This window comes from Chenopodium quinoa, unplaced genomic scaffold (assembly GCF_001683475.1).
Source record: "Chenopodium quinoa cultivar QQ74 unplaced genomic scaffold, ASM168347v1, whole genome shotgun sequence".
NCBI lineage: Eukaryota > Viridiplantae > Streptophyta > Magnoliopsida > Caryophyllales > Amaranthaceae > Chenopodium > Chenopodium quinoa.
Genome location: NW_018743032.1, coordinates 2,731,335 through 2,789,637, shown reverse-complemented (window position 1 = coordinate 2,789,637; position 58,303 = coordinate 2,731,335). Strand labels below are relative to the sequence as shown.

General features: G+C 35.3%; 1 protein-coding gene and 1 pseudogene across 1 annotated transcript; both read left to right on the top strand.

Annotated features, from left to right (window-relative positions):
• The first annotated feature begins 16,234 nt into the window (after positions 1–16,234).
• LOC110730358 lies at positions 16,235–17,263 on the top strand (annotated as a pseudogene).
• An 8,805-nt stretch (positions 17,264–26,068) lies between these two features.
• On the top strand, positions 26,069–48,550 carry LOC110730403 (protease Do-like 8, chloroplastic). The gene is made up of 13 exons (XM_021910196.1): positions 26,069–26,572; positions 26,654–26,784; positions 29,943–30,025; positions 30,149–30,247; positions 30,446–30,512; positions 33,216–33,291; positions 33,418–33,484; positions 37,652–37,869; positions 38,135–38,202; positions 46,603–46,682; positions 46,869–46,955; positions 47,112–47,219; positions 48,281–48,550. Exons 1-13 carry the CDS (start codon positions 26,436–26,438, stop codon positions 48,407–48,409), a joined length of 1,350 nt encoding a protein of 449 aa, XP_021765888.1. The 5' UTR covers positions 26,069–26,435; the 3' UTR covers positions 48,410–48,550.
• The last annotated feature ends 9,753 nt before the right edge of the window (positions 48,551–58,303 follow it).

Below are 58,303 nucleotides of genomic sequence, written 5' to 3'. Positions count from 1 at the left end.
CAAATTTTTTTTCAAAGGACCAAGATCCTTCATTTTGAAACAATCACTAAGATAGGCTTTGAAAGTAGCAAGTGCAGCGGAATTGTTCCCATAAATAATTATATCATCAACATATACTAAGACATAAATTTGAATATCAACCTTAGTAAATGTAAACAAAGAATAATCAGAATAAAATTGAAGAAAACCGTACTCTTTCAAAGCCGTCACAAGCTTAACAAACCAACATCTCGGGGCTTTCTTCAAACCATACAATGACTTACGTAATCGACAAACCAAAGAAGGATCCGAGCTCTCAAACCCGGGAGGAAGCTTCATGTAAACATCCTCATCAAGATCACCATGCAAAAAAGCGTTGTGAACGTCCATTTGGTGAAGCTTCCAATTTTTGGACGCCGCAATAGCAAAACAAAAAGCCCGAATTGTAGTCATTTTTGCAACCGGGGCAAAAGTTTCATTATAATCAATGTTAGCTTGTTGATGTTTTCCAAAAACGATCAAACGAGATTTGAGGTGTTCTACGTCCCCATTTGATAGAAACTTAGTCTTGTAGACCCATTGACTACCGAGAGCTCGTTTACCTGAGGAAGATGCTCCAAGGTCCACGTGCCATTATCTTCTAAAGCTTGAATCTCCTCTTTCATTGCTTAGCTTCTTTAAAAGACTTAGGGTCCTTATCCTTAATAATAGCTGCAAGAAACTTTCAATAATTCATAGAATAATTGTCACAATTAATATAGTGTGCTAAAGGATATGGAGTACCTGATGAGAGATCGGATGATGGAGTGGACGAAGACGGACTATTAGCAAACACTGTGTGAGTCACATAATCACGAAGCTTAACTGAAGGGAATTTTTCTCGATACGCATGCCCCATGACGTCAGGCTGCTATTGTTATTCACTTTGGACAAAAGGGGCCACGGCCTACCCGTGGCTGGACTTACTTGGCCGCGGCTTGCCCGTAGCGTCATGCTGCTGTTCACTTTGGGCAAAAGGGGCCACAACTTGCCCGTGGCTGGACTCATTTGGCCACGGCCTGCCCGCGGCCTCTATTGTTTCGTCAATATAGGTAGCTTGTTCTTCTTGTACATACCCCCATATCAACAACATTATCAATGACAATGTTATTGCCATCCAACATATACTCTTGCACTTCATAACTTTGCACATGCTCTTCAAGATTATAGACCATATCATCAACATCAATCACACTATCATCATATGGTGCAAAATCATGATGAATATCACTAATCGTGTCATGCATATGAGGCTCAATATTCACATCTTTTGGGCTACCAAACGGAAACACCCCTTCAATAAACTTTACATCACGAGAAACGAAGAATTTCTTTGTATCTAGATCGTACAACCTCCATCCTTTCTTTCCAAATGGATACCCCAAAAATATACATTTTCAACTTCTACTTGCAAATTTATCCCCGTTTGTTTTCTGATTATGAGCCAAACACAAGCACCCAAAGGTACGAATAGCATCAAACGAGGGTGATTTGTGAAAAATAATTCGAAAGGTTTTATTTTTTAGCAAAGGTGTAGGGGTACGATTTATTAGATGAGTTGTGGCAAGAACACACTCCCCCCCCCCCAAAATAGATGATAATTTAGCCTGAAATCTTAACGCTCTCCCAACATTCAAAATGTTTTTGTGTTTTCTCTCGACTCTCCCATTTTGTTGTGGAGTACCCACACAAGAAGTTTGAAACAAAATTTCAGTTGCATTCCTTAAAATAATCAAGTAAGCGATTAAACTCTATACCATTGTCACTTTGCACAACTTTAATTGATTGAGAGAATTGTCTATCTACCATAGCAACAAAAGCCATTAATATTTGAAACACTTCAATTTTATTAATTAAGAAATAAATCCACACTGTCCAGGAGAAATCATCAAAAATTGTTAAAAAATAACGAGCCCCACACGATGAAACATGACGGTATGCACCCCACAAATCACAATGTATTTTCTCAAAAATTCTAGAAGTCTTATTATCGCTCAAGGAAAATTTGTCTATAGGATGTTTAGCACGAAAGCACACTTCACACCCTTTATGTAAACTACCCTTAGTGCTACTAACATGAGGAAGTAACCTAACCACTTTTTCGGATGGATGATCCATTCATTGGTGCCATAGCTCCAAGGTTGTTGTTGATTCATCTACTGACACATGTTGCACCAATTCTGGTTTGCTAAAATAATATAGTCCGTCTTTCGGAACTATATTATTTTAGCACACATAGAAGAGTTAAATTGGACAATTGTATTTAATGTATCATTAAGCTGAGAGACAGAAAGCAAATTGCAACTCAAGTTGGGAACATAATGAACTCAAGTTAGCACAATTTGTATCTAACAAATGAACCGAGCCTTCTAAAGTAGACAATTCTGATTCACCATTAGGCAAACCAACGGGACCATGAAAACTTTGAGTATCAAATAACCATGATTTTTTGCCTGTAACGTGATGTGTAGCTCTGAAGTCAATGATCCAAGAAGTAGTATCAAACTTACTATTCAAACAATCATCAGAAAATTTGACATTGCCAATCAAACCCGTGGAAAATTGGATGAATGATGATGTCAAAGGGTCTTCGCCCCTTTGGATGAGACTTTCTACCATTGTGTAAAAAAAAAAAAAATTTAACCTACTCTTGATACCATGAAGAATTTGCATAAACTTTGGCTTATCTTTCTCATTAGCTCATCAAAGAATATATAATGTTACAATATTCCTAACCCTAGAATAAATGATATACTAGGAAACTAGGATAATTCCAAAATACATAATAATATCACGAATATATCCTAACAAATATACCACAAGATATTCTCAAAATATATTATAACGATATTATCTCAATATATTACTCCGTAACAAACTCTTAACCTTAACTCCATGTTCTCTCTAACATTTCCCGTAAAAACCATTCAGATTGATTTAAGTGACAATCGGATTTGACTTAGAAGTTCAAATCGGAAGCAAGCAATCAAATACTCCCACCGTATTTTATTACTTGCTCTACTTTCCTTTTGCGTCGTATTTTGTTACTTGCTTAATTTCCTTTTTTAGAAACTTTTAACATTATTTTACTCCTCACTAGTGTTCCCCTCATATTATATTTTAATATTTTTCATATTTTCTCTCCTCCTCACTTATACTCACCTTTATTTTTTCAGATTTGATATTCTTCAACCAACCCTACCTCTATCATATAGCAATATTTTCTAATATATTTCCTAAAACTCCGTGTCCAGAAAAATGGAGCAAATAATAAAATACGTAATCGTATTTTATTACTTGCTCCAATTCCTTTTAATTTGCGACCATATATTTGCTCAATTTCTTTCTTTTTTTTTTGAACTTTTCACAATATTTTACAAAAATTTTCTCTCCTAGTGTACCCCAACTATCATACTTTAATATTTCCAAATCATCTCTCCTCCCAACTAGGGGGTTGTTAAACAATGCTCCCATTTTACAAGGCACCGCTCGCATTTTAATACGAACTTCCGTATTTACCCCTCGTAAATAAATACTCACGAAACTCACTCATGACACTCACAACACTCATTTCTCATTTATGAAAATATCAAACTCTCTCGTAACTTCACTCTCATTTCATCTCTCTAAAATTATTTAAAAAAAAAAAAAAAAAAAAAGCACAACCCACCACCGACAGCCACCAATCCAGGGAGACCAATGAAGTTCCGACGATGGCAAACCGGTACAGAATAAGGCTGACTTATGGAGGCGGCACCGGAGGCAAGAAGGTATGAATTTCCGCCTGAAAATTGAAACAAAAAATTAAAGTTAGAAGGATCCGCTTGAAAATTTCGGACAAACCTAAGAGGATCCGAAATTTTTAAGCGGATCCACCCACCCGCCTAAAAAACCCGGATGTTCGAAGGTGGATCCGCCTTGGTGTATCCGGATATTTCAGGCGGAAGTCCTGAATTATATTTATTTTTTTCGTGATTTAATTTTTTTAATTATTATTATTATTATTATTATGTTATTATTATTATTATTATTATTATTATTATTAGCAAATCGTAATTATTCTAAGAAAAAAGAAAATACTAAAATATTCGAAAAATGTCGAATGACTAAATTCGGTTTCTTAGTAATAACTAACAACCGTTTGTGTGATTTTTTCTATTTTGAATAGAGTATTTTTGAATAGAATCTAAAAAATTCCTATATTCTATGTAAAACATTAAGTAGCTACACCTAATACCTTTGAATTGAGATAAGAATAATCTAAGTTGCACAAAAAAGTCATTTTTCCCTTGAAAAAACCAAAAGGGGTTTGTATCTCAAAAAAAGGGTCCGCTAAGCAATCTGAACTCAAGCACAGATTGGGGTTTTATTCTAAAAAAATCGGATTATCTAGAAAAATCGAAATTTGATTGTCACGCCGTAAGATAATATAAAAATTGGAAATTTTTTTTGAATGGATTTGTTGATTTTTATTTATTTATCGTACTTTATCAGACTAATTCCTACTTTAATACTCCTGGATATTATTATTACTATTATTATTATTATTTGTTATTGTTGTTGTTGTTCGGGTGCTCGTCATGGTATATCATGATGTTTGAATGCTTCTGTTAGGAGGAAGTCATCTCGTTCAAATATTACTGGGGCAACGCTTCGTCATGAGCAGCAATATGGGTCTCCTAGTAGTTGGTCGGGAGAGCATCATTCACAAGGGAGCCGCCCCATGTACTCGGGTGGACCGCCTACATCTGACGATGAGGACGAAGAGCCGGTACGTCATGATGATCGGGACGAAGACTCGCACCCTCAAGATTTTCATACAGTATATATGGGTCAACATGGGAGATTTATTAGTAGTCAAGCGAGTCAACCTACTACCACCTTAGCATAGACATGGTTGGTGCAGCAGCCGATGCCAGGTGGTCTTGAGGATGGGAGTGTTATACCTAGTTTTGGAGGTCACGTGGCGTCATACATATGGGGCGAGCAGGAGCGAGAAGTTTTGCGCTGTTTGAGTAGGACACAGGGTTGATTGGCGAGGTCGTCTTGCACAGGAGCACCTCAAGTTGATTGATGGCAGTAGTCTATCTCACTTACCCGGGATTATGTATAAGCGTCTCGACTGATCGTTGATTTCTGCTTTTGTTGAGAGATGGCAGCCAGATACGAACACATTTCATACGCCATTTGGGGAGATCACGATCATGTTGCACGATGTGTACCATATTCTTAGGCTTCGTGTTGATGGTTCCATGGTTTCCACTACCCCTAGAACAGACTTTGTACGAGATGCGTGCTCGGTTACCATGGATTTGACTGCGGATGAGTTGAATGAGAAGTACGGTACTAAAACCTCTTGGCACGGTAGTGGGTGCTGACTGAGAGGATTTTTTGTACGACTTTAGAGGCGCAGAGGCCTTTTAGTGTCCATTATACTGCATACATGTGGTTAGTACTAGGAGGATCACTGTTTTTAGATAAGAGTGGTAACCGCTCATCCTTCCTTCCTCCACGAGCTTGTTGTTGAAGGTGTCCCGATTTATTAGTACTCTTGGGGTTCAGCTACTCTAGCGTACCAGTATCGGCAGTTGGGTACGGCATCACGAAAAGATACTGATTCGATTGCTTGTTGTCTCACGCTTCTGCAAACGTGGATTTACGAGTACTTTCCGTGCTTTCGGCCTCAATAGGGTACCTTGACGAGGGAGCTTAATATCCCTCGTGTGTCTGCTTGGGATGTTAGATCGGGATGCCCTAACAAGAGCAAGGAGCGCCCTTATCTTTTTGTAGTAGACTCGATGAGCTGACTGACCTTGAGGTTAACTGGCTACCGTACGGAGCTGATCCTACACATCACGTGCCTACCACTTTATTTATTGGCTGCATACAATACCGTAGCATCATTGAGCCGTACATGCCTGATCGAGTGGTTCGACAACTTGGATTCGTGCAAGACATTCCAAGGAGCACTATCAGGCCTGAGAAGGCCAAGAGACCAACCAAATTGAAGATGTACCGGGTAGAATTTCCGAATGAGATGACATCTGTTATGTGGACTAGGTTTGTCCCTGGTTCGTCTTTTAGTGTAGTGTTAGGTACCTACACCAGACTTGGTCGTCGAGCTCCTACATTCGCACCTGGTTACATGTAGTGGTTGTATAGGTTTTCTCACCCTTGTGTATCTCGTGGGGGTTCAGCAACTAGGAGTACCGGTCTACCTGAGAGGACTAACACGGATTATGTAAATAGTTTTGCTTAGTTATACTATAAATCCTACTTCTAGTAATTGTAATGTTTATAATATATTGTTTTTTTCTTTGCAGTGGATGGGTCGATCCATGGAGATCCACCAAAGAGCTCTTACTGAGTATCCCAACATGTCGCGTGAGTTTAGGGCAATTACTGAGCTGCTGGTAGTTGATTGGAATGCGATGATGGGGTTGTAGATTTTTGGATTGTAAAATATTGACTATTTTTATCTTTTTGTACTTTGATTAGTGGTTTGATTTTTATTAATTGTCTTACTTATTTTATGTTACTCTTTATTCGCCATGTAATGTAAGAACTGGACACTTTTATATTTGGTTTTGTTGGATCTTAGTTTTATTTCTTTTATTAATCTATATTACATAACTACAAATGTTCAACCTTAATAAAAGTACATAAATATGTTCCGTATCTAACTAATGCATTCCACATGTTCCTTCTAACTCCATATTGCTGATCCCATCCAACAACACTTGGCTCGTGGTGCTCGGTCCACCAACCTGCAATTGGGGGAGGAGGTGAATCTTGTGCGAGATCAAGACGGATGAAATGTGACCCACCAACTGTAGCGATCACGAACTCTCGAGTGGGTGCCTTAACCGTGCTTCGTGCCCGCAACGGTAACACTGTGATGCATGGGTAGTAGCAGGTTGGTACATTCCCTATACCGAGACATATCACCCTTGCGTTTGAACCAAGTAGCAATAGGAAATAAATCATGAATTGCTACCATCCAATGTCGCATATCAACCGCCCCACCATCCCATCGAATACGTGTTATATTCAACCCAAGCCTTCTAATTCCGTAAATCCTTTTATACAACATTGGATGAGCGGTGACCTCGTTTGCAATTGTTTCCCGAGCAGTAAACCATTGCGCTTGATCACCAAAGAAGAAGTCAGCCACACAATGAAAGCCACAGTTTCCATCACCAATGACATCCTTCCATGCTGTGATGTAAGGCACCATCAGTCCTGGAAGCAAGTGCAAATACCTGCATTGCCTGATGTCACATTGATCTTCTGCACAAAATAAATGGTCATTTATTAGTACGCTACAAGATGAAATAAGTGTAATTTACATTAGGCCTAATAAGTTTAATTTCATGATTTACCTGAGGTCGTACCTGTTTGTTGTGTACCACGTTGACTGTTTCGACGGTTTACATGCTCGAAATAACAGGGATCACGCCTGGTATCATTGTTCCTTCGTCGACCTCGAACATTATGGTTTACATGTGGTTCTTCGAGGTTTGTATGATTCGAATGCAGCTCTTCTTTAATGATGCAAGATACAATTCGAAGTATAGCAGGATCACTACAATTGACCTCATCAACCAGGGAATGATAATGTGCAGCTTCCTTGGTTGAATCGTAAACGAACATAGGTATATCAACACCATCACCAATAACCAAGGTCTTCCAGAATGGATGAATTTTCCTGATATACAAGCCCTTATGTGCAACTAGCGAATCATGTATCTGGCAAGCACATGGTAAACCATGGGTCACACACATTGCACAACCACAACGTTCATACACCTGGTCACTCAACTCCCTCATCCTTGTCGTCTCATCATCCAGAATTTTCAAATAATGTTGAGACACTTTGCCATTTATACATAACAGTGGCAATTGTCTGTACTTCTCACCAATTTTCGATCTTAATGCCTCCAAACCATTACGAATTGCAATGATCTGATTACCAATATGACAATGTACTCGGGCCCATACGGTATCCAAAGAACCTGTCTTTGATTCAGAATGTAAAAAACATTATGATTTTTATTAAAATTACTAAAACGAAGTAAAGATAACAACTACAACATTATAACAACGAACCTGTCGATGATTTAAACAACGTCTTCACTACCGAATGTTGGCTCTCAACTCTACAATTACTCGTGTTACCACGAAGAACTTGTTCGTCTAAAATGTCACAAATTTGTTTTTATAACAAAGCCATGTTTTCTCAACGTAAGTAATCACTGCCGGATAACTTGTCCACCTAGCTTTCATTGTATCTACAGCAACATTATAATCCGCCTCGGTTGTAGCATCAATGATACGTTTCCATTTTCCATTTTTGAAACTCGCACCGATCTTCTTATTTTTGAACATATTAGTCACCCTAGCCTCCACATCTTTGTTAATGTGCCATCGACAAAGAAAATGCGACGTCTCTGGAAACACTTCTCTTAATGCCGCACATAGGCCAAGTTCACGGTCAGACAAAAATACCGATGGTTCTTTATCATACCCAATCAACTCCCTTAATCTTTGCAACACCCATCGATAGCTTGACGTGCACTCGTTGCGCATGAACACATAACCAACGAGGAAATTCTGATTTGTCAGTGTTACACCTACTATTTCAAAGAATGGCATCCCGTATCAGTTGGTCTTGTAAGTCGAATCCATATTTATTACAAGTGGATGTGCGTAATATGTTTATTGTGATTGGGTGCACCATAAATGCATGTTGTAGAACGCCAAGGTCATCTTCCATGACCCAGTAAATATACTGACTCTGTCTCGCCAGATGAAGAAATTGCTTAACAACTCCTCTGCCTTTAGACATCTCCGTTCTCAAGTCATTCCGGCAATTGTAAATGTGTCTGATGTTTGGATGATCATCAGGAAATTGCTCTACAACAATTGCCATGATGTTACGCGGTGCAACCTTGGACTTTGTCATGTCACGCACAACCTTTTGGCACCCGAGCTAAAGCCACTAATTTTACGATGACCCTCCTGATACACAATCATTGGATGGTTATGGGTTCCAGTTTCATCATTTTTTGCACGGATCTTCCAACTGTCTTTGGTGAGTTCATAATATATCTTGATGTAGAAAGGACAAACATTAGCTTTGGTTTTTGTGTCCTTCTTTATCGCATTCTCCAAATCTCTCGGTTTTCTCTTCAGTCCCCGATCACATTTCAAATATCGACATGTCCCATAATGGAACATTATATACTACAACTTACACATAGGGCAATATCGTCCTTCCATGTTAAAAAGGGAGCACTCCCTAGTAAAATGGGAGCGTTGTTGAGCAATTCACCCCAACTATTATACTTTATTTTTCCACCAACCCCACTTCCTTCTTATTTTATAATATTTCTCCTAAAACTCTACACATGGAAATGAAGCAAGTAATAAAATACGGAAGGAGTAAAAATAGTGGCATATATAATGATTACGAATTAAGCAAATGAAAATTTCATTATAAACTTAGGTGTACTACTCCCTCCGTTTCATATTAATCGCAACATTTTCCTTTTACATCCGTTTCATATTAATTGCAACACTTCTATATTTAGAAAGAACCCACCATTATTTTATAATTTCTCTCTTCCACTAACCCCACTTTCACAAATATTTTATTGTTTCTCTTTCCTAACAACCCCACTTATACTACTTTTTATTATTTCTCTCTCCTACCAACAATACTTTATATTATAAAAAATTCTTATTTTAGCCCACCTTATAAATTTTCTTAAACTTTGTGAGCACCCTAGTGTTGCGATTAATATAAAATGGAGGGAGTACTTAATAAAATACTCATAGAAAAAGGAAGTACATACAAATATAAGGAAGTGCATACAAAAATATAAAGTACATGTGGAAAAAAAATCAAAATGTTAAGAAAATGCCAAAAATGAAGTTCACATGAACTTATAACACAATAATTTGTAACTCATCACATAAACAAATTTAGGAAAATAATTTGTATAAAAGTACAATTATGTAAAATATTTTAATGGCAATATTTACCTATAAATAAGTTCACTGTTTTGTGAACTAAAGAAGTAAGAAGAAAAACAATCGGATTTCATACTTGCTCTATTTACTCTCTTCTATCTCCATTTTCATAAAATATCCAATATCATTCTATAGTTAGAAAAACTTTCATTTTTAACACGTTATCAGCACCAATTCCTAGTCAGTTATATTTATACCTACTTCTCAAAATTATAACAAATAAATACTATCTACTTCTAAATGTTTTGAGGAGTATGCTCTATAGTTGCCCATATTTTGGGATCCTCTATACCAGAAACTCAAACATTTACTCTATCATACATCTCAAAAACAACGGTGAAAAATATTCTCTTACTTATGAATTCATTACTATCCTCCCTTGTTTTATTCATGTTGGTATCTTGGTTTTTATTTGATTCATGCATGTTGATATTACATACTCACCTTTTATGTAAAATTTGATTTTAGTTATTATAATTGCTTAGTAGTAACTTTGCATGCACATTATTAAGGCCAAATTAGAAAATAAGACTTGCAAAAAAACCCAATTTTGATTATAACACCAAAACATTTCGAAATTTTATTATAACACCTACAAAAATCCCAAAATTTTGGTTTCACCACCCACTAACAGAATTTTGGATGGAAACTGTTAGTGGGGCCTGCCATGTACACATGTCAGCTATGTATTGGTTTAAAAAAAATTTAAAAAAAAAAAAAAACCCTAACCCCCTAACCCAGCCAGCCCCACCACCTGCCCTCGCATAATCCGGCGAAACCAGCCTAGCCTTACCACCAGCGCCACCCTAACCTAAAACCACCCTCTTTCTCCTCCCGCCAGTATCCGACCCCCTCCCCTAGCCTCACCAAGAACCCAACCTCAGCAAATTCCGGTGGTGTTGCTGCGCAAAAACCGGCTGAAATCGCTGCGAAATTCAGCAGATTCGCAAGTGGTTCTCCGTCAATTCACTGGTGTTTGTTCGGAAGATTTCGTGGCTCAAGAAACCGGCTGAAATCCTGCAGAATCCGGTGAGTTCTGTTGGTGAAGTTCCAGCGATTTCGCTGCTCAGGAAACCGTCAATTGCAAGCGTTTTCGCGAAGGGTTGTGGTGGGTGGGGGTGATTTTTCGGGGAGAAGAAAGGGGGAAGGGGATTTACGGGGGGGCTGATGTTGGTGGGGGTGACGGCCGGTGAAGGAAAGGAATCCGACGGCAGTTGGGGTCTCCGGCGGTGTAGTGACGGTCGGCGATGGTGGGGCTGGTGGCTGGGTTAGAGTTTAGGGGTTTTTCTTTTTTTTTTTTAATTTTAATTTTAATTTTTTTTATTTTTTATTTTTATATTTATTAATTTTTATTTTTAAGCCAATAAACAACTGACACGTGTCTCTAGTGGGTCCCACTAACGGTTTCCATCCAAAAATCCGTTAGTGGGTGGTGAAACCAAAATTTTGGGATTTTAAGTGGTGTTATAATAAAATTTCAAAATGTTTTGGTGTTATAATCAAAATTGGGTTTTTTTGCAGGTGTTATTTTCTAATTTGGCCTATTATTAACTAAATTGACAAAAAGATGCAGCCTTTTTATACTTATTATTTTTTTTCTTTCTTTTACGTACTTTTTGTGTTTCTTTCCGTTTTCGAACCCATGATCTTTTATAGATATTAGGGCTCTCGGACCACTATGACTTGCATTCCCAGTATAATAACCTTTTACAATTATAAATATTTATATTTGGACCATAATTTTTCCATTACATTAGACTATTATATGATATTTTTACAGTTGCACAAAATAGTAACGGATAAACCTACCTTTATAAAAGGCAGATTTTCCCCCTGATTTCACCACAAATCCCTTATCCTTTCCCATTTTTTTTTATCCAAAAATCACCCCAAATTTTTCACCCCCATCTTCTCCGATATGTTCCCCGACGACGGCAACCAAAACACCCAAAGCACCCACACCTTCACTTTTGAGGAAGATTTAAGGAAGATAAAACAATATTTTCTTCTAATTATGGTGCTTGTAGTTCTGTTAGTAGCAATATTAATTTTTGTCATGATGTACAAGTGAAGTTTGTTTATTTTGTCGTTTTAGTAGATTAAAAAGCATGTTTTTGTTTTATTATGTCATTTTGTTGTTATTAATAATCATTGTATAATATTACCGTTATTATTATAATTATTGTTACTACTGTTGTTGTTGTCGTTTTTCTATTTATGCGACTAATATGATTTATTTTTGCCTAATTATATAAGTACTCACAATAATAAACCAAGGGGGAAAAAAGAACTACATTATTAATGGTTTATTATTGTTAAATATATTTAATTATCACGTGTTTCATTAACAAGCTATAAATATGGAAGAATTAAACATATGTGTTGTACATATGATTTATTATTATAAACTAATTATCGCGTAATTTTTTGTAGTTAAAATGGGAGATCTTATGAAAAGACAATTCAGCGTCCTAGATTTATCTGGAAAGAAATTTTTGGAATGGAAAGTGGATGTCATGATGAATTTAAAAGCTCAAGGATTGGAGCACACTATTAAAGATAATAAAAATCCCTCTGGTCAAACAACTGATACTACCACTTATGCAATGACGGTTGTAAAACCTGTTACTGAACAAGAAAAGGTAAAAGCCTTAGTGTTAGGCCTTGTTTAGTTCACCTGATTTAAGCTGATCTGATCTGAACTTATATTTTCTGATCTGAACTTATATTTTCTGATCTGATCTGATCTAAACTTATTTTTTCTGATCTGATCTGATCTGAACTTATATTTTTTTATCTGATCTAATCTGAACTTATTTTTTCTGATCTGATCTGATTTGAAATTATTTTTTCTGATTTGAACTTATTTTAATTATTTCAATATTCTACTTTTATTGTTAATCAATATTAATGTTTAATTATTATTGTTATTATTATTATTATTATTATTATTATTATTATTATTATTATTATTATTATTATTATTATTATTATTATTATTATTATTATTATTATAGACCTACAATTTTTTTAAAGAAACCTATAAGTATTAAAATTACTAGATAGTATAAGGTAATAGAATTGGAATATTTGATAATTTTATTATTTACAATATCCCACTTCATACATGATTTTTTTTATAAGAAAGTGTTAAAATGGGGATCCTAAAAATACTAAATTACAGATTAAATTTATCATAGCTTTTTTCTATATAGAAAAAAGAGATTTGACTTGTTTTCAAATACCTTAATTCTTAAATAATAATATGGATTTATGATGTATCAAATTTGATTTTATCGTTTGTTTGAACCGGCAACATTTTCTATGTTATTTTGTACTAATTTTAATTAAAGTAATGCGTAGCTATTACTATTGAAAACCTTATACGTATACTCCCTTCGATTTTAAAAACCTTCTCCATTTCTACATGTGGGGAGTTTTAGGAAAAATTCACTCAAAATCAAGATAATCTAAAGTTGCGGCTCATAATTTTTTCCAATTTGAAGCTAAAGAAGGTTGATTTCTGAGATTCAATCGGTACATTTATATTTTTTTGTCTTGTATAATTCCAAATTGGGGTTTAAATCATTTAGTTTTAATTTGTTGATAATTTGATGTTTTTCTTTGTGAAATTTACATTACGGCTACGAACAATCTGAATAACCAAATTGATTAAATTATTTTGCTGTTTTGTTATAATTTTGTTCAATTTTCCCCTTTAAATCATCGTGTAATTCGTTTATCTAATTCTTAGATGAATTATTCTTTCTGCGTGTTTTAAATTGTTGGATAGATTATGTAAATATGTTGTTAGATCTGCTTTTTTTTTAAAAAAAAAAACCCTTTTTTTTTGTATCTAAACTCGCTGATTGTTTGCTTGTGGTTTATTTAGGATTACTTCACTTTTCAACTTCTTGATATTTGATGCGTGTATGGCTGTGTGGGAATTACAATTAATGACACATTGACCACTTTTCCTCCTTTATTATTATTACCCCCCTAATTTTTTAATAATATATTTTTTGTTCTTCAATTTTTCACTTTTCCAGCTTTTGACCGTTGCTTTCCTTTTTCCTATCACAACCGTCTCTCTCTTTTTCTCTCTACTCACACTTTCTCTCTCTACTCACACTTTCTCTCTCCTCTTTGTTTTTTGTGTTCACTTCACACGCTTCACCATTGCTGGTACTTCATTTTTCTGCTTTATTTGTTTTTGCATAATTATAAATTAGTGTGAATCAATATTACAATTTGGGTGTTTTATTTTATTTTTGTGTGTGAATTTGCTACATCAATTTTTAGCTTCTCTCGATCTAAATTATTACAATATCTGAACTGGGTATCTGTTGATTAATGTAACTCACATTTTTCTTTTGTTTAATTTATTTATTTTTAATTACTTTTTCTGTAATTTGAACTGGGTTTTCTCGGTACTTAAAACCCTGTACTGTATTTTTACTGTCTGTCAATTCTAGAAATCTGAACTGGGTTTTCTCTAATAATCTCATTTTATAATAATTAATCTAATCTGATAACCGACAATTAATGACACATTGACTTTATCTTAGGAAATGAATACCGACATGTATTTGCATGGTGCATGGTTGGCTGCTTTCTCTTTATATATCAAGTATTGTTTTATTTCTTAAAAAGTGAAGACCTAATCTGCATGGTTGACCGACAAAAACATTAATTGGGAGTATTGGTAGTTTGGTACTACAGTTTTTTTTGTATATATATAATCCTTCGTATTGCAATATTTCTCACCTACAACACATCAATCTCTCCCAAATTTTGTCCTTTTGTTGCTCATATACAATCTCGTCGACGGAGTATATTATTGTTTCAATTCAATTTTTTATCTAAAGAGTAATTATTTAATTTTCAATTACTTTTTTGTGTAGTCAAATTAGTACTCTGACTAATTTTAACACTCGAAAACAAATTGATGTAGGTGATAAGATGATATTGAGGTAATAGATTGCTGACTTAGGAATATAAGTTTTTTTCCTTCGATATATCATTTTTTTTTTAAAATTATCTATCGATTGTCAACCTGTTATTTAACTTTTATAATACTTGTGATTTGTGAATTGTGATGCATTGATAATAACTAAAATTAAGTCACTGCTAATCATATGAAAGTAAGGCATGTTCATTCAATAATTACTTTATGGGTTTAATTGTTTAGAGTTGGGTCATGTACTATGCTGGTGGTTATGGGGGTGGGGCCGGTGGCGGTGAAGGGGGTGCTCATGGAGAATATATGCATTGATCGATATCATTTGAGCCAATTTCATCGAGCTTTTGCTTAAATATTTTGGCTTTTATTTTAATATTTTTCCGACTATTATCATTTGCAATAAGGTTGGTCATAGCAATGAAATTCGCAAGAACTAAAATAGATATGTATTGTTGTTAAATATGATTGTGTATGCAACAGTCACGGTGCAATGCTTGCAACATGTTGCATAAAATTGTAATATACTCTTATTGCTTCTGCAATTAATGAATTTTTATTTTCTGTCTAAATATTGTTCAATCTCAATTAAAAATCCTCCATAGTACGTAAAATGTTTAGCATGGATGATAAAATTCATCAACCACTAGTTTCTTGTTTTTGTTCATATTATAATTCTAATATACCAATATTATTTTATTGTTTTTTGTTTTAGACATATATTTATGTTAAAAAATGTTTGGCCCCCAATAAAAAATTGTTCAAGATCCGCCACTGTTGTGAGCCATAATTGATTGACCAGAATTTTTTGATAACATAAATTAAATTATAGTTACTTATATATTTCATGCATGAAACTAATAATTTCAAAGTGCTCTTGATCATAGTGTAATGGCTGGTAGGGTAGCATGGTCTGATGACAGTACATAATTTATTTTGGACATATGCTTGGAGATGAAAGCAGGTGGACTATCAAAGGTTAATTGGGATAGAATAGTGAGTACTTTGAACGTAAAAAGTGGGAAGAATTTCAATATTAAACAAGCAAGAAATCATTGGGATGATTTAAGGAAAAAGTTCAAAATTTGGATTGAAATGGAACTCAATTGGACTGGTCTTACATTTGATCCTATTACTGGTTGTCCTCTAGTTGAACAAGATGATAGGTGGAATATATTTGTGAAGGTATGACATTTTGTTTATCCATTTTCTTGCATTATGACCTCTACAATGCTAGTTTATTTTTAAATTTATTTAATCAAAATCTTGTGCATTTATGCAGAAACATAAAGGTATACCAGCGAGATTCCTAAGGAGGCCATTGCCTCATCTAGAGAAGCTACGAGCACTTTTTTCAGGGTCTTTTGCTACTAGCAAATGGAGTTTTTCTCCAGGATTAGATGGGGAACAAATTGGTAAGGAAAATGAGGAAAGGTCTGGGGACAGTGATGAAAATATAGTAGCTATGGAAATGAGTAGGGGAATAAATAATTCGGATGATGAACAGAGCATTTCACCTCCTAAAAGTACCTCATTAGGGAAACGTAAGAGTGATGGGTGTACTAGTAAACTTAAAAAAAAAAACAAGAGTAGTAACATTGACTCTTGTATAGAGTTGTTGTAAATGTCTATTGAAACTAATTGTAAGCAAGGGAGTGGTAATAAGTATAAAGATGTCTCAGAAGCTCTATACAATATTGAGGCTATTGTTCAACAAGGAGAAGGATTTATTTACCAATGTATGAATTTTCCTCATTGTGGCGATAATGCAGATTTCTTCTCAGGTCTCCGAAGTGATGATCAGAAGATCGTGTATTTGAAGACGGCATTTCAAGATCCATCATTGGGTGGTCCTTAATTAGGTTTTTTGGGGTGATGAGTATTCGGAGTTAACTTTGTCTTATGTTTTCCTATGACTTGTTTTGCAGTTTCATATGTTTTTTGTTAGTTATTTGATGATGTTGTTCTAGTTTTAATTAAGGTTCCACATATGAAGCTACTATTTTTTCTGACCTTTAGATTTAAGTAGCTTCATATGATGCTATTGTTTTTCAGGTGATCTAATTAAGAAGCTTTAGCCTTTATTTTAAAAGTCATTGTTGATTTTATTTTAGAAATTGAATAATGTTGGTATTTTGTTGATTTATGTTGTAGAATGGATAACACACTTCCACTGTGCTTGACAATTATCGCATTGGAAGAGCTAAAGAGACTTCTTACACCAATTGAGAGATTGCCTTTAAGGTTAGGTGGAGATCCGGTAGCAAATACATATACAGACTACTACATGCCCATCCTAATTTATGCAAAGAACAATTGAGATTAGATAGAAACATATTTTTGGATCTTGTTACTTGCATGAAAAATAAAAATTTATTATCTGATGGTCGTTACATATCTGTGGCTGAGCAATTAGGAATATTTTTATATATCATGGCTAAAGGCAGTTCTTATCGTGGTGCTGCCGGTCGATTTCAGAACTCCATTGCAACAATTGGGTTGTACTTTAAACAAGTACTGCAAGCAATAGTTCATTTGTCTACCGAGATCATAAGACCATACCAAAGTTTGAGCGAGGTGCCAAAAAGGTGACAGCACAAAATATTGGCCATATTTCAAGGCATTAAGAAACATTATTATTATCTTGCATTGCATTGTCATTATATTATTTTATGCATGTACAATATATAATGACTTATAAAATGTATCTTTAAATGTTAATGAACTATTAGGATTGTGTTGGAGCATCGGATGGGACTCATATAAATGCAGTTGTAAGCGATGATGATGATGTGGCATATCGAGGGCGTTCTGGAAAAAAAAACATGGAATGTTTTGGCTACCTGTTCCTTTGATAGACTTTTCACGTGTATCAACGTTGGATTTGAAGGTAGTGCTCATGATATTACTGTATGGAACCATTGCTTAACCGTACCAGAATTTCGATTTCCCCATCCACCTCCAGGTATAATTTAAAATAGTGTATGTTTTTACTCCATACATGACACTATACTAATATGCCGTATAACTTTATTTTGTAACAGAAACATATTTATGAGAAATTGCCAGCATATTCTTCAGGGTTATATCATATCATATAAACATACGAGTAGTGGAAATCAATATGATATCTAACCAGAAGTTAGATGACAAACATTTGATTATTTTATGGCATGATCATTTGGGACATCCAACAATTGGGATGATGCAAAGAATAATAGCGAATTCATTTGGACATTCAATAAGAAATGTCAAAATTCCTCAATTAGATGAATTAATTTAACATGTTCTGCATGTTCACTCGGCAAATTGATAATAAGGCCATCTATGAACAAAATTGCTACTGAATCCCCAAAATTCTTGGAAAGAATTCAGGGAGATATTTGTGGGCCAATTAATTCAGCATGTGGACCATTTAGATATTTAATGGTTTTAATTGATGCTTCTAAACGATGGTCACATGTCAATCTTCTTTCAAGTAGAAATGTTGCCTTTGCAAAATTACTTACCCAAATTATCAAATTAAGAGCACAATTCCCAGATCATACAATAAAGAAAATAAGACTCGACAATGCTGGGGAATTTACATCCCAAACATTTAATGATTATTGTATGTCAATTGGAATTGATGTTGAACACTTAGTAGCTCATGTTCATACACAAAATGGTATAGCTGAATCACTAATTAAGAGATTACAATTGATTTCAAGACCATTATTAATGAGGTCAAAATTGCCATCATCTGCTTGGGGACATGCTATAATACATGCAGCAGCGTTAATTAGATTGAGACCTACAACTTATCATAAATTCTCACCACTACAACTTGTTTGCGGTCGAGAACCAAGTATCTCACATCTAAAATCTTTGTTTGTGTTGTATATGTTCCCATTTCTCCATCCCAACGAACAAAATGGGTCCACAAAGAAGGCTGGGAATTTATGTCGGGTTTGAATCCCCCTATATAATTAAATATCTTGAACCATTAACAGGTGACTTATTTACGGCTAGATTTGCGGACTGTCACTTTAATGAAGCAGTATTCCCAGCCTTAGGGGAAGAGAAAGTGGACCCACGCAAGAAAGAAATAGAACTTATCTGGAATGCAACACAATTGTTGATGTTAGACCCACGCACAAATATGTGTGAACAAGAAGACAAGAAAATTGTTCATTTACAAAGTGTTGCAAATCAATTGCCTGATGCATTTGTAGACACAAAGAAGGTGACAAAATCACATATACTAGCAGAAAATGCCCCTGCACACACGCAGGTGATAATAAGGCCATTGAGAATGAACCTCAAGCACGCAAAAAGCGTGGGAGACCACTTGGTTCAAAAGATTCTAAACCAAGGAAATTGAAAAGATTGGATGGAATAGAAAATGAGACTAATAATGTTCCCCCATCAGAAGGTCAAGAAAGACCAAATGTGGATGAAAGTAAAGAAAATGATGATAATCTAAAAGGGGGCGAACAAGAAGACAACCCTACGGGGAGTGAACAAGATGTTCAAAACATCGATAACAATGAAATTTCAATGAAATACGTCTCTTCCAAGACTCAGTGGAATAGGAAAGATGTTATCGTGGATGAAATATTTGCAAACTCCATCGCAATCGACATTGTGTCTGATGAAAATGATGTTGAACCAAAAACAGTGGAAGAATGTCGACACAGGACTGATTGGCCAAAGTGGAAGGAGGCAATGCTGGCTGAGTTAAAGTCACTTGAAAAACGAGAAGTTTTCGGAAAAATAACTCTTACACCAGCCGGTGTAAAACCCGTTGGATATAAATGGGTATTTGTAAGAAAACATAATGAGAAAAATGAGATAGTTAGATACAAGGCAAGACTTGTAGCCCAAGGATTTTCTCAAATTCTAGGGATTATTATGAAGAAAATATTCTCCAGTAGTTGATGCAACTACATTAAGATTTCTTGTAAGTTTGACAGTCACAAAAGGACTGCAAATGCATGCGATTAATGGATGTAGTGACTGTGTATTTGTATGAGTCACTCGATACAGACATTTATATGAAAGTCCCCGAAGGACTAAAACTACCAGAAAACCACAAGCCTAGACAATTACTTTCCATAAAACTATAAAGGTCACTTTATGGATTGAAACAATATGGAAGGATGTGGTATAACCGTCTCAGTGAATACCTTATGAGAAAAGGGTTCAAGAACAACCAAATTAGTCCCTGTGTTTTCATAAAGCGATCACAATCAGGATTTGCTATTGCAGTTTATGTTGATGATTTGAATATCATCAGAACCCTAAATGAACTTGAGAAAACTGCAAAATACTTGATGAAAGAATTTGAGATGAAAGACCTTGGAAAAACTAAATTCTGCCTTAGATTGCAGATTGAGCACTTGAGTCATGGTATTTTTGTCCATCAATCAAACTATACAGAAAGAGTTTTGAAAGGATTCTTCATGGACAAAGCAACTCCAATCAACTTCCTAATGGTTGTTCGTTCTTTGAGTATGAAAAACGACCCATTCAGACCACGAGAAGAAAATGAAAAAACTCTGGGTCCAGAAGTACCATACTTAAGTGCAATTGGAGCCCTATTGTACTTAGCTAACAACACTAGACCCGACATAGCTTTCTTTGTGAACTTGTTAGCCAGACACATCAATGCACCAACATATAGGCATTGAAAGGGAGTCCGACACTTACTCCGGTACCTACGAGGGACACAAGACCTTGGTCTATATTATCAACCGAAACAAGATGCTGCCCTCATTGGGTATGCCGATGCTAGATATTTATCGGATCCTCAAAATTCCAAGTCACAAAATGGATATATGTTCACTTATGGCGGCACTGCAATATCATGGAAATCAACAAAGCAGACGTTGACCGCGACATCCTCAAATCATGCAGAGTTGATAGCCCTTTATGAAGTAGGACGAGAATGTGTATGGCTGAGGTCGATGATTAGTAATATCCAAGAAGAGTGTGGAATGAAAGTAATAACAGAAAATCCAACCACCATCTTTGAAGACAATACATCATGCATCTCTCAAGTAACTAAAGGATATATTAAGGGAGATAGAACAAAACATATAACCCCAAAACTATTCTTCACACATGATCCCCAAAAAGATGGGGAAATAGATATCCAGCAAATTCAGTCTTATGACAACCTTGCCGACTTGTTCACCAAATCACTTCCTTCCAAGAAATTTGAGCAATTAGTTCACAAAATTGGAATGCGACATCTTCGTGCATTATGCTGAAATCAGGGGGAGCATTATATGCACTGCACTCTTTTTTCCTTTGATCAGGTTTTTATCCCAATGGGTTTTTCCTGACAAGGTTTTTAACGAGGCAGTATATCAAAGTATATAATATTTTTCTTTAAGGCAACCCATACCCTATTTCATGTGAACATTCAAGGGGGAGTGTTGAGAAAATGCCAAAAATGAAGTTCACATGAACTTATAACACAATAATTTGTAGCTCATCACATGAACAAATTTAGGACAATAATTTGCATAAAAGTACAATTATGTAAAATATTTTAATGACAATATTTGCCTATAAATAAGTTCACTGTTTTGTGAACTAAAGAAGTAAGAAGAAAAACAATCGGATTTCCTACTTGCTCTATTTACTCCCTTCTATCTCCATTTTCATGAAATATCCAATATCATTTTATAGTTAAAAAAAAACTTTCATTTTTAATACAAAACAATTTTCTCCTTGATTTAAGGAATTGATTTGTTACTATATTCAAAATTATAGAGAGATACAATTGGCAAATTTGTTATTTGAAATAAAAGCCACAGACGTAGTATTATCACATTAACGTTTCAGTTCCTCTTTCTCACTTCCACGTTCTTTTTTGTTTGTTTTTTATTTTTCTTTTTTTTTGTTGTATACTTATGTTCCTCTTTCTAGTTTCTCCCTCATTGACTCATTCAACTCCTTGTCTGTCTACTTTTTTTTTAAAATTAAAAAAAAAATCTTTATCTCTTTTTAAATTTAAGATTGTTTAGATCAAATTCGAGGGTTTGTTGAATTGTTGCGTCAATTGGGTTTGCTTAAAATTTTTTGTGCTTTCTTTTTCTTAATTATTGTTCTGTTGTTTAGAAGTACAAATACTCGTCATATGGGAAGAACTGCAAAGAAACAAGAATCAACTTCTAGCTCTAGTAATGCACCTGCAATACAGTGACGTATCGAGGAATTCCGAACTGTGGGTTCGGAATCTTAAAAAACAAACGATGCTCATATATTAATTAAATATTCAATATATAAGTTCAAATTTTTTATTACAAATGGATGGATTAAATAGTTATAAAATAATAAATAAATAAAAACCTACAAAAGCATTCTTCGAGTTTTATACTTTGAAAGCGTGCTAAAACATTACTACTTCTATAAATGATAAATCTATAATTATATTGCAAAAAATCAATATTACACGAAAATTCGAAAAACAAAAATCCCAAGTCCCCAATAAACACAAATTTGATAATGAATTTTTTTTCTAATTATCAATTAAAAGACCAAGTAAAAATTTTAAATTCTAAGTTTCTAAATTCAATTTGTACGTCAACAATATATCAAAACTAATTAAACAAATCAATAATTAATCTAATTATCACTAATTTACAAACAAATAATGATTTAAGAACTAAGAGGAGTAGAGGAATAAGAGGACCGTTGAAACTAATACATACTAAAGTATAAAAGCAATAATAATATTAGATAAGTATGAAGCAAGTAAAATAAAGAACTCATAATATTTCTTCATGCTTACTTCACCAAATACAAGAGCCATATATGTAGGCTAACAAACAACAAATAATAAGCTAAAAAAACTGAAAGTATAATGCCATGTTTAACCCATAAACCCACTAAATAAACTCATTAACTTCTAAATTCATTTAACTCTCTAACTTAACAAAATGACCAACATACTACTCCTAAAATTATTGACCCAACTATGGACTAACTCATGAAGAACAACGGAAGAAATCGAAAGGGGGGAAAAAAAAAACAAAAAAATGAGGGTGGTTGGTCTCAAACCCATGATCAAGAGGAGCCTATTAGTCACTCCCTTACCAATGTGCCAGAGTTACATATTTGTTTATTTACTTCACAAAAATTTGCTTTAACCTTATTTTTTTTCTTTTTTTAAAAAAAAATCAAAACTTATAATTTTTTTTTCAAAAAATCTGGGGGTTCAATGAACCCCCTTGAACCCCCTAGATCCGCCCATGCTGCAATATCTGATATATTCAAGGGGTTAAATAGGAAAAAAATTGAAAATATCGAATATTTGGGTTTCTACGTGAGGTTTACTGCCTCAATTAGTCAATAGGAATGGAACAAAGATCTAAGCCATTTTCTAAAGCTTATTTTAGTTTAATTTAATATTGATTAGATTAACTTGAATATCCTGTTGAACTTGAAATTTATCACTTTAAAGATCATTTTCCTGATCTGATTCATTGTTCAACTTCTCATTAGAACAAAGAATTGTAAATTTCTAGTTCATATATATTCTTGTGTTAGAATGTGATGAGTATTAGAAGCTGCATTTTGAAAAAGGAATATAAGTATTAATTGGAGGGGTTGGTTAGTAAAGTAACATAATATGGTTAGTAATTACTGTAAGTGTTTAATGATGTATTAGCCATGAAATTTGCTTAACAAGGTCATTAGGTGTATTATTAAAAAGTAGGGTGTCACTTTGTGGAACAAAAGTTTTGTCATGCCCCCATATAGAATTTTAGAAACTCGAGGAATATCATATAGAATTTCCCTAATTATAAATTATCAAATTGGTTATTGGTGTAGTGGTGATTGGGCCGCACTTGGTAGGGAGGACCTCGTGTTTGTTCCCCCGAAACATTAATAACTACCCATAATTGAGTATTAAATTTGGATTAACCCAAAGTGTGAAGGTGGAACACCAAAAAAAAAAAATACAAAGTACTCCCTCTTTACCAATAACCACCTTTATACGATGGTAAAAAGATAATTAGGACCACATGATGTCTTGATCCATGATTGTACCATAGTCAACAAGCAAATCATATTAATTTACTTGTATAATGAGGCAAGATCCTTGACAAGACATTTCTAACGTAACAAGACCGTTGTGTATTTGTACTTCTTACAAAATGTAAAATGAAACAAGTCAATGGAAAAGTAACGATTTTTTACTTAAAAAAAAGAAACTTTGTGACCAATCTATTCTAAAAATGGAAATTGTTGTTGGTATCTTTACCTTTTTTTTAACAAAGGAAATGAACATTATATTACAACTAGATGATTAAAAGACATTTAGGAAAATCCAAGTTTGTGACCAAAAGACGACCATTATGATGCTGGACTTGCTAAAAAATACAACCATGAAGCCTACCCCATCCGTAGTTTGCATAGAAATAAAAACAAGAACAAAGATAAAACTAGAAAGTATCTTATATACGATAACTAACATTATATCTTATATGAGGAGCTTATTCAATATTCAGATTTTCGTAATATTTAATGAATAATAATGCCTTCTTTTTTTAATAACTTCTCCGTTAACACATTTTACACTATTTATTTGACCTATTTTGACTAATATTTGTGATTTTTATATAAGAAAAAAATATGATTTTGTGGGTAATTGTTGGAATCGTATCAAAAAATGGATTATTGATTTTTAGTTGTTATAATTTATACTTATTGATAATTAAAGATATCAATAGTTAAATATTTGCATCGGTATATGTGCTCAGGAGAAATAGAACACTTATTAAAAATTGAAAAGAGTATTTTATTGATAATCTATCTTAATTTTCCAAAATACTCCCTCTATTTTTTTATTGCAACAATTCTTTAAATAGAAATACTCTACACTATTTTATTATATCTCACATCTCACATGATTATGTGCTAAATTTGATAGTAGTTGATAGGATTTTTTGAAAATAACCACCTACTATTGTTGTCGTTTTAGTAATAACCACCAAATTTTTTTTATTGTATTTTACCACCTACTATATTAAAAAACATGAAAAATTCCCACCAGATTTGCCCAAAGCCTCTTACATGACGTCATTGTGGGCCCCACCGACTGATTTTTTTCAATTTTATTCCTTATCTAACCTTGTTCTTCGATTTCTGAATTGCAAATCTAAATTATGCAAACAAACCACTAAATTAGGTACCTAATTTACAAAATTGGGGCTAATTATAAGATGGTGTTCAGATTTAGGGTTTTAAAATGAAATTAGGAGTTTGTTATTTAGTGATTAATTTATAAAATTGGGACTAGCTTGCATCGATTTCACGTATTATATCTTCAATTAGTACCGAAATTGATATTATTGTTTAGAAATTATTACTAATCATTGTAATGAAAAATTAGGGTTCATATTTAGGGGATATTTTAAAATCAATCGTTTTTCTAAATTATGATTTACAATCCCGAATTGAGCATATATATTTGTTCAATATAGAGTTAATCAATGTAAATAATGCTTAATTTAAAAATTTATCTCAGTTTGAAAAATTCCCCAAATTTGGGATAAACCCTAAATGAAAAAAATAAATAAATTATAATTGACACATATAAGTGACTTAATTATGTTCGTGTGAGCTTGAATTATGTTAAATCGACTACTAAATGCTTTTCTCTAATCCAATTTTAATTTATATTGAAAAAAAAACAATTGAGCATGAGAATCGAGGGAGTTGAAGGCATGATGATATCATATATGAGAGCTTGGGCAATCTAGTGGGAAATTTTCATGTTTTTAAAAATCATATGTGGTAAAATACAAAAAAAAAAAAAAAAAAAAAAAACTGTTGGTGATTATTACTAAAACGACAACAATAGTAGATGGTTATTTACAAAAAAAAAATCCTACTATCAACATTTGTATATGTGCTAAAATTTGATAGATTCAATTACAAGTTTTTAAAAATGGAGAGAAAAGTTTAATACATTTGCATGTGTGTTAAATTTGATTGTATCAATTACAAATCTTTAAAAACTGAGAAAGAAGTTTACAAGTAGTCTAAAAAGTTGTAATGTGGTATCATTATCAGCTAGAATTCAGTGAATTGAAAATTTGGGTATTGATTCTGCAACTTGATGTAATTGATTGTCGTTGTCATGATTGAACTTTTTATTTTTATTTTTATTTTTTTTCTTTCTTTGGGGAAATAACATGATTAAACTTTAAAATAAATAATTCAACTCAATTTCATTAACCCAACTCTTTTATCCGAATTGACACCTAAATATGCGTTGCGAGTGTTGCGACTTGTGAGTGCACTTTCCACAAATTAAAGACATCGATAAATCGATAATGAATTGATGATAATGTCTTTTGCCTCTTTGGGGATGCCCTACTAGCAGAGCAGTACACTTATCATACCACAAACTAAATTACAAATGCAGGTGCTCTCAATTTCAGCTTGTTGCACCATTCCTTCTTCCCCAACAACCAATGTCTCCAAATGCTTAAGTCGTAGAGACCTTTTCTTCAATGGCGTCTCCTCCGCTTATTCCCACTCTTCTTCTTCCCAAAGGTTTTTTCTTTTCTCTCATTTCCAATTTCGTCAATTTTATTGGGATTGAATTTGTTATGATTTTTGTTTGTTTTCTTGCAGAATTGATGATTGTGGTAGTAATAATTTAGTTAATGATGAAATTCGGTCCAATTTTCCCTTTTCAACTAGGCGGGCTTTGATTCGGAGTTTGGGATTTTGTTCTTGTTATTACTTTTCTACCTACTTTCCAGGTTTGTAGCTGCATTTTTATAGTGATGTCAACGTTTTTATTGTTGTTATACATTATCTGCATTAAGAATTATGGATTTTCCATTAAATTATGCATTTTATGATTATTGAAATGCGGCAATGTGAATGGGTACGCAATCTGTTGATTTTGGTTTATTGAAGTATTTTTGCTTGGGATTTTGAAACTTGTTGCCTTTTTTGTTCACCAATTTCCGCTTACTTTGGAAAAACAAAGGTTCAAATAAGGGTTAGTGCGTTGGATAAGATAAATTGAGAAAAATAAGTTCAATTTACAATTAAGAGGTTAATAAGGGTTACTGAGGTTAAGTATTCTTAGAGTTTTCATACTCTGGAAGCGTGTCAATGCATCATCACTAACTCTAGCAAAAAAGTCTCTAGAGAAAAGTGACTAAACTATCATTCAATAGTTGATCACCTATACTATTTCACAACTTGTCTTTTTACATAAGTCATTGATGAAAACACCCATTCCATGCTTGCAGTTAGGGCTGTACACGGTCCAAAACCGAACCGGACCTGACCCACTCTCCGGTCCAGACTTGAAAAATCAGGTTCGGTCCGGGGTTGGACCTGAATAGACCTGATTATTAATTTGTTCCATTTTTTTTATTTTTTAAATAAAAAACCTGTTGGGCCTGTTTATGGACCTGATATGGACATGTTTAGACTTGATATGTACTTGTTTATGGACCTATTTAGACCTAATATGGACCTGTTTGGACTTGTTTAGACCTGATATGGACCTATTAAAAAAAAAAAATAACAGTTTCACCGGTTTTAGGTTCGAATCGGACCTGAAAATTCCGGGTTTTACCCAGACCGGACTTGAAACCCGGAATCATGGATTTTAAGGACCGAGATAGGACTTGAATTCACTGGTCCGGTTCAAGTCCGATCCAAACAGGTCCATTTCAAGTCGGTTTTCAGGTACGGACCAGTTTGTGTACACCCCTACTTGCAGTAGCCACTAAAAGGATCAATGCTAGTTTTATAAGCAAGTAAACCAATTTGTAAGAAGTATGATTATTTGTTTCAACAAGCATCATAGAAAGCTCATTAATATCCTTCAAATCTCCAAACCTTGCATCGTTGAGCATGTCATCAATAAAAAAATCCAAGTTCGTGACAAAGTGCAGTCATTATCATATTAATACTTGGAATTTTTTTTTAGGATATAACTCAGCAAGTCTCTAAGATATAGAATCAGAAATGAGGTTATTTGCAAGAAAGTAGGTGTGGCTGCAGCCAAAATAAGGGAAAATCGTTTGCGTTGGTTAGGGCATGTAAGACGGAGACTCGAGGGTACACCGGTTCGAAGAGTGGAAGAGTGGGACCATGGAGGGGTTAAACGAGGGAGAGGGAGACCGAAAATGACTTGGTTGGAAGGAGGAAGGATATGAAGTATATGGATTTGCATGAGAATGAAACATTGGATCTAAGGGATGGAGGAGGAAGATTTTTGTGGATGCTTACATGGAATAATCAATTTTGGTTCATATAGCTGGCTCCACTTATGGGATTAAGGCTTTGATTGATTGATTAAACTCAGCAAGTCTCAAGTACTTTTGCTTATCGAATGCTGCAAATAAATCGACCGTATTTAAACATGTCATCCATAAATTAGAGAGAGAAAATTGATTTAGGGTTGGAAATTGGGTTGATTGGGAAGTAAATGAGAGTATGAGACCACAAAAAAAAAAAAAAGGTAAGGTTAAAGTTTTTTTTTTTTTTTTCCTTTTTTTTTTTATAAAAAAACTTATCTACGGAGTTTTTTTTTTTGAAAAAATTATTGGGTTCAATGAACCTTATTGAACCCTATGTTACTCGGACTCGGGTACTCATGTCCTACATGCGTACGTGTCCAAGTGTCTGACTCGGCTATTTTGTGAAAAATATCTATGATTTTGAACTAAAATGAAGTGTCCAAGTGTCATATCCATGTCAAGTGTCGAGGGTCCGACAAGGGTATTTGAGGTAAAATGAAGAGTCCGAGTAACATAGCTTGAACCTAGCATGGCTTTGTTTACAAGTACTTTCCATCAGTCTAACCGCTTATTTACATGTAGGATTGACACCGAAGAAGGGTTCATCCTTCCAAATGAATATTGGGAAATATAACTCTAGAATCTTTGTGAACGAAGTCTTTTCTTAACAAAATACACTAAAGATTACAGTATTGGATGTCAATAATTTAGAGAGGATAAAAAGAGAAGGAAACAATAGTAAAAAAGACGAGTTCAGAAACAAATGTAACATGGATTTAATAGCTCTCTCTGGGCATACCTCTCTCTTCTATGGATATTGCTTGTTGGAAATAACAGGGGACTCAACTTGCTGCTAAATGAGCAGAATGTTAAAAGAATCTGCTGGAAACTAAATTAGACTACTTTGGGTGTAGTAAAATTGTATGAAGAGATTGAAGGTTGCAATTTTATGTGGTGAATAGTAGAATGAGAGAATGAGGTGTGTTTGGAGAGGGGATCTTTTGATACAATGCTTGGATGATCTTCTCAAGATATGGAACTTAAATTTTTTTGTCCAAAAGGATTAAAATTATAGGAGGATTTCAAGGCTCATAATTTGGATAAATAAAGGATTCTACTGGAATTCATGTTTTGCTAAAACATGATGACATAATTTCTTCGTCTCCACCTGTTCTGCATGAGCTTCAAGATTTTGCATAGAGTGTTGATGAAACTGCCTTACAGTAGTTCTTATGTATTGAGGGAAAAGGGGCGGGTGGTGGGGTTACATTGTGCTATTAGCAAGATGTTCCTTATGGGGTGCTGCTAAAGTTGGATAGGGTCATGTATAATGGAGTTGTGTTGAGAAACCTGTTCAAAGCTCTACTGTTTTTCTGCTACCTGCTGTACCTGTTGTTTCTGATCATGCTCTTGTCTCAGTCAATTTTGTGCATCATCAGTCCCTTGAACCTATGAGGGTACTGCCTCACTAGCATAACATAGATATGTTTGCACTAACTTAGTGCTCTCACCTGAACTTGCCATTTACACAACTCTAACACAGATTTTCAAATGTTTGTGTAATTCCTGAATGTATCGTTTGTTGCAATTTTTGAGAAATGTTTTGAGATATTTTCTTTTGCTTCTAACTGCCTTGACTGCATATGGATTTACAGTATTTGCACTAGGGGATCCATCTGTCACAATTGAAGAAGTAACACCTTCAGTTTCCCCTTCTGGGCCTCTATTACCTGCTGAGGTTTGCTTTTTTTAGCAATTCAACTACTGTTTCTCTAGTTTAATTATGTTCTTAGTGGTGACTTTCCACACTTTATTTACTGAATGTTCATGGCAGGTGAATTGATATCTATGTACTTGACAGGAAAGAGTTGTTCAGCTATTCGAGAAGAATACGTACTCTGTGGTGAACATCTTTGATGTAACATTGCGTCCCCAGCTCAATATTACAGGTGTGGTTGAGGTAATTACTCTTAGCAAATATTGATATTACTCAGGGTTATGTGATTACTGATTAGTTCTATCATGTGAACATGATTAGCTGTTGCTGTTCAAAGTTTAATGTACAGTTTGATCAGTTTTCTGCTTTTTCAACTTTGGCATTTTTTGAGTCTTGACTCTCTAGTGATGCAGTTTTAACATGGTTATAATTGTTGAACAGGTTCCTGAAGGAAACGGTTCAGGAGTAGTTTGGGATGGACAGGGCCACATTGTCACAAACTATCATGGTAAGGTTTGAGAAATTATTTAGATAATTATCCAGGTTATAATTTATCCTTCCTTGTACCAGCTTCCAATGGTATATCTGAGAAAGTTAAAGGTCTTTGCCATGTTTTTTGCATAGCATGATTATACTTCCTCTGTTTTTTTATACTTGCACTACACCTTTTATCACGTTTTTTGAGGAGGTGATTAGACTAGGTAAACAAATGAATTAAGCTATGAAATTTAAACCGTAGCAATTTATCCCTTTCTTCTTATCGGTGGTAAAATTTTGTGAATTAATTTATCCGTTCACCTAGTCTAATATCTCCCTTAAAATGCTTGTTAAAGGGGTGTGTTGCAAGTAAATAAAAACGGAGTGAGTAATTTTTTTTTCCTTCTTTCTTTAAGGATGTTGTTCAATAAGAAATGAATTCATTACTATGAATATTTGTTTCTTCACCTACATCTTTTCTCACCGATTGAAAGTGAATTCATTTGATGAGCCGGAATCAGATAAAACTAAGTTATTAATGTTGAGAACTGCAAAATTTTTTGACACAAGGGTTGTCACCACTATAAGCAACAAATCAAGATTTGTGGACGAGTAAAAAGAAACTAGGTGCTGGGGCTCATTAGTTTCTAAGCTTTGTCTCTAAAGAATGGAAAATCAAAAATTTCAGGAGAAATTAATTTATGTATTTAAGAAAGAAGTTCGAGTTAATACAGGTTTTTGGGTTTGCTTTCTCACACTGATCTTCTGACACAGCTGTAATTCTAATTTACACTCTATTTTCCACTTCTTGTGATCAATGAGAATTTTATTGGATTTGTCTCTTCTAGGAAACGAACAACATTCTGCTATTGGATCACCTCCAGCCTTATGAGTCAATTGAGCTTTAGGCTGCTATTTCCAAACTATTAAGTCTAGTAAAATTGGAAAGCTGAATCCTACCGTTTTTATTTTGTACTATTTTTTTTTTGTTTTTTTTTTTTTTGTTTTTAACACTTACTATTTGCACATAATTTAGGTTTTGTCAATACAGGTACGGGGACATATACGGGTATGGGGACAAGGACGGAAAACAACAAATCTAAAATATTCAGGATATGGGTACGACAAATTTTTTTAATATAAATTTTTATTAAAAAAAATCTGGAAAAAAATGCCAAAACAAACATATGACAAATTGAAGATAAGACATTGTCTACATTCTAGCACAACAAAGTAAGAACATACTACAAACAATTTGGGCCACAGTCTAAAACAACATTTAAAATGGAAGCATCAAGTGTTGTCATCGATCAACTCATTCTCTAATTCCGGCTCATCAAATGAAAATTTCGCAAACCAATCATCACTATATTACCTACATTAAGAGTCAACCATAAATAAACATTACAAATGTATCAATAGAAATTATTTTCTAAAAACAAAAAAAGCTTGTTTATTTAAGGTTGTTTTTAAAAAAAAATTGTAATGTTTATTTATGCTTGACTCTTAATGTAGGTATTATAGTGATGGTTGGCTTCATAAGGATCCCTCTAGAGTTGCTCCTCATAGAGATGCCAAGATCTATCGTAAAAGAATGAATTGTTTTTAGAGACTTTATCTAAATGAGGATGAATTTTCGACGAGCATGCACAATTCTCTCTCGTGATGAGTCCATTTGAAGACCCAACTTCTCTTTCAAAGAGAAACTTTATAGACCATCCAAGTTGGTGGGCTAACTTTGCTGCCGACACTCCTCTTCTTCAATCTTTGGTTTTCAGCCATCTTCTTACTCTTGTTGTGAAGTGGAATTGGAGTACTTAGTCTTTCATTCACTCACTTAGGAGGAATAGGTTGAACCGTTGAATCCATGTCGTGCTGAAGATTTGGTTTTCATCCACAACAACCTCTGTCTTTTATCTAGAAATTCTGATCAATATGAGGATGAGAAGTCCAAAATGAGGGATGTTGTGCTGATCATTTTGATTCAATGGATGATGTCACTTGATGAGCCGGAATTAGAGTGAGTTGATCGATGACAATGCTTGATGTTACTAATTTAAATGTTGTTTTAGACTTTGGACTAAATTGTTTGTTGTATGTTCTTATTTTGTTGTGCTAGAATGTTGACAATGCTAAATCATTTATCATATGTTTGTTTTGATACTTTTTTTAAGGCTTTGATTGATTGATTGTTTTGGTACTTATTTTTTTTCCAGATTTATTTAATAATAATTCATAATAAAAATTTTGCCATACCCATATCCTGAAAATTTTGGATTTGCCGTTTTCCTTCCTCGTACTCGAATATGTCCCTGTACCCGTATTGGTGCAACCTAGTTGGTAAGTGTGTGGTGTGGGGCTGTGCCACTATTTAAACCTATTATGTCAAGCTGGTAGATAAATTTCTGTTTTTATTTTGTTTGATTGATAGGTGTTGTATGATTACATATTTACATCCATAAGTGAGTAGCAATAAACTTCCAAAGAAGTGTTTATGTTAATATATATAGTAGTTTATGATTGACATATATTCACTATATATATGTAGGTTTTTTCCTATTGCAATGCTGGACTGCTTTTGGTGTTTTTCCTTTTGGCTTTAAAACCATGTAGTTATATTCTTTGGCAGCTAATTAAAGCAAATCCCATGAGAGCCATAAGAAAGAAGACAAAAAGGAAAAAATAAAAAAGAAGGAAGATATATAATAATGTTTACTTTTGTGGTGATATCCAGTGATAGGTAACTCGCTTTCAAAAAATCCTAGCCCAGGAGATGTTGTTGCACGTATTAATGTCTTAGCTTCTGATGGGTAAAATTACTTATACCCACTTTTACCATAAAACCAACTTTTTTTTTTTTTTTTTTTTTTCTAATAATTTATCTATAGTAGAATGACTGAATTACGTGGTTCTTTATGTGGATGACCTTCTTTCAGGGTTCAAAAGAGCTTTGAGGGTAGGTTGATTGGAGTTGATCGTGCAAAGGATCTTGCTGTCTTGAAGGTTTACTCTTTTGATACAATGATAATTAGCTTTCTTTTAATCTTATATTTCATCTAACACCATGTGTTAATTGGTTTTTTATTTTTTATTTTTTTTATTTTTTTTTTGCCAATTGTATGTTGTGATTATGCTGCCAGTAATTGTCACTAGTAATCTTCTTATGTGGAATATAGTTAGTTTCTTTTGCATATATCATGAAGTCTCCACCTGTTTAAAACCTTTTTTTTTTTTTTTTTCAAAAGTTTAAATTATTATTCCATATACTCTACATTATGTACTAGGCTACTAGCTATTGTATATTTAGTGTAAATTGAATTTTGGTAGTTCATTGATCAAGGCCCGTTTGGAGATCTTGATATGAAATAACCATGGAATGAGGGGAAAATCAACTAACAATAATTTCAATGCAACAATATAAGATAAACCTGTTAGGTTTCGTAGTGTCCGACACAACGCGGAATGAAACCCTCCCAAAATCCGCACACAAATTAAAGTAACTAAACATGCATATTAATTAATTAACAATCACATAATTAATTAACAAGGAGAGAGAAAGAAGAAAAGGCGATCTTACCCTTGATGCGTGCTTCGCTCTTTCTAAGAGCTTGTACTTGAAAGCGTAAAGCTTCGCAAATGCGCAAGCCTCCGACGGCTCTCACCCTCGAGACCTGACCGGAACAGCCCCTACCCCGAAGCCGGGGCTAGACCAAAAGAACTTAGAGTATTAGAATTAAGGTATCCTCTTCTTGGAGATCCCTTAAAGTTCACAACTCAAGTGTCCCTTCCCAATGCCAAATGATTGGTATTTATAGGGAAGGGAGCCCTTGAATTCCAATCTCCCATCAATGTGGGAGAGTTAGTAAAATGCATTTTATTCAATTTAATTTAATTCAAAAATCAAATTGAAATGCAAGTGAATCAACAAACGACAAGTGTCAAGTGGTGAGCAAGGGTTAGGTGAGGACCATAAGGGGGAGAGCACCCTCCCCTTGCTCCCCAAGCAAACCCACACACACATGCTCTCACACGCACAACCAACCACACGCAAGAGCTGCCACTTGCATAAGCTGCTGGCTGGCATTGGCGCAAGGCCTAACACGCATAGGCCACCTTGCGTGCTGGGCCTTGGGCTGTGCAGCACAGCCAGCACACGCACAGGCAGCTTGCGTGTTGGGCCTTGCTGCTCGCATGGCCTAGCCATGCAAGCTAGGCCCTCGCTGCCCCATAAGGGAGCTGCTGCCACGCCCCTGCTAGCCCAGCCATGCGTGCGGCTAGGTGCACCAGCTCCGCAAGCATGCTCGGCCAGCAAGCCTAGCACGCGCATGCATGCTTGGCTTGCGGCACACCCATGCATTGCGGTTGGTGCCCTATGCTAGCCTAGCCTTCGCATGGCTAGGCCAATGCGAAGCTACGACTTAGCTCAAACTTGTCGTTTGCTTGATTTCTTGTCTTGTCGAATTCTAAATTCGACTTGATTTACGACGCTCGGTTTCGACGCTCTAAGCTCGATATCCGACGTATTTGTTCGTAATACTCTAATGACTCATTTAATCCTTCGAATTAATTCGTCGTTTCGATTCGGTTACTCGATAAGGGGTCAGTCAAGATTAAGCTGTAATATTAATTGTGCATGATCGGAAGCGGCCTCCAACTAGGCATTCCGATCACTTGACCTCACTGAATAATTAGCTTTCTAATAATTCCAAATCCTCTATCGGAATAATACAATTGTTCGAAGCACACCATTCCTTTCAAAACCTATCTAAAAAATCACCATGATCTATGAAATAGGGGTTCTTAGTCAAAGCCAACACCAATTAAAGTTAGGATTAAGATATAACCACAAAAATAACAAAGTAGCAATCATAGAGATAGCAAATACTTCCTCTATTCTAGTAATATTGCAACAATTGGACTTTTACACTATTCATCACGCTTGTTTGACTGCATATTATGATTTATACGTAAAGTAAAATATAGTCATGTGGGGTCTTGTTAGATTCGTCTCGTAAAATACTTTCACAATATCAATTTTTTTGTAATTTTTACTCTAATATAATTATAGATATTTAGCATATAAAATGTGCTTTGGGATGCGTAATTTTATACTTGTTGCAATATTTGTGGAACAGAGGAATTAATCACTAAAATTAAGGAGAGAGAAAAGTCTCATTGATTTCAAAATTAAGCAAAGATGTTCTCAAAAGCAAGCTTAACCCTATTTAAAGGTTTTATAAACAAACCTAGAATCTTAAAATTACACCCTTTGGATTACAAATGAAAAACCAAGATTAAAAGCAAGAAAAACAACCAAAGAAAGAACAAAAACCGCTACAGAATAGGGGCTCTAGAGCAGTCGCTCCAAAGCTTTCGTCAAAATTCCCAAGTCTAGATGTAGCGGTCAGCGGTCGCTCGAGCGGTTCTGCCTGCTGGATCTCAAACACTCATAACTTATTTGTTTCTAGCTCAAATTGGGCATATGACCCGTCGTTGGAAAGCTCTCGGACTCTACTTTCATTTCCAATTTGAATCCCACTTGAAAATTCCTTGTAATGAAGATGATATGGCTGATTGAAATTGAGTAATACATTGACAAGTTTTCTCTCTTGGCTTACACATGGAATCCTTTGAGCTTTATGCTAAGCAAACAAAATGTTACTCGAGTATAATGATGGTGACCACCAAGGAGTTTAGCGCGGCTACATGTCACAACACGTGACACTTCTTCAACTTCCTCCACCAAGTTTCATGCACGCGCATCAGATGTCTAGCTCAATAATAGACATAGACATAACCCTGATTGGAATCCTGAATAGAATTGTTACCAAGTCTTGGTAACATAACCCTCAATTTATCTCATTTTTTGTAATTTAATTGTAAATAATACGTCCTCTTCTCCTTATAATTGCAACAATTTGTTTTTGCACTATTCATGCACTAAATTTAACCATATATTTTACTTATTGTTCAAACAAATGTTATTAAGTAATTTGTTTCAGGATTAATCTTAAAGTAAATTCTCTAAATGTCAGCTTTTATTAATATGATTAAAGATATTATTAGCTTAATAATAGACATAGACATAACCCTGAATGGAATCCTGAATAGAATTGTTACCAAGTCTTGGTAACATAACCCTCAATTTATCTCATTTTTTGTAATTTAATTGTAAATAATACGTCCTCTTCTCCTTGTAATTGCAACAATTTGTTTTTGCACTATTCATGCACTAAATTTAACCATATATTTTACTTATTGTTCAAACAAATGTTATTAAGTAATTTGTTTCAGGATTAATCTTAAAGTAAATTCTCTAAATGTCAGCTTTTATTAATATGATTAAAGATATTACTAGTCGTTGCAAAACATGGAAGTCAAACTTTTGCAACTTTAAGAAAATGGAAGAAGTATATGACTAGAGTACTAAACAACGCATAAGAGATAAAGTATATCTAGATGTTATGTAATTCTCAAATTTCTTAATATAAGTTCTTGTCTTCATTCTCATTTTCTCACAAATGGCAAAGTTTTAGGAGGTTAAGATGCACACTTTACACATTAGCTAAATAGTAACATAGCTTGATAATGTTGCTTTCTATGTAGCTGCCCAACAATTTAACTATTTGTATATTTTGATTTAATGTTGTAATATTAATTTGGTTTGTACCATCACTATGGTATGTAAGGACTTCATTAATAAGTGTTTTTTTTTTTAATTTTTTTTTTATCTTTATTATTTTAAGAAATAAATTTGATGGTTTGGTATTTGAACTTTGAAGTATGCATTTTGTGATTGTTCTCTGTTCTTGTAGGATAGCAACATTGTATTTGTGAGTTGATTTTTGTTTATGTATTATGATAGGCTATTCTTGGTTCTTTGTTCTAATTTTTTTTGTTTCCTGTCTACACTTTGTGGTATATATTGTAACTGCTCTATATAATTATACGAGCACAACATTGAATAATATTTGTCAGGTCATTGAGACAGTAACTCAAGTATGACATTTCAATTAAGTTTTAAAGTAGTCAGTTGTGTATAATCCTGGTTATAAGGCAGTACAAATTGCCTGAAATCCCGTTTTTAGCAGTTTCGTATACATTGATTACAAATGACTCATTACATGTACGGAAATTTTTGGACTGATGATCAAGCTATATACTTTTCAGGTAGAAGCAGCTGCAGACCTGCTGAAACCCATTAATGTGGGGCCATCATCCTCCCTTAAAGTTGGTCAACAGTGTTTGGCAATTGGAAATCCTTTTGGTTTTGATCACACTCTCACTGTTGGTGTTATAAGTGGATTGAATCGTGATATCTTTAGTCAGACCGGAGTTACAATTGGTGGAGGTATCCAAACAGATGCAGCAATTAATCCTGGGAATAGGTATGTCATCTGATTTCTTCCTCCATCTAACCAATTGATAAAGATTTTTTTTTTTACCATGTTACTTGAAAATCCTAAAGTCTGATTAAATGCTAGGTCACATGACTTATAATTACTACAGACTGTCTACAGTTCCTCTTTTTTAATTTACATTTATCTTTGTTTTTGTTTGTTTGGTTATTTATTAATTTTTTCAATTTCCCATCAGTTCTGTTGACCAGTTTGTTAACTGATTTCTAATTTTTGTTTGCGTATATGACGACAGTGGAGGACCTCTGCTAGATTCAAAGGGCAATTTGATTGGGATAAATACAGCTATATTTACTCAGACTGGTGAGCTTTTCCTTCTGATTAACAGATATGGTATTTCAATATTTTATTTAAACATCAACTATCTTTAAGCTTCAAGCCTTAAAGTTATTGTACTGTTAACTATTGAATCTGTGAATGTAGCTTATGAATTGAGCTACTTGTTCAGCTAATCTTCCTACCACTGTTTTAACTACTGCATCCCTTAATAGGCTTTCCAAACTTTTGGGTACACAAATTTAAGAGAGTAAGAATGATTAAGAAATTGAGTCAAAGGAAGTATTTTATCCTTTTCTAATGGAGAAGATATGTTAGGAAATAAGGGTGTAATTGTGTTTGATTAATGCGGAACAAGTCAATGAAAAATAAGAACGTGAAAAGCAATAAAGAAGATAAACTAATAACACAAGGATTTACGTGGTTCGGTCAAATTAGACCTACATCCATGAGTGGAGGATTCGAGAGCTTCTTCACTATAATAGAGAAAGGACGAGAGAATAATACAAGGAGTCCTAAATTTAATGACTTAAAAGGTATGATTTTATTGATCAACTAAAGGGTCCTTTAATAACTTAAGGAAACCCTAATAAAAACCCTAAATTGTTTCCCAAGTATACTCAAATAGCCGTCATAGAAAAGATATAATTTTAGAAAATATCCCATAAACTATCCTAGAAGAACCGAATTACCGAGCTATAGCTTGGCAGCTAGCTCAAGCTTGCCGCAAGTCTTCATCGGGCCGAGCTCAAAACCTCGTCGCAACTTTCTAGCTTTGTCCATAACTTTCTCGTTACTTATCGAATTTGGGCATATGACTTTAAGAGATAGAAACAGAAATGAAGTTATTCGCAAGAAAGTGGGTGTCGCAAGCATTGCAGACAATAAGGGAAAATCGCCTTTCGGGCATGTAAGATAGAGACCCCGGGGTGCCCCTGTACGAAGAGTGGAAGAGTGGGATCATTGAGAGGTTAAACGAGGTAGAGGGAGATCGAAAATTACTTGGTTGGAAGGAGTTAAGAAGGATATGAAGCATTTGGATTTGCATGAGAATGAGGTATTTAATCGTAAGGGATGGAATATGAAGATTTTTGTGGATGTGTAATACACTAAGGTTGATTTCACTCAATAATAAGAGAAGGACTGATTTTTCATTGAACTTATAAATGGAAGGGATACAAAGTAGTAGCTTGAGGCTACAAATCTCCAAGCAACTTGAGGTTGAAACTCTCCAAAATTTCCTTACTAATCTCTGAATACCTTCCTTGATTCACATACTACAATACTTATACTAAGATTGCAAATGGTCAAAGCTGACCTTAAGGCTAAACATGTGAGTACTTAGCACAATTAGAACAACCATGAAAAAACATACTAAAAACTAGTTGCTGACTTTCCTTCTCTTCTTCTTAATTGATTTTGTCTTCTACTTAATTAGAGTTGCCTTGCCTTTGAATTACTCCTAGCTGCTGCCACCCTTTGTTGTTGTTGTTGGTCTTGGTGCTTGACTTTCCTTCTAGCATAGACCCGAGTAGGCTGTGGTTGACCCGGGTTCATCACATTACTCCCCACCACAAGTTTCACCTTGTCCTCAAGGTGAAAGGACGGAAAACGATCATCCAAGGCATAGAACTCTTCCCATGTTACTTTGAATGTTAGCAAGTTAGCCCATCGAATCAACACTTCCACGATCATTGCATTACCTTCCCTCTTCTTGCGAACATCCAACACCACTTCTGGATTAGCCACGTACTCTAACTCTGGCGTTATCTGCTATGGAATGGTTGGACTGGTTTGACAATCTTCCATGGCCTTCTTTAATTGTGAAACATGGAAGGTGGGGTGGAGTTTGCAATTTGCCGGCAGCTCGAGTTTGTAAGCCACCTCTTCGATGCGTTGTAGGACTTTGAAAGGCCCATAGAAATGAGCCGCTAGTTTCTCGAAAGGTCGCTTAGCCAATGATTTTTGGCGATAGGGTTGGAGCTTGAGATAAACCTTCTCCCCTAATGCGAACGGTTCATCTCGCCGGTGCTTATCCGCATTTTCGTTCATTACTTGTTGGGCTTGAAGTAAATTCTATCGCAATTCAGCTAGCATACAATCGCGTTCTTGCAAATGTTCTTCTAGCGGTCCCACCGAAGTCTGACCTTTGCCCACTCTCCATAATTTGGGCGGATCGCGGCCATACACCACCTTAAAAGGGGTGGTCTTGGTGGCTGAGTGTGGTGAGGTATTATACACGCTCTCGGCCACGACAGCCACTGAGCCCACTTCTTGGGCTCGGTTTTTCAGACTGGCCATCGGTTTGGGGGTGATAGGATGTGCTCCTCTTCAATTGAGTGCCCTGTAACCGAAATAATTCCCTCCAGAAATTGCTCATGAAGATTTGATCCCGGTCAAAAATAATGGAAGAAAATCCGTGCAATCTAACAATTCCCTTCACAAAAGGGTGTTTCAACCCAATAAAGTGCCCGTATTTTGAAAATCGGTCCACCACGACTATTATCGCATCCCCGCCGTGAGATGCTGGAAGACCCTCGATGAAATCCATCGAAACGTCGTCCCAGATCGGGTTGTAATAGGCCGGTCGATTGTCTCTGGGACAACACCTTGTTGCGCTGGCACATGTCATAGTGGCGCACGTACTCCCTATGGCCTTCCACATCCTCGGCCAATACCACTCGACCGCCACTCTAAGATACGTCTTCACTTCGCCGTCATGGCCACCGGTTGGGGAAGCGTGGTACTCATGGAGTAATTTTGGAATTACAGTAGCAAACTTGGGTAAAACTATTCTGCCTTTGTAAAACAATCTTTCACCCTCTAAAGAGAATCCATTGGGCCCAGAATTGGTGGACTCAAGGCCTTTTTTAATCTCAGTCTGCCATGGATCACTTGCAAGCTCGTGGTCCAATTCGTCCCAATTAATTCCTTGAATGTAACACATAGCTTTCAACTCACGCCCCATTCTAGAGAGTGCATTTGCCATTCGGTTCGAGGCCCCCGGCCGATATTGAATCTCAAAGTCGAAACCAACAAGTTTACGCATCTACTTTTGATACTCATTTCCCACCTCTCATTGTTGAGTTATGTAAGTGAACTTTGTTGATCTATTCGTACCATAAATCACCTTCCCAACAAGTTATGTCGCCATTTCACGATTGCCAAACAAATCGCCATAAGTTCCTTCTTGTAGATGGACTTGGCTTGGGCTCACACTCCGAGAAGCTTACTATAGTATGCAATAGGGCGATTTTCTTGCATTAGTACGACTCCAAGGCCATACCCGGATGCATCAGTCCCCAAGAATGAACATTTTGTGGAAGTCGGGCATCGCTAACATCGGGGCGATAGTCATGGCCACCTTCAAATTCTCGAACGCTCGAGTCGCTTCTTCGGTCCACCCAAACGAGTCCTTGGAAGTAAGTAGGCTGGCTACTTGGGCATAATGGGCTACAAATTTTTTGTAGTAGCCCATTAAGCCTAAGAACCCTCTTAATTTTCTCAAATTTCTTAGCTGGCCCATTCAAGAATGGCCCTCGCTTTTTCATTATCCATGGCCACACCTTGCCTTGAGATGACGTGACCCAAATAAGCAACTTCTTGTCTTCCAAACTCACACTTTTTGTAATTTGCATAGAGCTCATGATCTGCCAACTTCTTAAGGACTTGCCGCAAGTGCTCTCGATGATCGTCTTTGTTCCTACTATAAACAAAAATGTCATAAAAAACACTAATACAAATTTTCTTAAGAAAGGCCTAAAAATATCATTCATGAGAGATTGAAATGTTGTCGGTGCATTTGTCAATTCGAAAGGAATAACAAGAAATTCATAATGCCCTTCATGAGTTCGGAAAGCCGTCTTGTGAGTATCCTCGGCCCTCACTCGGATTTGATGGTAGCCGGACTTCAAAGTCCAACTTGGAGAAAATTGCCGATCCATGTAGCTCATCCAATAATTCATCGATCACCAGTGTTTGGTATTTATCCGGACCGTCTTCTTATTAAGGGCGCGATAATCAACGCAAAACCTCCACGATCCATTCTTCTTCTTTACTAACAACACCGGACTCGAGAATGGGCTAGTTGAGGGCTTGATGTCCGGCTTAACATTTCTCGGATCAACTTCTCGATCTCATCCGTTTGGACTTGTGGATAGTGATACGGTCTTACACTTAGCGGATCGCTACCTTCCTTCGAGGTGATTGAGTGCTCACGGCCTCGGGATGGAGGGAGCCCTTATGGTAAATGGAACACATTAGCAAAGTCTGCCAATATGTCTCTTGAGAATTCTGGCGGCCCAACTTCATTTTCGGGCCCAAATCCATATTCGGGCCCAATCTTTTGTTGCTCCACTTGATTCACTTCAACCCATAGCCTTGTGAGTGTTCTGAACATAGCCTTGAGTGTATCATGGCTGCTTCTAGGGACGCATCTCCGGTCAGCATCACCGTCACCGGCACTCCGACTACCAAAAATTTCATTTCATGTGTCTTCCAATTCGTGGTCACCGTCCCAAGCTTTTCCAACCATTGTAGTCCAAGTATAAGGTTGGAATTCCCTAACCCAAGAGGTAAGAAATCCTCCACGATGGTTACACCACCACTCAACTTCACTCGTACTCCTTGGCACACCCCTTTTCCTCTTATGGTGTCCTCATTCCCTAGTGACACTCCGAATTCACCCCCTTCGGTTAGAGGTAGTTTCACCGCATTCATCGTCGTAGAAATAAAATTATTGGTAGCTCCCGAATCTATCATCACTACCACGGCCCTTCCTTTCACCTCACCCCTCATTTCATCGTCTTTGGGTTTGATATTCCCACCACCGAACAAGGCGATACTTCTACGGGTGGTTCGGTATCATCAATGTCATACCCCCCCGTCTCCACCTACTACATCTATCTCTTCTTCCTCACCGCCGGTGCCCACCAATAAAACGCTCAACTCCTTACACCGGAGATCCACTCCCCAATGCTCATCGCGACGGAAGCATAGTCCTTTGGCCCTTTTTTCTTGTAACTCACTCTCGGTGAGTCTCTTTGGTCCATTGCTCACTTTGTGAGAAGGCTGAGAAGGAGTTCGGCCCATGGACCCTTGTGACTCTAGGGCCCGCGACCACGTGGAGCTCGAAATAGCCGTGCCATAGGATTAGATCAGGCCACCACCACTCTTGTTCTAAGAGTTAGTTTGTTTAGGCTGACCAACATTACTAGGCCCAGCTCGTCGAGGACCCACGCCACTTCTTCTTCCCCCACTTACTATGTTACATTCGTTCTTCAATTCTCCCAGCCAAATCCATGGCTCTTTCCAAATTTTCAGGGTTCAAAAGCCTCAAACTCCGCTTGATCTCCTCTCTCAACCCATTGATAAATTGCCCTAACATTAGGCTCTCCGGTATATCCTCCTAGGGAAAAGCCAATTCTATGAATTTCCGCCGCTACCCCTCTACCGACACCGTTTGAGTAACGGACAGCCATTGCTCATGAAGAGTTCCAGCGTTCGATGGTCGAAACTCGCGAAGTAGGCGATCCTTGAGGTCGATCCACCCACCGAATGGTCTCCTCTTGTTTTCCCAGTGAAACCATTGTAGCGCCGCCCCATCCATCGCCACCACTTGTGTTGCACGGACACGCCATTTGGCAGGAGAGTCCACACGTGTGTCGGACACGGACACGTGTGGGACACGGGGCGACACGTGTCCGACACGCAAAAATCCGTGTCCTTTTTTTTTTTTACAAAAATGAAGCTTGGACACGGACCGTGTCTCCCCCAGACACGGCCCGTTTTGCAATGGACACGCACAAATCAAGGCCTAGCTTCCTTACTAATTCCTTCACATTCTCGGTATTTGTCTTTCTCAATTCTCAACTTCCAAGTTCCAAAGGTTGAAACCCTAACTCTCGAAATACCCACACTCCGTCAGCCGTCGATTCACCGTCGCCGACTCGCCGGTCATTGCTCAACGTCGCCGGCGCTGCAACACAATGCTGGCCTGTTGCTCGTGCTCGTGCTCGCGTCAACACAGTGGCCTGCTGCTCGTGCTCTGAGTCTCTGACTGCTTACTCGTGGCCTCGTGCTCGCCTGCTGACTGCTGAGTGCTGAGTGCTCGCCGGTCATTGCTCAACGTCACCACCCACCACTGTCATTGTCGGCCGTCGTCGTATGGTTCTCTACCTTTTTTTTATTTTTTTTTAAATTCAATTAAATTTTTGAAATTCAATTGCTCCTTCATGTATACATTCAATTAATTTAACTTTAATTTGATTAGAATTAGGAACAAGTGTACATAATTGATCCTTCATATATACTGTAATGTAATTTGGGAATGAAGAACTGAAATTTTATTTTTACTGTCTATTGTATGTTTGTATATGATATCATGTATAGCCTGTGTTGCTGGATTTGTTGAGTTGTTGGACTTGTTTAATTGAACTATTAGTACTTATGTTTATTTTATTTATGATTTGTAAAACTATTATTAAGACATGTATTTGGTTTGATGGTTTCTTGATATGTATGCGACTATGTTCGTACACTTTGTTTATTTACTTTGTTTAAACAGATTTGTGTGTTTTGAGGCAAAATATTTAGTTTTTTATTGAACAGGTTGTCAAATTCTTGTTTTTTTTGATATATTATATGCCTTGTTATACGCCGTACCCGTGTCCCCTATTTCAGGATTGCCGTTTTCCCGTGTCCGTGTCCGTGTCCGTATCCGTATCCGTGCAACATAGGCCACCACTGCCGCTGATTTTTTATCATCCTCTGTCAACCTATAAAAATCGAAATACATCCGCGCCCTCATCACCCAATTATCGGGATCCTTTCCTTCAAAGGTTGGCATCTCTAATTTCTTGTGTTTCCAACGTCCGCCGTCTCCGCCACCTTCTTCCGCAGCACGCCATCCTCCACCTTGCCAGCCACCGTCGTCCGGAGGCCGCCACCTTCTGTTCTTCACTGGGGCTGGAACTCGGTTCTCGCCCTGAATTTGGCTGGCCTCCACCTCAAGTTGGATTAGTGGCGGTGGCAGGGGTGGTTGTTGACCGCCTTTCAGACTTCTTCCCGTAGCTTCTCCACCTTCCCTCGTTCTATGGTGGTTTCCGGTGCTGGCAGCCCATAGAACCACCTGCTCTGATACCAAGTTTGTAATAGACTAAGGCTGATTTCACTCAATAATACTCAATAATAAGACGACTGATTTTCATTGAACTGATTAATGGAAGGGATACAAAGTAGTAGCTTGAGGCTACAAATCTCCTAGCAACTTGAGGTTGCGACTCTCCAAATTTTCCTTACTAATCTCTGAATACCTTCCTTGATTCACATACTACAATACTTATACTAAGATTGCAAATGGTCAAATCTGACCTTAAGGCTAAACATGTGAGTACTTAGCACATTTAGAACAACCATGAAAAATCATAATAAAAACTAGTTGCTGACTTTCCTTCTCTTCTTCTTAATTGATTTTGTCTTCTACTTAATTGGAGTTGCCTTGCCTTGAAACTCCTAGCTGCTGCCACCCTTTGTTGTTGATCTTGGTGCTTGACTTTCCTTCTAGCATAGACCCGAGTAGGCTGTGGTTGACCTGGGTTCATCACAGGATGACTAAACGAATTAATCACTTTTGGTTCATGTAGCCGACCTCACTTATTGGATTAAGGCTTTGATTGATTGATTGATAGATATCTCTAGTATGTTTTCGACAAATGGACTGTATATAGGAAAATGAGTTGATTGATCTTCAGAGATGGCATAATTAACATCACTCTACAAAGTTTCAAGTAAAAGGGCTTAATTAACACCAGGGAAATAGAAAATCAGCAAAAACTAACAAAATCGATCTAACCCAATCTGAAACCTTGAAATCAGACATGTTGATTTTTGAACTTATGAACCAAACTCAATTCTTCCTTTATGGTAGATATTCCACACTGTTATAATGTATCATTTTCTTATGAGACACTACTTGGAGTCTTGCATTATAGTTCTCACGCATTTTCCATGCAATAATGGATTAAGGGCCTCAAAATTGGATTTCAAATTACATGTTTTGCTAGAAGTCGGCAAAATTATGCTGGCAAGGCTTCCATATACATATTAACCCCCAAATCTACAAAAAGTCATCCTCCTGTTTTCTACCTAGAACATCAAAAGTTCACCCAGTTAACAATCCTGAAGCTCAAAACTTCACTACATTGATACCCTAATCCAAGAATGAAACCTATGACGTATCAACAAGAATTCAGCAAGACAGCGTATGAAAGTTTGAAAGTTTTCAATGCAGGAATATTAATGATGATTATTATACATACCCAGATAATTAAGGGACATGCCCAAAATATTCTGTGCCTTGAATTAATGGATGATTAAGAGATATACCTAGAAAAAATATTTGAACCTAATAGGAGTTTTTGGTTGCAGGTACATCAGCTGGGGTGGGGTTTGCTATTCCTTCTTCAACTTTACTCAAGATAATACCTCAGTTAATTCAGCTTGGCAAAGTAAGTGACTTTCTCATACGTCTCATGATAATTGAGTTGGATATATTATAATATAGGAATGTGAGTGAGAGAAAGGAAGTCTTACTTTTTAAAATAAAGTAATAGAAAGATAAATAAACTTGTAATTAGTCAACCATCAGTTGCCTGTATTTAGAACTTCTACATGCTGATGATGTGTTGTTGAAGGTTGTTCGAGCTGGTCTAAACATTGAGATTGCTCCAGATTTGGTAGCAAGTCAGCTAAACGTTCGGAATGGAGCTCTTGTGTTGCAGGTTTGTGCATTGAGTTAATTTTCAGCCCTTTCTGATAAATGTTTGAGTATCATTAACTTAGCACTTTCCAAGTTTACTTATTGATAAAGAATTATCATTATCTCTTTTATTTATCAAATGAATAAATGAGGTAATAATTTTAAAATCTACTTGTAGGTTCCGGTGAATAGTATAGCAGCAAAGGCAGGACTACGTTCCACCACAAGGGGCTTTGCTGGGAAAATTATTCTGGGAGATATAATTGCTGCGGTGGACAATAAGCCTGTAAGTTGTTTGTATACCTTTTCCCATTAACTTCATATCCTTTGCAGTTTCATGTTACTGAAGTTCAAGGAAATGTAATCTTGTTCATAAATGCAAGAACCGTCTAGAAAAAAAAGATATTATGTTACGGAACACAGCATTTGAACGCCCTCAAATTGTAAATCGATTGGGCTCTTTTTTAACTGAAACAACTTAAAGAAAAGGGATAAAAGCCCTTTCTTATAGCTGTCAGTTGGGGATATACGTAGTATTATTTTACTAGAAAGTAGTTGCCTAAGGAGAGAACAGATTTTTATTATTTGAGAATGAAATGCTATATGTTACTAGCTAATTACCAAAACATTGGAAGTTACAAACCTTATAGTCTTATTTACCAGTAATGAAGTTTAAAAGCCGTTTTCTGTTGAGAATTGAGATATGTTCCTTTGAAGTAATAGATGTTATGAAGTTCACAATGTGTCTCTTTGAACAAACACTTAACCTTTTTGTCCAATACCCATGCAAAGAATTACTCCAAAGTTGTATTGTTCCCATCCACTTAAAATTAACAATTACAAAATTTCGTCAATATGGCAATATGTAGCCATATGCCAGTGTGTGGCTGCATTATCTCTATTTCATTCAATTTTAACAGCAATATTTTGAAAACGTAATCTTATTACTAGCTCTTTTCAGAAGCAACTGTTTTCCAGACATACCTAAATATTATGAAGGCTATCATTACCAAACTGAAGTATCTCCTTGACTTCTTGCTAAGGTCCTTGGTCCTATTATCTGTTAGTTATCTATAGTTCAGGTGTTCAAGTTGCTGTTTAATTGTGACCATCATCACCAATTCACCATTGTTGTAAGACGTGAACCTATCGTACTTCAATGAAGAATTAGACCACAATTTCTAACATACCAACTATCTCGGCGAAAATAAGTGAATGAAAAGTATCGGTAGAGGGATAGTTCATTAGGTGAAGGAATGTAGAGGAATACTTGGTAAATCGCATGGTTCATGCAGTAGAACAAAATAATGTAGTACTTCATGTGTAATTTATTCTCTGAATGGGCAGGTAAGAAGTAAAGCTGATTTAGTGAGAGTACTGGATGACTACAATATTGGAGATGAAGTGATCTTGAAGATTGTAAGGGATAGTGAAACCTTAGAGGTGCCACTTAAATTGGAGGAAACAAACTCTTGAATTAGTAAATATATTCCTTTTTTTTTTTCTTTTTTTTTTTTTTTTTTTCCTTATGGCATTGGGAGTTTAGATTGAGTTGTAAACCTTATGAATAATGTAAATTATATGAATCTATTGATACTTCCTCTGTTTTCTTTCTTATTGCATATTGTAGCAAATTGTAATTATTAATTTTTATGAATCATACATTTGAGTAATTTGTCGTTAGAAATTCCATGGAGGCCGCTCCAGTTTCTCATTTTGAGAAACAAAGTTCATTTATTGAAGGATTAAAATTGTAATATTACAGGCATAACCACTACTTGGGTATAACCACTATTTGAAATACAGGTTTAGGGGTAAAATAATTACTTCAAGTAGCGGTTATACTGGTAAACAATAAAAAAAAGTTGTATTTATTTACAACTTTGCCATTTGAAAAACTTGGAATTTTTCAATTTCATGACCCTTCAAGCAGGGCTAACCGCCTAACCGGATAAGGGCCTTAAAAAGAGGGATATGAAAAACTGTATAATCCCATTGGATGAGTCAGAAAATAAGAATGGAAGTGTCTTACCAAATTTGAAAATTTTCAGTAGTAATTTACTCAATTTAGGAAAAATGGAATTTATTTTTTCTTCACAAAGTATACGTAATGGAGTAATTTTATTAGAGCAAGCTAAGCTTTATTTTATTTCCATAATAAACAAAAATTGAAACAAAAATTGCAAATCAGATGGCGAATTTGTAATCAAGTGGCAAGTTGCATATCAACTCGGTATTTTTGTTGACTTAATTACATATTATTCACCTAATTAACATCCTGTTTAGGGTTATCCAATACTTAACGAGATATTATTTTCTAGTTCCTTAAAAAAAAATCATTTTTTTTTGGTACTTTAAGAGTGTCTTACTAGACATTTGAATAATAAAATCAATTGATAAGAGTCCATGAATAATAATAAAAATAAATTACAAAAATGCAAAGTTTTTGATACCCAAATAATCATCACAATATATGTCTACCAAATTACTACTCCACTAATTAAGTTAACATCGTTGACAGCATATTCTTAGTAAACAAGTTCTTTGGGACATGAGTAATAAAAATATCAATTATTTTTAGCTAGTGACACCAATGTGGAAATGTGGATTAGAGAGAGTAAGTTGGATTAATGACTCTAATGTGGATTTGCTACATATTGGAGTTAGTAATTTACTTAATTAATCAATTAATACACTGAAAGAAGGAAGATTAAACTTTAGTTTGAAGATAATGACTAAGGTTATGCACGATTTGGTGCTAATCCAAAGGTCAAGGATTGCAAATTGACAAAATTTTTGTCTAAACGAGGAGCTTTAATTTCTGCAATATTTTGAAGTTTACCACACTATTTTTGTTTGTTTTCAGTTTCTCTGACTCCAAGATCATCCTATATTATTAGTTTATGGTTTCACTTTGTCAACTATGTAGCAAACATTAGTTGTTTGTTTAAGCAATGTTCTTGTATAATGTATTGTGTGCAATAGTAGTACTAAAACTACCAAGTATATATCTCTATTTTGCATTGGTTTTAAAACTATTACCGGTATGTAATAGGTTGTCGTACACCTGACAAAAATAAATTCCTCACAAAACCAACTAACAATGTAATCGGATAAGTAGGGTTGAATCCACAGAGAGATGACTATTTAATCTAACCTCTAAGAATTTGGAGATACTAAACTATGTCACGAGTTGGGATAGAAAAGTAGTCTAAATTAAAATAGGAATAAAACAATTAATAAAAAGACTTACGGTTATGGTTCATCATGTTTATAGTTCTAAATCTATCAAATATCAATTAATCAATCAATTCTAGAGCAATTGCTAAGCCTACGGTCGTGTCTTAACGCTCTCAATTCAACATATGTAGTACGGTCGCTAACATAATCAGAATTGCTAATTGTAGGTAAATCTCTAAAAGTACAATCTTTCGATTCAAACTCTTATTAACAATAATTAATCAGACAATTGATTAGATTGCAAAATTGATAATAAAACACTATCAATTAGAGATATGAATAATCAAAATATCAATAACGTCAATCAAAATCCATTGTATAAACATGGATTCCCAAACTCTAGAAATAAACTACTCTGGCATGAAATAAATTATTAATACTAAATCTAATAAAGAAAGCATAATTAAAATAAAGAAATAAAATAACTCTAAGAATTAATGTAACAAACTCAAGAGCAATCCATGGAGGAATTCATGGAATTGCCCAAGAGAAACTACGGCTAAGGCTGTACACCAGTCCAAAACCGGACCGGACCTGAATGGATCGGGACCTGAATCATTGGTTTTTAAGGATCAGAGACCGGATCTGAATCAACAGGTCTGGTTCCGGTCCAAACCTGAAAAATCAGGTCCGGTCCGGGTTTAGACCTGAATAGACCTGATTATTAATTTGATTTTTTTAAAAAAATAAAATAAAAAACCTGCTGGACCTATTTATAGACTTGTTTATGGACCTGTTTAGACCTGCTTATGGACCTATATAGACCTGTTGAATAAAAAAGCAGTGTTACCGGTTTTAGATCCAGACCCAAAAATTCCAAGTTTTACTCGGATCGGGCCTAAAACCTGGAATCATGGGTTCTTAAGGACCGGGACCGGGCCTGATTTAACCGTTCCGGTTCCGATCCAAACAGGTCCAGTTCAGGTCGGGGTTTTCAGGTCTGAGCCAATTTGTGTACACCCCTAACTATGGCTAGAGAGAAAAGAAAACCGAATGTATAAAAATAATAGAAAACCGTAAGGAGAAAATAAATCACCTTAAGTATTTATAATTCCCTAAATTCTCATCTTAAAATAATTAAAGAAAAGAAATAAGAAAATATAAATTACATAAGTTGTCAAACGATTGGACGATAGAAGATGGCGTGGCACGAAGATGCTTGATGAAGACGGCCAACCGACCCAGGAACCAAGCCTTAACGAGCAGCCATGACGGTGCATACTTGCGTTAGCTCATGGACTTGGGAAGCAGTGAGCTATCGCTCGCTGGTCGGGGCTGCTACTGCTTTTGGCATATGCGAGCTAGCTCGCGAGCTCTCGCTTACTCGTTGTTGGGCGTAACGTCAACTCCACAGGCTTGTAACTTCTGATTCATGAGTTGTATATAGGCGTATGAACTACCGTTGAAAAGCTCTTCAAGTCTAGTTTCTAACGCAACTTGAATCAATCCAATTTGATCTCTAGAACTCAATTTATGATCAAAAGAATGAAAAAATGTCAGTTTTGCCACTTTGTAAACCATCGTTTATTTTGTTTCTAACTCCAATTCATTCCCGAAAGATGCATAGCGGCCCTTGAGGATTCTATAATCATTCCTCATGCTTATAAATCTCGACCTAAGCTTCCACAAACACATATCTTTCATTGAGCGACCTCGATTCAGCGACGTTTCATCCTTTCATTGTCTGATTCTTCCAAAACTAATCCGAAAGCGTCCAAATAGTTATGAAAACTACCTCAAACATTAAGAAAACAAATGAAGCATAATACAACACAAAATGGACAACTTATGCACTTGCGACCTAAGAAGCGACAAAAAGTCCTAAAAAGCAACTATAAAACTAGCATATATGTGTCTATATATTGTAAATATATATAATTCATCAGTATGAGAAGTTTTATTAAATGTAAGATCGTTTACATTGATAGTGTTCAACAGTTATACTGTTAAAACTGATAAAGATAATAGCGATATTCATTATTGGGTAGCTTACAAAAGTTATGGATGAAAGCAGGTTATCGCGTATGCATGTATGTTAAAAGATATTTGAATAAAAATAATTTATGGTATTGTGATTTTGTTACGCCAATAGCTTTTCATTTAGAACCACTAATGTCATTGGAGGTTTTAACCTTTAAGCCTCAAAAGAGGAAATAAATAAGGGTCTCCAAAGGATCCTATGTGAACAATATGTGTGAAATTTGTTTATCTAACACATAAATAAGGAAATAATTTATGTTTATTTAAATTTTTAAATAAGATCGTCTTATCATCATAAGACCACCTTGTAAGTAGTTAGGCTAAGAGAAGAGAGAAAATAGGATACATATAGGATCACATGTCTACAATGACTCACAAAAGTGGTCTTTATGATGGTAAGGCGGTCTTACAGAAATGTTTTCTCTCTCTCTCTCTCTTTTTTTTTTTTTTTTTTCTCTCTCTTTCAAGAATGATTTGAATTGGCTTTGAAGTGAAAATGAAGAATGCTGGTGTAATTTCTTGATTGAATTTTTTTGTCCAATTAATTTAATGGTTATTTTTGGATCCTATTTTGTCATATATTTGTCTTGAAAGATAACATTCATTGTTTGGAGGATATGATCAATTACTTGAATGATATCTTTAAGTATCTAAATCGGATGATATTATTCATTATTTGGATAATATGATCAATTATTTAGATGATATTAGTAGTCATGGCTGGTTGATATCTGTAGACACCTGAATATGTCTGCCCAAAAACCAGATCCAGTGATGAGTATCTTTTACATCTTTGATTAACGAGTTCGGTAAAGAGTTGAAAAGTCTCGTGAAGTTTCCTTAAGCCTTGACCATACCCCTAACCTTTCTTAAAATGTTTTTAATCCAAAGTCATTCTTTTCGGGTCTTTAAACCCAAAATCATTCATTTCATGTCTTTAAACCCAAAATCATTCATTTTGTGTCAATCATTCATTTCGTTTCCAAATCATAGAAACATCCAAACCAGATTATTTTGGTCCAAAATCCCGGTGCAATTATTGTTTAGTTGGATGGAGCTTGAAAAAGAGCTTTCCAATGATATATTATAAGCCCAAATTTGACTCAAAATGAATAAGTTATGGCCAGAATACTAAACCGAGCCCAAACCAAGCCATTCTGATTTTCGTGCCTCATAATTTAATCCAAATCTTGGATGGTTGGATAGCCCTTGAAATTAGCTTTCCAATGATATATCATAATCCCAATTTCAATTAGAAACGAAAAAAATATGATTAATTAAAATACCAAACTCTATCCAAAACTGACACTATTCCACTATTGCGAATTGCAATCATATCTCAAATTCTACAAAAGATATCAATTTGATTCTAATTGGGTTGGAAAGTAGACTTCCAGAGCTTTCCAACGTTTTTTTTTTAATTTTTAATTTTCTTATATCTTATTCCGATTTCTAGATCAAAAGTTATGATAAAAACAAAAACTGCAAAATTGCAGAACCATCGCACCGCGATAGCACCAACGCGCCGCGATGGAACCTGGCGTGCCGCGATGGCACTGTCACGCCACGATAGGTCTATCGCCCCGCGATGAAACCTGTTTTGTTCCGATTCAAATTCTAATCTGTTTCTGATCGTTAGACTCTTTTTTTTTTCCTTATAAATAGAGGTCGTTTTCCCTGTTTTCAAATCAGCTAGAACCATCAATCATAAGCTACAATTAGCTATAATCATCATCAATCCTTATCAATCATCCATGTTCTTAGCCTAAACACATCCTTGATATTCTCCCAAATCAGTCACAGTTCTTCATTCACGAGATTCGAATACTTCAAGCCATTCTCAATGTTGCCTTCGACCTCGATGTGAAAGGTTGATAGTTCTGAGGGCTTGATCCCAAATCTATGTTTCAATTCATATTTGATTTATTTACTTGATTGATTTAACTTTCTTGAAGTTTACAAACGTGCGTATTGTTTTAATAGCAAGAAGGTTAAGGCATCAAAGTGAGTAATTCAATTACCTTTTTACTGTCATTTGATTTTGGAGTAGGAATTATGTTTAGGATGTTTTATTATGATTTCTAGTCTCATGTTTAGGATAATGCTTTGATTTGATTATTAGTGACATGCTAGGAATTGTTATTAATCCGTTTAGTATCATGCTTAGTATCTTACTATTAACAATATTTTGATGATGTTGTGATGATGATGATTGTTGTATTGATCATATGTTGCTTGATTATTCTTGATTTATTGTTATTGCTTGATCACGCCCCCTTTTTCAGGTTTAAAGGGAATTTGTACTTGAATTCACGCCTAATAAGATAATTAATAATTTGATTTAGGTTCAATATGATTTTAATTCAAGTGATCACCAATAATAGATTTGATTGTGCATTAATAATCAACCAACGTAGATTAAACAGGTTTAGGGTTAGCTTGATGTATGTATGTTGATCGAAAAGCGCACATGAATATCATAAGAATTGATTAGAGGCCTATTTAGGACGGGTTCAATCTCTTTTAGGTTGGATTCATACCATCATCCCTGAACATCCAATCATGCTTCTGAACCACTATGGAGTTAGCGATCTCCGTGATCGTGAATGGAGTGTAACCTTCACACCCGTGAACGGTTTACAAGTTCCTAAAACTTGTTGGTGACTCTTTATCTCTAGCTTCTTTTCCTTGGAACGCCGCCATGCCTAAAAGCATGAACCACAGTAGAGCTTAATGGTGAGTTGAAAAATTCCCTACTATATCATTCATTGTTTGGATGATATGATTAATTGTTTGGATGACATGATTAATTGTTTCTATGATATCATCTATTGTCTGGATGATATCAACTATAGGCTGGATGATATCATCTATTGTGTCTATGATATCATCCGTTGTCTAGATGATATCATCTGTAGGCTGAATGATATCATTTATTATGTTGAAACCCATTGTCTGGATGCTATCCTCTATTGGTTCCATGATATCATCTATCAACTAGATGATATCATCTATTGTGTCTATGATATCATCCATTGCTTGGATGATATCATCTCTAGGCTGGATGATATCCTTAGTGATTTTATGATATCATCTATTGTGTTTATGATATCATCCATTGTTTGGATGATATCATCTATACGTTGAATGATATACTCTATTTGTTCTATGATATCATCTATAAGTTGGGCTTGTTGTTTTGAGGCTTACCTCACGAAACTGTTGGTGATACAAGCCTCACGTAATAACTTCTTTTTTCTTAATTCATTGCATACAAAACGAATTGTTAAGGTAATACCCCTAAGATTGAGGTCCCCCCCCCCCCCTAATTTTCATTACCTTATTTGATGGGGGCATTGATTAGTGATGTCACTTATGAAAAAAGTACGTAGTTTGAACTGGAGTTACATTTTATAAACATGAAAATTGAATTATCTAAATTTAAGATATGAACCTTTTGAGATTAGGTTGTGCTTATTCAATTATTTATTAATTCTTATACATTGAACATGTGTAAGCCTTGTCTAAACTTAATGGAACTAAGTTGAAGTTATTGAGGATCTCAAGCCTAAGTTTTTATATTTATAAATTTAGTGATCGAACAAATCCTTCCAATCAAGTTTGATTTTATTCATTTCAATTTTACTTTGGTGAAATATGTCTATATTTTAAGTAAAGTTAATAAATAAAATTTTATCATATTAAATTTACAAGTCAAGTCGAGTCAGTTTCAAAATTAGGTTATATTATTTCATTTTCAGACAAGTTTTGAAAGACCTAATTTCTTAGCATAAGAGTAATGGAGTGCCAAACACTTGAACATCTTTGTACAATATTGGTTGAAACATTCGTACATCAATAGTCAACTAATTAGTTCAACTGCTCTTCTTACCAAAAACATGAATTTTGAATTCTGAAATCACCAATCTCTTTCATCATGCAAATTATGTTTTTTGTTTAATCCCATTTAACATTCAATCTACACAAGACAATTAGATTTGGTACTCTAATCAAGTTTAAAACTTCAAATTTTTTTGTAACTAAACTCCGCCTTGATGGTCCAAAACATTTCCCCATAAGAAGGCCATAAATATAGGGGATGCCTTAAAATTTTTAATTCTAAACAAAGATAAAGGTTTAAATTAATTTGCATTTATTTGGGGCTTAGATGGTCATTATTTTTCAGTTTTATGGATCATTTTATACGAGTATTATTTTTTAAAAAGGTAAGAAAAAATATATTAGGAAATCGATCAAGGTACATGCTTGAACATTTTCTCACTAAATTTAGTTCATTGATTGAAAGTCCTACCACATACTTTTCTATATTGTTTGAAATTCTAAATTTGAGGTGTAATCTATTTACCTTATTTTCAATTATCTGAATCTTTCTTATCTTATCTGAACTTATTAGACCTTATCTATATAAGATCTTATTATTTACTCTTAATAAGTATAAAGATGCCTTAAAAACAATGATTTCGAAGGAATTCGATCGCATGCCTTGGATATCACCGTACCCCAGATACATAAACCACATTCTTAGTTGAAACTTTAGACTGGGAAGACATGAAATCAAATATAATGCGGAGTATATGAACAATATGATATTGCCTTTACAAGTCCTTGTACACAAGGGAAAAAAAATGAGCACCTATATTTTTAAGGTAATAAAGGACAACAATACTACCAAATTTTGGAAAGCCCTGAAATAGAGGTAGGAAATTAATTATTAATTGGTTTAATTATATAATCAATGCCACCAATAATTTAACAAATCCAATAAAAATAAGATAGAAGTCCCCGTAATAAGTAAGTTATTTTTCTCTGACAAGTCAAACTTAAAAACAATCTGGGAAAAAGGAATGAAAGAGGAATAGAAGCTTTCTAAAGAATGGAATAGAAATTTTGGATCAAGGAATCCCTAAGCCTAAACGAATTATTATATGATTAATTACTGTTTTCAAAGGGAAAGGGTCTTTATGGAAATTGCACTGAATCCTTTGCATTCCTATAATTAACAAATAATTGTCATTAATTCAACCTTGTTTCCCCAATAAGAAAAATTCTAACAAAAAAAAAAAATATTGGTTTTATTTTTCTTATGAGGCTAGAAAAAGATATGTCAAAGCAATTTGAATTGAAAATTTCACAACTTGCTCACATTTTCCTAATTTTAATTAGTCTAGTTGGCGAGCATCTTGTTCGATCCTAACTTATTTAAATCAGCCATATATAATTATCTGGGTCTAGTGATATTAGTTTGACTTAAAAATCAATTTGCTGATTATTAAAGATCATCAGAACTTAGCTAATATATTTTTTTTCTTGATCGAGCATTATTCTTTTTCTTCTATCATCACTAAGTAACAAATGAACAACATAGGCTGATGCTGCTGATGATGATGATAATAATAATAATAATAATAATAATAATAATAATAATAATAATAATAATAATAATAATAATAATAATAATAATAATAATGAGGCGGCTCAGCGCACATTTGACGGGGCTTTTCAATCTTCCTAGCTTGGAGTGTATTGTTACTGCTTCGGGACTTGGGTTTGACGATTAGCAGTGTCGGCTTGCCACCTTACCATTTGCATTTGGAGGGTTTGGTGTTTATTCCGCACGTGATGTTCGTCATTATGTTTTTCTTGCTTCTCGATTACAGTGTGCTGGGTTGCAGACAAAGCTTCTGCGACATGCTGACATTGTTGGTCTTGGTCGAGCCTTTGAGAATGCATTGAGTCTGTTTAATCGAACGGTGGAGTTTGACATTTTCAGTAATCTTAGTGAGGTCGCTGCCCCTAAACTCATGAAGAAATTGATAGATATATTTTTGACAAAGGTTACCGCTTCTGCAGAATCCACCTTTTCTTTATCTCCTCGACAATCAGCATTGTGGAAATCGCAGCAGGGAGATCACACCTCTGCTTAACTTCGGGCGGTTCCTATTTCAGGGTTGGGTCAGACGATGAACGCAAAAACTTACCGATGTGTGTTGTGCTACCGGTTGGGTGATCCATTGTTCAATGTTTCGACGCCATATTCTGCTTGTTCAAGGGTATTTTATGGGGATATTTTCGGTGATCACGCGGTGTCGTGTGCTGGTATGGTGGGTAATAAGCATCGGCATAATGTTT

Coding starts and splice junctions, on each gene's coding strand:
- LOC110730403 (XM_021910196.1), top strand. CDS start 26,436: ATGCAGGTGCTCTCAATTTCAGCTTGTTGCACCATTCCTTCTTCCCCA. Junction 30,513..33,215: donor CATTGTCACAAACTATCATG/GTAAGGTTTGAG, acceptor GGTGATATCCAG/TGATAGGTAACTCGCTTTCA. Junction 37,870..38,134: donor GCAATTAATCCTGGGAATAG/GTATGTCATCTG, acceptor ATATGACGACAG/TGGAGGACCTCTGCTAGATT.